Here is a 63,310-nt window from a genome sequence, read left to right as displayed (position 1 = left end):
CCAGATCTAGCTGTCGCTCGGTGCCCATCTATCAGGATTTGCAGTTCCCCCGACGTCAGCGCCAGGAGGGGCGGGACTGGGACGTCTGTCCAAGCATCCTCTTCGCCTCCCACCCGCACACTGCTTCCTTGAGTTTTTGTGCCGGAGGAACCCTTACATCTCCCTTCTTTTCCTAGACAGTCTTCTCTTGCCGTTTTCTTTCTTTCACCTTTTAGGAGAAAAACAGCTGTCTCCAGGCCCAGCCTCTTACCTCCTCTCCTGCCCTCCGCTCAAGTCGACCTTTGTTCCAGCTGTAATCCGGCTTCAGACCTTTGCCGTGGTGAATCTGCTGACAGTTGACCACCTTTATTTCACATTTACTTTGAAAGCAGTGGGGTTTCCAGAGCATTCCAGCATCCTCTGATCCCCTCGTTAGTGAGGTTTCCATGCGATGGGCTTGTGTTTTCTTTTTCTACCCTGAACTCCCATCAACCAGAAGAGTTCTCTGTCGCTTCCCAGACACAGCGTGTCATTTTCCTTGAGGGCGGGGTCTCACCTATCTTCCCTTGCATCTCCTAACCCCAGCAATTCCTGAGCTCAATCTCTATCCCAGATTTGCCCCAGGGTTCCAAACTCAGTGCCTTGGAGGTTTCACAGGTACAGGTTCAATGTAACTCATTTATTTAGTAAATAAGCGTTGGGGGCTGGGGGTGTTGTTCAGCAGTACAGCACTTGCCTCGCATGTTCTAGGCCCTGAGCTCCATCCTCAGTGCTTAAAATGAAAGCTGTGTTTCTATTTATAATTATATGTCGAAGTAATGTAGTTATGATGCATGTTAGTTGCTTTGGCCTCTTGTAACCAGCACAGTGGGTAGTAATACAAGATAAAGAATGGGAGCCAGGCAGTGGTGGCACACACCTTTAATCCCAGCACTCGGGAGCCAGAGCCAGGTGGATCTCTGTGAGTTCGAGGCCAGCCTGGTCTACAGAGTGAGATCCAGGACAGGCACCAAAAACTACACAGAGAAACCCTGTCTCAAAAAAAAACCAAAAACAAAAAAAGAAAGAAGAGAGAAAGAGAAGAATGCTTGGGAGCTGAGCTGGGTGTGGTGGCCTCTGGGAGGCAGAGGCAGTCACATGTCTGAGTTTTAAGGCCAACCTGTTCTACTAGTGAATTCTAGGCCAATGTATAGTAAGACCCTGCCTCAAAAGGAATGCTTGGGGCTAGAATTGCACCCAGTGTATAACACTTGTCTAATATGCACAAGGTTCTGAGTTGGTCCCTAACACCCAAAAATAAATATGTAAATAAATAAAATCCGCGTAATGTTTGGCTGAAAGTGTTTAGTTAGTTCCCTCTGGTTATTTGTTTGTTTGCTTAGGGTTTTTTGAGACAAGGCTTCTCTGTGTAACAATTCTGGTGGTCCTGGAACTCCCTCTGTAGACCAGGCTGGCCTCAAACTCGCAAAGATCCTCCTGTCTCTGCCTCCCGAGTGCTAGGATTAAAGGCGTGCACCACCGCTGCCTGACTGAAGTTTTTTTTGGATGCTAAAAGAGCCTGGGAATGCAGTCTGTCTGTCTGTCTCTGTCTCTCTGTCTCTCTCTCTCTCTCTCTCTCTATATATATATATATGTGTGTGTGTGTGTGTGTGTGTGGTGTGTGTGTGTGTGTGTATGAATATCTGTACACTATATTATATACATACATATATGGGAGAAAGGTTCCATCCCTCACGCCAACCTTTCTTTGGCAGAGGTACAAACTGTCCATCACCTCACCCCTTTTGCAAACAGCACAAAAGTGATTCGTCTTCTCCAACATTTCGTTGCCCAGGTGGAACTCTGCTGTGCCAACTCAGCTAAGCAGTACAGCCTCTAGGTGGTCAGCAGAGGCTGGAGCAGGTCTGTTAGCTCAGGACTAGAAGCTGCTGTCACCACCAGATCAGGAGGTTCAAACTCTGGTTGGGTAGTCTTGGGCAGGTTCTCTGACTTCTCGGAACCATCACTTCCACGTGTCCATTGGGCTGTGAGTGGACTGTCCCTCACTGGGATGTGGTAAGGATTCTCAGTGGACCTGAGTCACCCAAAGGCACTACTACTCAGCTTTAAAACAAAACATATATGTAAGTTGGGGAGTGTGGGACTCATGCACCAGTATGATGTGGTAGTCAGAGGACAGCTTTCTCTTCTGGGCTTCCACCGTGGGTTCCAGAGTTTGAATTCAGGCCGTCAGGTTTGGCTGCAAGCACCTTTACCTGCAAGGCCAGCTCTGTAGGTCCTACTTAGCTTTTATTTTGGCTGAAAGACAGAGGGGAGTGGTTTTTATGATGCACTGTCACCCCCATGTGACTTAGCAAGGGAATTACATAGAGAAGTTCCCATCCAGGATAGCCTAGTTGGACTCCAGAGTCCTTCTCAGAGCCCTGCTCTACTTAAACCTTTGTACCGGGCAACTTCTTGGGACTCTCCAACATTCACGTCATCATGACGTTTGCTACTAAAAACCTATGCTTCATAGAGACTCAAGCCCTCACCAAGGCCCACGGGAGCTGTCAGCACAGCTCTGGCCGCTCTGGTGTCTTCTCTAGCCTTTGGTTTTTCATCTCCTTGAAGCTGTCTCAGAGTTTGTATTTACTGTTCCCACTGTCGGAGGAGACACTGTCCCCTACCTCTGTCTATTGCAGAGATACGGGAAGGTCTCTGAGGTTGGGGAATTGAAGGGCTGAAGGAGGAGTAAGTTTGGAGAATCCATGGTGAGGAAGAGAGGATTCTAGACAGAGAGAACAACCCTGTGCTGGGTTGGAGTGCCCATGCAGGGGATTGGGACCGTGGAGGGATAGACAGGAAATCTGTGTGAAGGAAGCCATACCCTGCAGGCCTGGGTTGTGTTGGGGAGTCTAGACCCAATCCTGAAGTCAGTGGAGGGCTTTGAATAGAAGCAATTACTTAGACCTTAGCCGTTCCCCTGAGCATGGATTAGCAACTTCTTTCCGAAGAAAACTGTCCTCCAGGGAGGCAGGAGAGAGGGCTCAGTGTTAAGAACATTTGCTGCTCTTGCAGAGGACCAGGGTTCAATTCCCAGCACCTGTGTGTTGGCTCACAGCCCTCTGTGACTAGGTGATCCGATAATCTCATCTGGACTTTTGCTGAGTGTGCAGACATACATGCAGACATAACACCCATACATATGAAGTAAAATAAATAAGCCTTAAAAAATCAAAAGACAGAAAACTCCCTTCCAAGAATATCCTGATAGCCACCAACTGGAGAAGAAATTGCTTCATCGTTTCCTAACTCAAACCTCCACTGAACCAGGCCAAAACAAGATGCTGCACTCCCTGTGCCCACCAGGAGGTGGCACCAATATCTCAGTATGTCACCTGGACTCTGCTCTGATTTATTGCCTTCACAGGCCAGAGACCCGAGAAGAAAAAGAAGGGATAAGGGAAGGGCCAGAACGTGAGCAGGAGAGAAGCTGGGGATGGTTTGGGTGCAGAGCTCGGGATGGAGGGACTAGAGTGGAGCTGGGTCAGCTTTTGCTGTTGTTTTCTTGAGGGCCTAGCAGAGTGCGTCGGCATCTGTTTTCACCATCGTCTGCCCTGCAATCTGTCCACAGGTCCCTGAAACACTCAACCTGTCTGTGGGTGCTGAGCAAGTGCTGCAGCCCTGAGCTGCCTGCAGCACCATCTATGAATGTTTTAGCCCTCTCCTATTCTCCTCCACCCCCTCCCTATCAGCAAGTTCCTCCTCCTCCTCTGTGGTCCTCCTCCTCCTCCTCCTTTCTCTGTGGTCCTCCTCCTCCTCCTCCTTCTCCCCCTCCTCCTCCTCCTCCTCCTCCTCCTCCTCCTTCTCTGTGGTCCTCCTCCTCCTCCTCCTCCCCCTCCTCCTCCTCCTCCTCCTCCTTCTCTGTGGTCCTCCTCCTCCTCCTCCTCCTCCTCCTCCTCCTCCTTCTCCTCCTCCTCCTCCTCCTCCCTCCTCCTCCTCTGTGGTCTTCTCCTCCTCCTCCTTCTCCTCCTCCTTCTCCCCTCCTCCTTCTCCTCCTCTTCTCCCCCCTCCTCCTCCTCCTCCTTCTCCCCCTCCTCCTTCTCCTCCTCCTTCTCCCCCTCCTCCTCTTCCTCCTCCTTCTCTGTGGTCCTCCTCCTCCTCCTCCTCCTCCTCCTCCTTCCCCCTCCTCTCTTCCTCCTCCTTCCTTGTGGTCCTCCCCTCTCCTCCTCCTCCTCCTTCTCCTCCTCTCCTCCTCCCCTCCTCTCCTCCTCCTCCTTCTCCCCCCTCCTCCTCCTCCTTCTCTGTGGTCCTCCCCCTCCTCCTCCTCCATTCCCCTCCTCCTCCTCCTTCTCCCCCTCCTCCTCCTCCTTCTCCCCTCCTCCTCCTCCTCCTCCTTCTCCCCTCCTCCCTCCTCCTCCTTCTCTCCTCTCCTCCTTTCCTCCTCTCTCTCCTCCTCCTCCTTCTCTCCCTCCTCCTCCTCCTCCTTCTCCTTCTCTCCCCCTCCTCCTCCTCCTCCTTCTCCCTCCCTCTCCTCCTCCTTCTTCCTCCCTTCTCCTCCTCCTCCTCCTCCTTCTCCTCCTCCTCCTCCTCCTCCTCCTCCTCCTCCTCCTCCTCCTCCTCCTCCTCCCCCTCCTCCTCCCCCTCCTCCTTCTCCTCCTCCTTCTCCTCCTCCTTCTTCCTCTTCCTTCTTTTTCTTTGAGACAGGGTCTATGTAGCCCTGGATGGCCTGGAACTCACTATGTAGACCAGGCTATCTGCCCTCACACTCACAGAGATCCTCCTGCCTCTGCCTCAAGAGTGCTGGGAGTAAAAGCTCCCTTTTGGCAAATTCTTTCTGCTGGACCTGGAAAGTCCTGGTCCTGGCTTGAGCCTTGGAATGCAGGGAGGGGATGACCTGAGAGGTCTCGGGTCAGGGGATGGGAGTGGGAGTGAGTTGTGGCTCTGTAAACACTTTTGTCCCCAGAGGAAGGTGTGTCCCAGTTCCCAGCTGTGTCTCTAACCAAACACTACAGCCACCTTACCTGGCTCTCCATATCCCTGTGATGCTGGCTCTGGTCTCTTCACTGGCCTGATATGAAACAGGAATCTCCTAGGCTCTACACAGTCAGATTCATCTGACACCATGTTCTCCTTTACTCTACGTGTGTCTGTCCACATGAGTGGCCTGGAGTTCCTTAGAGTTCCCCTGTGCCTGCCTGCCTTGTTCCAGGCCTTTCTGGAGCCTGTTCCCTTTCCTTGGAATGTTCTCCCTCCCACTCGCTGCAAGGCAAGGCACTGTCCTCCTGCAACTCCGAAAGGATTCTCTCATGGAGCCCTTTCCTGACCCCTACCAGGATCAGCCCTGGCAGGAGTGTCAAGCAGTTGACCTTCAGAGCTCCCTGTGTTATCGGAGTCAGCATTTTCTTGGGTGTTTGTTTAATCAGAAACTCCTAGAGGGCAGGGGCCAGGCCTACCTATCTTCATTCCTGTGGGGCCCGGGGCGAGGCTACCTTCTCTCGGTGTTGAGTCACTGAAAGAATACCTGGCAGCTAGGTGCTCAGAGCATTCGGTTCCGGTGCTCCAGATCCCACACCTTCCTTTGTCTGTTCAGCTCTTCACTCTTCCAGATGTGCACTGAGGTTACCCCTCCCAGAGGCATCCATGCCTGCGCTTTGTTTCTTCCGGTCCTGTCCTTTCCTTTTGTTTGGTTTTGATTTAGAGATGTTCCTGGAACTTACTTTGGTTACCTAGGTTACCCTCCAGCTCACAGTGGTTATCCAGTCTCAGCCTCCTAACTACTGCGAATATAGGCATAAGCCATCATACCCAGCCACCAGGTTTTTCTGTTTTGGTGTTTTTGGACAGGATCTTAATTTTTGTAATTATTATTTAAACTTTTCATTACACTTTATATAGGTGTTTGTGTCTGTCTGTCTGTTTGTGTATGTGGAAGCTAGAAGACATTTTCTAGGAGTTGGTACCTCTCCTTCCACCATGTGGGTCTAAGAATTGAACTCAGGTTATGAGGCCAGCTCACAATACCTTTATCTGGGAGATCGGCTCCCTGGCTTGCCTCAGGCCTTGCGGAGTGGAATCTGATTCCTCTGGCTTCAGCTTCTCAAGGGTTAGCTTTAGAAGCATGAGCCACACACTGTCCTTCTCCCATCCACCTTTTTACTGTTGTTATCATGTGTGTGTGTGTGTGTGTGTGTGTGTGTGTGTGTGTGTGTGTGTGTGTTGGTTGTTTGTTTTTAAGTGTTTGTTTGTGGTTTTGTTTTGTTTTGTTTTGTTTTGAGACAGGGTTTCCCTGTGTATCCTGGAATTCACTATTAGACCAGGCTGGCCTCGAACTCAGATCTGCCTGCCTCTGCCTCTCCAGTGCTGGGATCAAAGGTGTGTGTGTCACCACTGTCCAGCATGTTTTTAGTTTTTTGGATAGGGTCTCCTTCCACCATCTTCTGGAACTCACAGGAACCTGTCTGCTTCTGCCTCCCGAGTGCTGAGGTTACAAGCATGAGGCACTTTGGTTTTGGTTTTGAGACTTTTGAGACAGGGTCTCACTTTGTAGCCCTGAATGTCCTGGAACTGAATATGTAGACCAAGTAATCCAGGAACTCCCAAAAATTCACTTGCTTCTACCTCTCAAGTACTGGGATTAAAGGTATGCACCACCTTGCCTGTCAATGCCTGGCTTTAAAAACAATAATATCTGGCTGGGTGAGGTGGTATATGCCTTTAATCCCAGCACTCAGGAGGCACAGGTAGGCAGATCTCTGTGAGTTCAAGGCCAGCCTTGATATATATGTATATATCTTTTTTATTTTTATTAAAGATTTGTAAAATTAAAAAAAATTATGAGCCGGGCAGTGGTGGCTCATAATTACACGCCCGTAATCCCAGCACTCAGGAGGCAGAGCCAGGTGGATTTCTGTGAGTTCGAGGCCAGCCTGGTCTACAGAGCTAGTCCAGGACAGGTCCCAAAGCTACAGAGAAAACCCTGTCTCGAAAAACCAAAAAAAAAAAAAAAAAAAAAAATTATGTGTATGTGAGGGACAGGGGGTATGGCATAAGAGTGCTGGTGTCCACAGAGGCTCCCCTGGGGAGCTGGAGTTACAGGCAGTTGTGAGCTACCTGATGAATTCAACTCAGGTCCTCAGCAAGAGCAGTACATGCTCTTAATGCTGAGCCATCTCTCCAGCTGTTTCTGTGTTTTGAGACAGGGTCTCATGTGGTCTAGTTGGGCAATGAGTTTGCTGAGTTGAGCAGATCATTGTGAACTCCTGACCCTTCTGCTCCCATCTCCAGAGTGCTGCCGTTACAAGTGTGCACCACCAGGCTCGGGGCTGGGGCTGGGAGTCAGAACCCCCTAAACACAAGCTCTACCACAGCCATACCCCCCAGCCTCCCATTGTAGAGATTTGAGGTTCTTGTGGACGAGGCAAACCTCCAGTTTCTCAGAGGTCACCTTCTAGCAAGGCCACCACTAGTAAAGACAGAACAAATAAACAGAGGACTAACTGGAGAGGACTTCAGCCTTAGGAGGGGACCTTTGTTCTGGGAGCCAGCCCGAAACCTTGGGGCCTAGTGTGGTAGGCAATGAGACCTGCCCGTTGTGAAAGGAGTGTAGAGTGATAGAGTGATAGAAACCCAGAAGGAGGCCATGGGGGTTGGAGACCAGGAGGGAAGGGTAAGCAGTGAGCGGCTAGGGACCAGCACAGGCTGCATCCAGAGAGCTTTGCTTTTCCCGTGGGTGTGCAGAGCCAGCGGGAGTGAGGTTGGGCCTTAGAATGTGGCTTTACTGTGTCGTGAGCTAGATCTAAAATTTCTGAGGCTGGTTTTGGAATGTGCTGGGCTTGGGGCTCTGTGGATTTGCCTATAGGAATTGGAGGACAACTCGTGGGTATCAGCTCTCCTTCATGGTGCAGGTTTCAGGACTCGTACTCTGGGCATCACACTCGACAGTAAGCACCCTTGCCTTCCCAACCACCTCACCAGCCCTATTTGGTTTTCCTTAATATTTTTTATTACATTCTTAAAGATATATTTGTTTTATTATTTAAAATTTTAAAGATTTAATTTTATTTTTTGTGTGTGACTATTTGACTGCATGTATGTATATGTACCACATGTATGTCTGGTGCTCACGGAGGCCAGAAGAGGGTGTTAGATTCCTGGAACAGGAATTACAGATGGCTGTGAGCTTCCATGTGGGTGCTGGGAACCAGTCTGGGTTCTTTGCAAGAGCAACAAATACTTTTATTTTATTTTATTTTTTATTTTTTTATTTTTATTTTTATTTTTTTGTCGGAGCTGAGGACCAAACCCAGGGCCTTGCTTGCTAGGCAAGCGCTCTACCACTGAGCTAAATCCCCAACCCCGAAACAAATACTTTTAATTGCTGAGCCATCTCTCTGGCTCCTTAAGGATTTATTTTTTAATGTGTGTGTGTCTGTGTATATGTCTGTGTGTGATCTGTGTTTGTGCATCTACAGATGAGTGCTCAAGAAGGCCAAAGGAAGGGTTGGACCCCTTGGAGCTAGAGTTACTGGTGGCTGTCAGCTGCCTGATGTGAGTGCTTGGAACCAAACTCAGTCCTTCAAAAGAGCAACAAGCTCTTTCAATTGCAACAAGGGAGTTTAAGGCCACCTGAGCTGCAAATCCTGTGTCTTAATTCCTGTTCCATAACAGCTAGGGCTACACAGAGAAACCTGTCTGGAAGAACAAACAAAAATTGATACAGGTTGGTGACACAGGCTTTTAATCCCAGCACTCAGGAGGCAGAGGCAGGCAGATTTCTGTGAGTTTGAGACCAGCCGTGTTTACACAGTAAGTTCCAGGCCAACTATGGCTTTATAAAGACAATCTGTCTCAAAAAACAACCAACCAACCAAGTGGTGGTGGCACAGGCCACTTGGGAGGCAGAGGCAGGAGGATCTCTGAGTTTGAGGCCAGCCTGGGCTACAGAGTGAGTTGCAGGACAGCCAGGGCTACACAGAGAAACCCTGTCTTGAATAACCAACAAACAAAAAACAAAACAAACAACAACAATAAAAAAGAAAGAGGCTGGTTTTCAGTTTCCGAGGGTTAGTCCACGATCGATCGTTATGGTGGGAGGCAGGCAGGCAGGCAGACAGACAGACACAGTGCTGCAGCAGTAGCTGGAGCTTTACTTTCTGATCTGCAGGTAGCAGGCCAGACAGACAGACAAACAGACACTGGGCCTGGCATGGGCTTTGAAACTTCCAAGGCCTCCCCCACTCTCAGTGACATACTTCCTCCAACAAGGCCATACCTCCTTCCTAAACAGTTCTACTAACTCAGGACCGAGCATTCAAACATGAGCCTATAGGACCTTTCTCATTAAATCACCACACCCTATCTACCCTGTCTTCAACACCCCCAAAATCCTCAACTTCACCCCTCACCTTCACCCCTCTTCCTCACCCTCACCCCTCACCTTTACCCCTCTTCCTCACCCTCACCCTCACTCCTCATTCCTCACCCCTCATCCTCACCCCTTGGGTAAGGTAATGTATGCACTAAGAAGGGGAGGACCGAAGAATTTTGAGTCAGGCTTAGCCTCTGCTACAGGGAGAGTTTAAGGACACAGGTTGGGGATGTAGTTTAGCACATACTGAACAAATGCTGTATCACTGAGTTCTATCCCCAGTCCTAGAAATACTTGGAGTTTTTGTAACTAGGTTATACACCATATCAGATACCAAAATTGTAAGAGGCCAGCTAGGCATGGTCTTGCACAACTTTAATCCCATACTTGGAAGGCAGAGGCAGGCGGTTCTCTGAGGTTCAGGCCTCAGAGTAAAACCCAGACAGGAAATCTCAGACAGTAAAACCCAGTCTCAAAACAAAACAAAAGGGAAGGAAGGAACAGAGACTGCAATGGAAGATTCCCTACATTAGGCCAGTCATTTCCCTCCTAGGAGGAGGCAGCTGCTGTCACAACCTGCTTACCAGTCCCAAGTTAAAGGGGCCTGGAAACACCTGTTTCGGGATATTGGAGCCAACTGTGTAAAGATGTTTCATCATGACTGCATAAGGCACCACATTGGTTTAATAAAGAGCAGAATGGCCAATAGCTAGGCAGGAGAGGTGAGGTAGGACTTCTGGGCAGAGAGGAATAGGGATGAATCTAGGCACACAAGGGAGACGCCATCAAGACACAGAGGGAGTTGGATATACAGAATGGAGCAGAGGTTAAAAAGCCACGTGGCAGAATGTAGATTAATAGAAACAGGTTAATTTAGGTTATAAGAGCTAGTGGGACAAGCCTAAGCTAAAGGCTGAGCTTTCATAATTAATAATAAGTCTCCATGTCATTATTTGGGGGCTGGTGGTCCCAAAAGAAAGTCCAACATCAAACACCAGCTTGGAGTTCACCTACTTTTGTTTATGCTGGGGAGGGGATCAAACCCCAGACTTTGTGTGCTAGGCAAGCACTCCACCACCTGAGCTGTGCCTTCAGCCATCTTTTCCACTCTCAGTAAGGCTGAGGTCCGTCCCTACACACAGTGGGTTTTCCTCCTCTCCCCTCCTTCCTTTCTTTTATGATGTACATTGAGCCCCAGTGAGCTCCATCCTCCATCAGGACACCCAGAGCAGCCCCCCTTTTGCCTTTGTTCTGTGTAAAGCCCTGACTGGCCTGGAGCTCTCTTTGTAGACCAGGCTGGACTTGAACTTACAGAGATCCATCTGCAACTTCGTCCTGAGCACTAGGATTAACCATCTGCACCACCACACCAGAGGAGCCCTTTGCTGAAGGCTCTACACCAGGGGTTCTCAGCCTTCCCAATGCTGCCACCCTTTAACACAGTTCCTCATGTCGTGGTGACCCCAACCATAAATTATTTTGTTGCTGCTTCATAGCTGTAATTTTGCACTGTTAGGAATCGTAATGTGAGTGTGCAGGATAGCTGATATGCCAACCCCAAAGGGTTGTGACCCACAGGTTGAGAACCGTTGCTCTAGACAGAGCCTATGTTGTTCAGTACATGGCTCTTCAGCCTTATATTTGAGGTCATGAAAACAAAATAATCAAATGATAATGCAGGCTTGTGATCTCAGCTGTTCTGGAGGCTGAAGCAGGGGATTGAAAGTTGAGTAGCCTGGGCTACACATCAAGTTCAATTTCAGCCTTACTCCTGTACTCTCAGGACTCAGGAGGCAGAAGCAGGTAGATTTCTGTGGGTTCCAGGCCAGCCTAGGCTACAAAGTATATTCCAGGCCAGCGAAAAATAAGAAGGGCCAGGTGTGGTTTCCTGTCCCTGTAATCTTAGCACTTGGGAGGCTGAAGCCGGAGGCTAGCTTGGCTAACTGTGTGAGACCCTATCTAGAAACAAATAAGATACGGTCATGGTGATACAGGCCTGAAATTCCAGCACTGAGGAGACAGAGGAAGGAGGATCAGGAATTCAGTTTAAGTCTTAGTCCAGGCTAGGCACAGCATAAACAAAAGTAGGTGAACTCCTGTAGCTGTGGCTGGCCTTAAACTCCTGATGCTCCTCCCTCAAGGTCTCAAATGCTCAGCTCCAGGCAGACACCGTCCCACCTGGTTTCCATGCCCTGTGTGAAGGCTCTGAAGCCTTGCTGTTCATTACAGGTGTGGTTGTACCTCTCCTAGCTGACCCTCCTCTCCTGCCTCCATGAGGGAAGACCTTTGATTTCCCAGGGAACTTCATTGTTGAAGGATAGGGCCTACGCAAAGAAGCTCCCTGACAGGAGCCTCACTAACCCCCTTGCAAGGTCATTTGAAAAGCCTCAGGATGGTCTGCTCTTCACTGGGCCTGAGATCACAGAGGAGGGTCCCATGAGACCCCTACTTTAGGTGAAGTAGCCCATCAGTGGAGGCAGTTGTGTGCAGATGTGGAATGCCTGGGTTAGGCTGTGAGGTCAAGAAGGGTATGCTTTTTGAGGGGAGGGGACACTGAGTTGAGCCCTGAGGTGCGCAACAATGACTGTAAAGTTCAAGCCACAGCCTCAGGATCAGGTGGAGAGGTCAGCAGGGTTGCGTTAGGCAGGTCCTGGAATACCAGTCCAAGAACAGTGCAGCTTGGCACCAGGAGACCTGGAATGAGCTGGTGTTATGGAATGTGAACGTGGATAGGGCTGAGAGGATGTGGAGAGAGTTGGTTCAGTTCAGCTGTTGGTGATTTCATGCCCCATCCTCAGTTGCTTTTTGGGGACAGGCTCCAGCCGTGGAGCCCAGGTGCCAATGAAGGTCAAATTTCTGTAGTAATAGAATAAAAAGGATATTTCCTCTGTGGAGGGAGAGCTGCAGCTGCCTTGCACACATACTCCCAGATTAGGCCAAATCCAATAGCAGGTGAAGGGGAGGCTCCCAGTTAGGGTCTCAGCAGTGTGGGAAGTAGTAGGCAGTGGAAACCGAGTATATACAGGCTTGCCCATACACTCAGTGCTTGGACATGGGAATGGATCACCTTTGCGCCTTCCTTCGCAACACTTCTCCGGGTCCAGTTCTGCCCTGGGTTGGGATTTAGGGGCGGAAACAAGAATGGCTAACCGCTTAGCTGGATCAAGGGCTATGCACTTGTGGGCCAGGGGTGTGGAGACTCACAAAGGCCTCAGATGATGGGAGCAGTGTTTTCTGACAGGAGGGAGGGGTCGCTTGTTATTGAAGTTTTGGTGTGCTGGTGGTCAGGCACAGGGTCCTGTGTAGGCTGAGCAAACACTCTACTCCATTCCCAGGCTTTCATTGTGTTTTTGTTTGTGGGCGGAGGGGGTATTCATGCCCGTGTGTACACCTATGCATGTGTATGGACGCCAGAGATGCTACAGGTATGCACCACTACTTAGTTTATGTAGTGCTACAGGTTGAACCCAAGATTTATGAATGCTGGACAAGCATCTACTAACAGCTACAGCCCCAGCGTGAGCTCTTGAGAGTGACTAGGGCTTAGCCAAGTGAAAGGTGGGAGAAAGTGTCCCCTGGAAGGAAAAGCCCGTGGGAAGGCTGCGATGTGCCAGGCACTGATTCATAAGACTACTGTCAAAACAGGGAGCTGGGGCTCAGATGAGCTTCAGCATAGCATCTGCCCATCCTCACTGTGTTAACAAACCTCCCTGGTCTGGGCCTCCCAGAGCCTCTACTAGGAACACTAGGAAATACTGGGCCACCTAGGGCATGGGAGTGAGCTCCGCGGGAACAGACCACCTTGTTTGAGGTCCCACTTTCCTATTTTCCCCATGTGATAGGGGCCAGTTACTTCCTCCTGAGCCCCATGCCCCCCTCAGGGAAATGCTGCCAGTGAGAATGCTTTCCTGGAAGGGCTGCACCAGGAGGAAATGAACCAGTGCCCCACCCCGTCCACCCAGCACAGCACTCTGCCCTGGAGGCCCGTCTTAATTACCATGCAGTAACAGCTGCTGTTTACTCAGCACTGATGCCCTGTTTGGCCGTGTCATCATTCATTCGGGCTTTACAGGCAGGGAAACAGGCTGGGAAGGGGCTGGCTGTGGTACTACCCCTCCTAACCTGGACACCTTCCTCCCCGGTGTTCATTCCTTCGCGGCAGCTCCGTGTCTGTGGGCTCTCAGAGAGTTGTCTGTCTGTCCCTCTCAGCAGAGTCTGCCAGTGGCCTGGAGAGAAACCCAGTGCTGTTCACAGACTTGGAAGCTGCTCAGAACGGGACAGAGTAAGGGGCCAGGCCCCAGCTGTTGCCTTGCTGCCCAGAGCCGGCTGGAGAGGGCAGGCTTGATGGAGCAGCAGAGCTTGCACAGGGGAATTAGCAGCATCTGTCTCCTGACATGGGACGTCAGGAATGTGAAACAGCCCAGCAACTGTGTGCCTGCCAGGGACACTGGCAGGGAGGGGCACGGGGCAGGCAGTCCAGGCCCCCTTGAACCCCAGAAATCACCAGGCAGCAGCTGTTCCTATCACTCCAAGCAACCTGGTTCTGGGCTCCAATATTCACAGGGCCTGCTGAGGACTGGGGGTATCAGTCCAGCTATTTTATGGGACCCCATTTTTTGGTTTGTTTTGTCTTTGCAGTACTAGTAATCAAATCCAAGTCCTTTTTGTTTGTGTTTTGTTTTGTCTTTGTTTTTGCTACAAGGCCCTACTCTAACCCTGGTCTGCCTGGACCTCATTATGTAGACCAGCCTGGCCCCAAACTGACAGAGATTTGTCTACCTCTGCCTCCCAGTTGTTGGGAACAGGCATGTGCCATCATATCTTTGTTTTTAGTCTTTTTGGTCTGCTTTGTTTTTTGTTTTTTTGTTTTTTGTTTTGTTTTTCGAGACAGGGTTTCTCTGTGTAGCTGTGCGCCTTTCTTGGAATTCATGCCATAGACCAGGCTGGCCTTGTGGTCTGCTTTGTTTTTAGTCTTTTTCTTTTTAAAGACTAGGTCTCCTCTTGTAGCTCAGGCTGGCTCGTAACTCACTCTGTACCCCAGGCTGACCTCAAATTTGAGGTGATCTTCTTGCCTCAGTCATCCCAAGTGCTTGGATTACAGGCATAAACCCACCATTCTTTACTTTATTTATTCTTTTTTGAGTCAGTCTGTCTTTTTATCCCAGTCTGTCCTTGGACTCCAGCTGATGCTCCTGAGTTACTTCTTTCCTTTTCGTGTCTGAGGCTGTCTCAGTATGTCCATCCTCTCCTGGACCCCAGAAACTACCAGGCAGCTGTTCCCATGACTCTGAGCAGTCTGGTTCTGGGCTCTAGTATTCACAGGGCCTGCTGAGAATCAGGGGTGTCAGTTCAGCTGTCTCATGGAACCCCATATGTATATCAGGCTGATTTCAAGCTCCTAATTTTAAAAAGAGGTTTATTTTATTTTTAGTTATGTGTTTGTGTGTGAGTATGTGCAACTGCATGCATGTGCCAGCAGATCCCATAAGAGGGCATCAGAGCCCCTAGAACTAGAGTTAGAGATGATTGTAAGCTGGGAATAGGGGATGCTGGGAACTGTATTCAGTCTTCTGCAAGAGCTGTGGGTGATCTTGACTGCTGAGCCATCTCTCTCTGCAGATCCTCCAACTCGCCTGCTTGCATGCATGTGTGCACGTGTGCATGTGAGTGTCTCTCTGTGTGTTTTTGTTTTGTTTTGTTTTTGAGACAGACAGGGTTTCTACATATAGCCCTGGCTGTCCAGGAACAGGCTGGCCTTCAACTCAGAGATCTGCCTGCCTCTGCCTCCTGAGTGCTGGGACTAAAGGTGTGTGCCATCACTGCCTGGTACCGTTCCAGCTCTTGAATTTGAGAGATTTATCTTTGCTTCAGTCTCCCTCGTAGCTTGAACGGGAGGTGTTAATACCACACCAGACACATCCCCCTTGGTTTTACCACCTTTGAGGAGTAAGTGTAGTCTGTGTGTGGTACAGCTGCACTTAGGAGACAGTTGGGTGACCCAAGACTAGCAATGGGCCAAGAGTGGAACTGTGGACAATGGCGCAAGATGGACATCTCTTCTCAATCCTTATACCTGACTCCAGCCTCCCAGTCTTTTCTTGACCCAGGTAAATCCCAGGAATCTGCCTCCAAAAGTGACTGTCTGGACTGGTGATGGACTCAGCTCTCTAATGGGAGACTGAATTTGGAATCAGGTCTCAGTTTGAAAGTTTGGCGTCATCGATGACCATGTATGGTGCTTACACAGAAAATCTGAGGTTCCAGGGAACCGTGTAAGAAGAATAAAAGCTAGAGCAGCTTTGGGTTGCTGCTGCTGGGAGCTACCTGCAGAATAGAGAACAGAAGTGGGACTGGAGGCCTTGGCTGGTTTAGGGGTGTGGAGACCGTGCAAGAGCTCAGTTCCCAGGAAAATTACAGCATGACTTATGTGGAGTCCAGACCAGCCTTTCACCAAGCTTAAGTATTTCCATCTATGTTCACCCCCAAGTCCGGAAAGGCAGGACAGGGGCACTCCACTTGTTGTGGTGAAGCAAGTGGCCGCCAGAGCGGTGACAGTGCTGGCATGGGCACCTCAGTGGGATGCTGCAAGTAACAGCATTTGTCCCCCGCTCCAAGTCCAGTGCTCTGTGCATCCCACTGAGGAGTGTGGTTCTGGAGGGGAAGGAGTAAGCAGGCAGAATTTGTGGGTTTGGTTTGGTTTCCCCTGTAGGATGGGGTGTTCGGGATGAGGTGCAGTTTGGGATATAGTGAACCAGAAAGGGTTTGGACGTAGCCCAGAACAATGGAGAGAAGCTATTCCCTTCATGAACTATGGCTGTCTTCCAGGGTGGCTTAGTAAACAAGCCACCTTAAATCATTTTACGTGTACAGGTGTTTTGCCTGCGTGTATGTGTCTGTCTACCTAGTGCCCATGGAAGTCAGAAGAGGGTATTGGCTGCCTAGAACTGGAGTTACAAAAGGTTGTGGTGGGTGCTGGGAGTCAAACCTGGCTCCTCATGAAGAGCAACAAATGCTCTTAAATGACAAGCCACCTCTTCAGCTCCATCCTTAAATTCCTACACTAGTCCCCGGAAGCCTAAATCCATTTTCAGCCATCCTCTGAGAGACCAGGCAGCAGAGCCCCAGGCGTGGCCTGGGACTTCTGGCCTCTCCATGGCCCACCCTAAAGTTCAGGGTTAGGGAGTCCAGTAGGCTTCCAGGCTCAGAGCTCTGGGAAGCCAGTCTCTCTGAGAGGAGGGACTGAGAACAGGGTTGCGACAGCCTCCAGGGAGGATCGTGCAAGTGGGGACAGCTGCTGCCTGGGAGGCAGGCCAGGGCAAGGCGGGGCGGGCACGGCCCCCACAAGCCCTGAGCCTGAGCTGGCAGATCCAGATCGTGGGAGCAGGCAGTGGCTGGAGGCTCAATTTCAGGTTTTCATGCTGTGTTAATGGTCAGTTTGGTTAATGCTGAGCAGATGGGGGAGGGGGCACCAGCTCCCTAGAGGACAGATGTGGGCCAAACATGCATACATGCACATGTAGAGGATACAAGGGCCTGCCTTACAGATGGTGCAGTGTGGGTCATCTGCCCATGAACACTCACTCACACCATTGTGTACACAAGGATGGTTCTGGAAGGATGGGTGGGTAGTGGCAGAGGTGAATATCTGCTTCTGGGTCTGCTGTGGCACAGCTGGAGGTGGGGGCCAGCCGAAGGCCTCCTGGCACACATCCCTCAGTCTGTCACCCAGACAGAACTCCCAGCATGGGGAGTCTTCCTACCCTCCACCCTGCCCCTCAGGGGAGACACCAGGCACACAGATTTATTTCAAAAAATAATTTATAAAATGCCATCTTCTGTGTTTTCCATAGGCTTCTAGTCTCTCAGGGACACCAGAGCTGATGCTCCTTCCACCAAGATCCTGGACAAGCAATGGGGGTGAGGACTGGGGCTGGGGTCATGGAGGTCCATCAGCCTCTAACCTCTAGGTAGTTTGGAGAAGCAGAAAAGTTTGGGTCGAAAGCTTTGCAACCAGGCCTAGTAAGCCCCTGAGGTGGAAGCTGAGTGCCAAGGCCCAGGACATGAAGTCCTAACTCTCAGCTTCTCTGAAGCTAAGTCCAAGGGCAGGGTCAGGACCCAGAGACTAGAGTGGAACTCTGGGTTGGGAGCATGAAGCTAGAGCGGAAGGCCCGAACTGTGAACTGCAGGACCAAGAATGGGCCTCCCCAAAGCAGGGCCAGAGGATCTGGGACAGCAGTGGCCTCCAGTCAGAGGCCTGGTGCTGTCAACAGCAAATGTTGCGTCAGGTTGCAGGTGAGCAAGGAGGCCCGCGGCCACTGACCTACCAGCCCGTACAACATTGCGCCCCTGCTCACGTCTGCACCCCAGGGAAAGGGAAGGAGCTTGGCAAAGGGAGTGGCAAAGGGTCATGGCTGAAAACAGAGTCACTGGAGGAGCAGGTGCTGCTGGCATCCCCATTGGAGGGAGAGTAGGGTCCAAAGGTCAGGCGGAGGTCAAGGTACTGTAAAGAACAAAGCTGGTCAGCTTCCAGTCTCTGGGACAGGATGCTTATGTCTCTAGGCCAAGGGAGCGGGGAGGTGGGGAGAAGGCCTGGGGAAGGAGTGGGCAGTACCTCCTCAGAGACAGCCAGCAGGACCTTGTCTAGTGCCTCCACCAGCTGCTTAAAAGTCGGCCTCTGAGAGGGCGCTGCGTGCCAACACTCCCTCATTAGCCCATACCTGGGAATGAGTTAGAAGTTTATGTCTGGGGCAAAGCCAGCACCGTGGGCTCCCTGGGCTTGGGATAAGCAGGGCAATTCAATAAGAGCAGACCCAAGGCAACAAGACCAAGGAGAGGAAGAGGAGAGCCGGTGAGTGGGGTGCTGCTCTGCGGCCAGGGCTAAAGCCTGAGGCCAGAGCCAGGGCAGAGGAGGAGGTCTGGAAAGTGGGGCAGGGGAGGGTGTCCTTACAACTCTGGGGGGCAGTTCGGGGGCCGGTCCATCCTGTGTCCCTCTCGAAGCAGTGAGAACAGTTCTTCCACTGGGATGCCAGGGTATGGGGAGCCCCCAAGGGTGAAGATTTCCCACAGCAGGATCCCAAAGGACCACCTGGAGGCAGAATTGGGGCTCAGGAGGGCCCAGCTTCCTTCCTCTTTGAGGCTGTGGTAGGGCTTTTACAGTCAGGATGCACCCTTGGGGATAGGGAGGGCACTCATTCTTTTGGAGTCTGGTCCCACACAAGCCCCAGACCTGGTCAGAGGAGCTCCTAGGGTCTTGTGACTTTGGCAAGTGCCTTGCCCTTTTAGAGGGGAGAGATGAGGACAGCTGATGTCTGAGACCCCAGTTCCTGGACTCACACATCACTCTGGTGTGTATATACACGGTCAAACAAGGCCTCAGGAGCCATCCACTTGACTGGCAGGCGGCCCTGAGGAAGGAGGTGAGGATGGTGGGGTTGAGTTGCATAGGACCTGTACCTTCCATACCAGGCCCAGCCCCACCCCACTCCCATGCATCTCTGCCCTGCCCCTCACATTGCTGGTTTTCTTATAGTAGTCAATATGGTGGACACCACGGGCCAGCCCGAAGTCAGCAATCTTCATCACATCATCCTCGGTCACCAGCACATTTCGGGCAGCCAGGTCCCGGTGGATGCACTGAGAAGAGGACAGAGACTTAGGTATACCAGGACACATGTCTGGGGGCTCTGCTCATCATTCCACAGTAAGCCCAGGGGCTGGAGCCATTCACCCCCTGAACAGATGAGAATCGGAATGGGCAAAGGCCTGGGCTGAATCCCCAGCACCAGGAACAAAAGAAAGATGTATATATGTTCAGAGCCCACACCTGCACGGAGACTTCATTTGTCTTGCCCATGGGTTAGAGAATAGGTGAAGAGAGAATGGGACCATGCAGTGCTACACACGGGGCCATGCAGTGCTACACACGGGGCCATGCAGTGCTAGCTGCATATGTGTGCGAGTGGAGTAAAGACTAGAGCAGAACAGGAAGAGAAGGAGCAGCTGAGGACATTCAGTGCCCCCAGCATGGACGTGTGGAGAAGGAGGAGTTAGAGTGGTCCAGAGCACACTACAACTGTCTCTTGTCCACACCTTCCGAGACTCCAGATACTGCATGCCTCGGGCCACCTGGTAGGCACAGGAGACCAGGGCCGGGAAGGAGAGTGGCCCGTCACTGCTCCGAGGCCCATCAGGGCTGAGGTCAGGGCCTGGGGGACGCCGGGCACGCAGGAATTCCCGAAGGTTTCCCTTGGCAGCACATTCCACAATCACATACAGGGGCCCTGTAGGGGTAAGCATGGGCCAGGGGGTGGGAAGGCTGACAAGACTGTGTCTTTGCATCCCAACTGCCCATCTGGATCCTGGATCCTGCCCTACCTTCCTGCGTGCAGACACCCAGCAGGTTGATGATGTTCTTATGTCGTCCGATTAGCTTCATCACCTCCATCTCAGATACCAGGTCTGCCAAATCCTTGTCGGAGGCGTTGTCTGCAAAGCCAACAGCTGGAGTGAGGAAGCTGCCTTTACCTCTGTGAGAGCAGCATAGTGTGGGGGTAGGTCAAGGAACACTGGTCCAAGGCTTGGGTGGATTTGGACTGAAACCTGCTGGGCTGTGTGCCTCAAATGAAGCCTTTTAGGGCAGGGATGTAGCTCAGTTGTAGAGTGCTTGCCTAACAAGAAGTCCTGCATTCAGCCCTCACCACAACATAAAACTAGGCAAGGCAGAGCCCACTTCTGATCATAGCACTTAATAAATATGAGGCTAACCTGAGCTACATGAGACAAGAAACAAAACAAACCAAAACCAAAACCAAAAACCAAAACCCCAACAACCTCAAAACAGTGTGTGTGTGTGTGTGTGTGTGTGTGTGTGTGTGTGTGTGTGTGTGTGTGTTTAAAGAAGAGGTCATGAATTTGAAAGGGAGTGGGAAGCATGAGAAGATTTGGAAGGAGGATAGAGTGGGATAGAAACGATGTAAACACAGTACTCATGTATGAAATTCTCCAAAAAAAGTAAATGCTTAAAAATAATTCCAAGCCAGGTTGGTGGTTCCCACCTTTAATCTTCCATGAGTTTGAGACCAGCTTGGTCTACATATCGAGCTCTAGGACAGCCAGGACTATAGAGACCCTATCTCAAAAAAAAAAAAAAAAAAGAAAAAGAAAAAAGAAAAAGAAATCCTATTTATTTATTCAAGGCAGTGTTTCTCTTTATAGCCCTGGCTGTCCCAGAACTAGCTCTGTAGACTAGGCTGCCTTCGAACTCGGAGATCTGCCTGCCTCAACCTTCTGACTGCTGGGATTAAAGACGTGTCACTATGCCTGGCCTAAATCATTCCTTTAATGGTCTGGGGAGATGCTCAGTGGATAAAGTGCTCACTGCACAAACATGTGGGCCTGAGTTCAGATCTCCAACGCCCACATAAAAGCTGGGTGCAGCAGCGCAGCAGCAGCTGCTGCCGCCCTGACACTCTAGGGGTGGAGGCAGTGGCGGCTAGAGGGCCAGCTCGTGCAGCTGAAACAGCAAGCTCCAGATTCAGCAAGAGTCTGAGTCTCCAAACCTAAGGTAGTGAGTAATGGAGGAAGACAGCTGGTGCTGCACACCTACACCTGTACCCACACGCACATACACCTACACACACACCACAGAATCTCACAAAAGTTGCAAGGACGAAATATGAAAGATCTCTAAAAGCTGACCTTTCTATGATCAGGTCCACAGAAAGAGGCAGAAGCTCCCAGCAGGAAGGAAGTCATGCTAACTAGTCCTTGGGTGAGGTAACAGTTCCTAGGAAGTGCCATGAGGTCTTGTTATCATATGAGGTGACTTCCGTGACTTCCCTTGAGAAGACAGGGCTAAGGACCAGGGACTAGGCCCCCAAGGCTGACCAGAAGCATTGGGTCAAAGACATAATTCTTATCCTAGCCACACATCAATATAAAGAAGCCTGTTTCACAATCACTGCCTTCCAGAAAGTGCCAGCTGGCTCCAGCTGTGCAGAGTGGAGGGAGGGGAGGAGGGAGGGGAGGAAGGAGGGAGGGAGGGAGAGCATTACAGTGGCTGGGCCTGTTCTTGCAAAGGTGACTGGGGAAAGCAGCAACAGGTTCTAATGGAGGGCCAAGCAAGATGGCTAGGACCAAATGGTATAATGTTAAACAGCAAGAGATTGAGTAAGCATGATAGGATTTACGCAGAACAAAACAATAAGCCAGGTGGTAGTGGTGCACGTCTTTGATCCCAGCACTCCAGAGGTAGAGACAGGTGGATCTCTGTGAACTCGAGGCCAGCCTGGTCTACCGAGCTAGTTTCAGGGCAGCAAAGGCTACACACATGAAACAAACAAACAAAACTGTCTCAAAAAACAAATAGTAAATACATAAAAGAAAACATAAGGAGCTGACAAGGTGGCTCCGTGTACAAGCCTGGTAACAGAGTTTGATCCCTGAAATTAACTCCCATAAGTTGTTTTCTGACAGCCACATTTGCACAGAATGGCATTCGCTCACACATGCCCACACGTACACATATACTACACACAGAAGGCAACAATAATTGCCTGAAATCCCAGCACTTGAGAGTCAGAGGCAAGTGGATCTCTGTGAGTTCAAGTCCAGCCTGGTCTATACAGGCCAACCAGGACTATACAATATGACCCTGTCTAAAAAAAAATAATAAACTTCTAAAAATAAAAGCAACTTGGCAGTGGTGGCATATGCTTCTAAATCCCAGCACTCGGGAGAAAGAGGCAGGCGGATCTCTGTGAGTTCGAGGCCAGCCTGGTCTACAGAGTGAGTTCCCGGACAGGCTCCAAAGCTACAACAGAGAAACCCTGTCTTGAAAAACCAGTAAAAAAAATTAAAAAAAAAAAAAAAAAAAAAAAGCAAAAGTGGTTACAATGGACAAATGTTAAGCTACTCCAGGACACTTTGGGGGATGTTGCTTGAGGTCTGGGCTTTTTATTTTCTATATTGTTACTGGGGATTGTATATTGGCCCTTGCAGGTTAGACAAGACACTTAGCCAGCCCTCTTCATATTTTGGGAAAGGGTAAGTTGTCCAGGCTGGACTTGAACTCAATCTGTAGCTTAGGCTGGCCTTGAGTTTACCATCCCATTGTCTTAATTGCCCAAGTACCTGTGATTACAGCTTGTGCCACTTGAACCTGGGACTGGTATTTTTTTTTTAAAGATTTTAGTTTTATTTGTGTGTGTGCACGCGTGCATGTGTATGGGGTGCCTTCAGAGGCCAGAGAGGATGTCTGAATCCCTGGAGCTCCTGGAGTAGTTACAGGTGGTTTTGAGTTGTCTGGTGTGGGTGCTGGGAATTGAACTCAGGACCTCTGGGAGAGCAGCCGGTGCTCTTAACCTCTGAGCCATCTCTCCAGCCCAGTAAGCACTCTTAGTGGTTAAGACATCTCCCAGGGTTGGGGATTTAGCTCAGTGGTAGAGCACTTGCCTCGAAAGCGCAAGGCCCTGGGTTTGATCCTCAGCTCAAAAAAAAAAAAGACATGTCTCCAGCCCTGAGACTGGGACTTTTAAACAGAGAGCTATTCTGTACTAAGGTACAGATTGGAATGGGAGGAATATGTGCTGATGGTGTATAGTTTAGTGGTGTAGATGAGGATGAGGCAGAAGGCATGGGTGGATGACAGAGATATAAGGCCAAGCCCCAGTCACCACAAATGTGGTAAGGATCATCACCCAATGATTAAAATTTACTGAGCTAGCCAGGATGAGATAGGATCACTATGAGTTCCAGGCCAGGCTAGATGGCCCAGGCTGGAGTGTGACAACCCAGCATTAGGCAAACCAATTCCATACCCTGCATCAAGAATTTACTAAGTCCCGTGTACTAGACATGTCCTATGAATTTCAGCCTGAGACTAATATTCATCCCTACAGAGATACAAGGAGAAACTGAGGCTCAGAAGTCACTTGCCGGAGCCAGCAGTGGAGCTTGGTCCCAGCATGCCCTGCCCAGGTTGCCACGTGTACCTTTCAGCATCTTCACTGCCACAGTGCTGGTTTGGTCGGGCTGGGAGGGGTCCATGCCGAAGGCTTCTGCACGAACCACTTGTCCAAAGCAGCCCTCACCCAGGGGCTTTCCGAGCACCAGCCTGGAAGTCAAGAAGGCCCATGCCTCAGATCTGTGGGTACCACTCTTGAGCTGGCATCCCCATCCTTAGCCTGCTCAGTGTACCTGTCACGGGGAAACTCCCAAAGTGGGTCCAGAGGTAGGTCTAGGCTCACAAGGCCTGTGAGCAAGGGAGGGCCGCTGGAGGACAGCCGGACACCTCGCACCAGGGACAAGCTTGATTTGCCAGAGGACCCCGACTCCAAAGAGAACTGCAAAGTGGGAGATTTGTTCTGCCTGCTGGAGTCAGGCTGAGAGCCACACAGGGCGGGGGCTGGGGCACAGGCACATTACCTGTCGGGCTAAAGGGAAACGGGACAACTTTTGTACGGTGACAGGCTGGCGGGAGTGGTGGCCGTGAGTTGCTTGTCGGTGATACACCCCGGCCAGCAGCAGGAGCACAGCCAAAGCCAGTGAGCCCGATACGTACAGGATGATGTCTGTATATCTGGCCTCAGATGTTGCTGTTGTCCACGTGGGGTCCTCCTCTGTTCTCATCATTAGGAATATATAGACAGAGAAGCTGAGTAGTTGGTGTTTGGAATGAACATCCCTCTCACCCAGCTTAGGCCCCCACAGCTACCAACACATCCAGGGACACATACACTGAAAGAGTCACAGTTATGCAAAGTCTTGTATCCCTGAGGGTCACATGGATAGTCATGTAAAATCAAACACATATCCCTGCTGAATTCAGTGAGAAAGCATTTGTCTAACATGCACAATGCCCCAAACAAGTAAATATTGTACCCCTCCACACACACAGGCCAAGGAAACTGCCTACCCAACAGGCTATAGCTCACAACACACCAGAGAGGAAGCTTGTAGCTTGTCCCAGCGCCCCCCAGGTGCTCACCTGGTAGCACTGTGAGCCATGCTGACTGGTAGGAAAGGCCGATAGAGTTGCCTGCCAGGCAGGTGTACTCTCCTGCATCTTCAGCTGACACATTCCTCAAGTACAGGACCTCTACCTCTGAGCTGTTGATGTCTGTTGTCTGAAGTAGTGGACACACAGGGTCACAGGAGGATCTGGGGCCACTCTGTAGCTGGGAGGGTGGTTGGGGACCATCACACCCCAGGGGGAAAAGGATGGGGCCCAGGCAGAAACCGAACCTTTAGGACTTGTACGTAGGGGAAGCCATCAGCGCCGAAACTGCTGCCATTGATAACGATGTGCTTCAGCCACTGGATGTGGGGCTGGGCATCACTATACACCTTGCACAGCAGCTCCACATTGCTGCCAACCACAGCTGTGGTGTTGGCTGGGAGCCCCGCCTGCAGGATGGGCCGGTGCGGGGACCGCTCTGGGGGCCAGGCCAGGCCGTCAACCCTGGCCAGTGGCAGCCACGAAATCACCCAGTTTACCTGCTCCCAGCCACCCTCCCAGTTCAAGGAAAGGACCTCTGGACAGGCAGCTCAGACCTTGTCCATCTTCTGTTTACCCTCCTGCAACTTTTTATGGCTCTACTGCCTTTAGGTCCAGGACAGCTTCTCAGACTCACATTCAAAACTTCCACAGCCTGCCCTTCACCCCCTTAAATGCTGCACCCATGGCATATACCTGCCCACTAATGCATTACTTTCTTAAGAACTGAATTCAGCTTGTGCAGTCTGCCTGGATGCCCTTCTCACTTTTCCTTTAGGCTGACTTCCGCTCCTTCAGTCCACAGGCTGCTTTGCTTCCTTATGATCCTTGAAGCTGTCTGACTCATCTACAATTAACTCTATCTTGTCTCCAAGACAAAACAAGATACCCACCCTGAGGGCAGGATGGAGTCCAAGATAAGGTAAATTGTTTGTCCTACCCCGAAGACCATCCACTCACCCAGCACATCCAACAGATAGTTGAAGCGAATGCTGCCCAGAGAGTTCTCCACAAGGCATGTGTATGTGCCACGGTCTGAGGGCACCACACTTTCCATCACCAGGCTCCAGTGTTGGTGGCGCAGCTGGAAGTAGAGGAAATGTCCATGGGGACCACCAAACTCAATCTGCCTATGAGGCTCCTCTCAGTCTCCCTAGATCCTGAGAGGATCAGGCTAAGGCCAGAGATCCCTAGACAGAGAGGAAGGCTGTAAGAAGTGCCTTAATGGGGCTGCAGGGATTGTTCAGTAGTCAAGAGCACTGGCTGCTCTTGCAGAGGTCCCAGATTTGATTCCCAGCACCCACATAGTGGCTCACAACCATCTCTAAGTCCAGTTCCGGAGGATCTGACACTCTTGCCTAACTTCTGCAGGATATTCATACACATAAAATAAATCCTAAAAAAAAAAGTGTCTGAAGGCCAGGCATGGTGGTTCATGCCTTTAATCCCAGTACTTGCAAGGCAAAAGCAGGAAGATGTGAGTTCAAGGCCCGTCTGGTCTACAAAGTGAATTCCAAGCCAGTCAAGACTACATAGTGAGACCACATCTCAAACAAACAAACAAACAAACAAACTAATAAAACAAACAACAACAACAAACCCCCATCGTCTGAACCCTAGTTCAAGTCTTGAGTTTTAGCTGTACCCTACCTATGTGTGCTTCCTTGTGCTAGTCCAGTGGTTCTCAACCTTCCCAATGCTGTGACTCCCAATACAGTTCCTCATGTTGTGAAGACCCACAGCCATAAGTTATTCTCACTGCTACTTCATAGCTGTAACTTTGATAATGTTATGAATTGTAATGCAAATATCTGATATCCAGGGTATCTGATGTGTGAACTCTGTGAAGGGGTCGTGACCTACAAGTTGAGAACCACCATGCTAGTCTTTGCCCACTCTGAGTCTGAGGCTCCTCTTTATAGCACAGATGTGCCTGTATCAGCCTCAAATAAAGCCTATGACACCTATCAGTCACTCTTCCTTCCCACTTTACAGGAGATGCTACTCAGGAGCCTGGGGTTGGAGACTAGCCTGAACTCTACAGTAAAGCTCTGTCTCAAAAACAGCACATCACCCCAGGTGAGGTGGTGCATGCCGTTAGTCCCAGCACCAAGAAGGCAGAGGCAGGTAGATCTTTGTGAGTTTGAGGCCACCCTGGTCTACATAGTGAGTTACAGGGCAGGCAGGGCTACATAGAGAGACCCTGTCTCAAAACAAAACAAAAACAAAACCAGCATCATGAGGGCTGGAGAGATGGCTCAGTGGTTAGGAACACTTGCTCTTCTGGAGGACCTGAGTTTTTTTCCCAGCACCCGCTCCAGGCAGTTCACAGTTGCCTAGATAATTCTAGCTCCCAGGGATCTGATGCCCTCTTCCAGTCTCTGTGGGCACCAACGCACATGGTATTTACTCACACATAAATAAAAGTAATAAAAATCAATCTGTGGGGTTGGGGATTTAGCTCAGTGATAGAGTGCTTGCCTAGCAAGTGCAAGGCCCTGGGTTTGGTCCTCAGCTCTGGGGGCAAAAAATCAATCTGTAATGCCCCTTCCCCATAAAAGTCACCATCGACAATGAGAACTCCACCAGAACACCAAAGGAGTTAGTTGCTGCTAAGGCTGAGAAGGCAAAATTTGTGAGTGGCAGATTGGGAACTTGAGCTCTGTAATTACCTTCCCCATTAGATATATTGATCTATGTGCGGGACTGTATGGGAAAAGTGAGAATGGAGAAGCAGATAGACTTGGAAACTCAGACTCACCCGAATGCCTCCAATGCGATTCTCCCCATGGAAGACCTGTCCATCCTTGAGCCAGTGGATAGTGGGCATGGGATTGCCTGCAGCTGGACAGCGGAATTTGACAGTGTTCCCAGCAGGCACTGCATGCAGTTTCTTCTCCATGCGTTGGGGGTGTGTCCAGTAGGGTGCTAGAGGAAGAACCCCTCTAATTAGGAGCCCTGAGGTGACTTTGGCTCCCACACAGGTGACCAGATGAGTAGTGGGGAGGGGGGGTCCTTGAGAAGACATACCGACCTTGCTGGGGGTAAACATGCACACTTGAGGAGCCGTTGAGGGTCTTAGGGTCCTCATCGTTATTGATGGAGGTTAACGAATCTATTCAGGAACAAAGGAAGGCATCTGAAGTCCAAGAGAGAGGGTTTCTCTCCCAAGGCACCCTTAAACTCCCTCTCAGAACCTCTTACCATTCATAATCAAGGTAAGATTGTGTAAGACAGTCATGGAACCTCGTGCCAGGCAGAGGTATTGGCCAGCATCCTCAGGGAGGAAGCTGGCGATCTCCAGGCGGCCCCTCCAGCCCCGTACTCGTCCAGCAGATGCTAGACGTCTGCCCTCCTTGTACCAATGACCACCACGCTCATTCCTCCTGCAGCACTGCTGCACAGGCTGCCCCAGGGCCACAGTCAACACCTGCTCTTGCTGCTCCAGGGTTGGGGCTAGGCAGGGCTCTGAGGGCAGATGGGAGAAGTCAGTGATACTCATAGCTCCATCCAAGGCACCCCCCTCATACACACACACATACAGAAAACATGCCACACACGTGGAACCAGAGATCCCATGACACATGCTGTTTTCACACACGTGACCACATGCTACAAATGCTTTGTATAGGGCCAATGCCACTTTTTCTGGGAGTTATCACATACACACTTGGCACAGATGCTAGACATGCACATACACACACAAGGTACATGCTATAGGTGCCATACAGGACACATGCCACACTTCTGAGGCACACTATACTGGGTACACACATCACACATGCTGCTTGGACCTCCCAACCAACACACCCGGTGCACAGAACCACACACTTATACATAAAGCCAAGGGGCTCACCACTGGCTCTGCAGCCTAGCCCAGGCTCTGTGCCCTCAAGGCTAATTCTTTCTTGTAGACATAAAGATAGAAGGGTGCTGCTAAGAGCCAGAGAGTGAATCTCAATGCTCCAGCCCTGCCCTGCTGCCACCTTCTTGGGGCCAGGGCCCAGATCCTCTCCAGCTTTGCTCAGCCAGAAGCCCCTTCCCTGCCATCCTCTCCCACCTTAGAGGCCATACCCAGCTCCATTTCCTCAGAGGCCTCAAGGAACAAGGCTGGTGTCCCCAGAAGGATGCTCAATAGGACTAACAGCAGCCACATTTCCTCCCAGCTGTTCTCAGGACCCACGCCAGACTTCCCACTGACCACCTTCCTGAAACAGGGCGAAAGAGTTCCTGTTACATGCGCGTGCGCGCGCTCTCTTTTCTGGTGGGGACACAGATGGAAAGCAGTCAGCAGCCTTATCCAAACCCCAGTCAGACAGTAGTGGAGCCAAGGCTGAAATCAGGACTGCTGCTGCCAGTGCCCAACACCTCCTCACAGGAGTGTGTGTGTGTGTGTGTGTGTGTGTGTGTGTGTGCTGGACTTCCTGCTTGCCTTGGGTCCTACTGAGACCCTGGCATGTCTTCACAGAAAGAGCAGTTTTAAGATTCTTTTCTGGGAAGGAAGCAGAGATGGTAACATATCTTCTGCTCACTCTCAGTACACATCATTTTCTTTTTTTCTGAATTCATTGCTGAAGAGTTAAAGAAGAGAAGTGAAATCTAATCCAAGGCCAGCCTTCAGCATCTGGACGCTGTCTAACAGGACCCCACTCTTTAGCATTACTGACATTTCCATGTCCAGCTTGGAATCCTTCCAGCAGCTGAGTGTTCTCCTTTAACAAGGCACTGTTCAAATTAAGGCCACTCTTCCTCGTTCTGAGCCAGAAATGCATCCTGGGGACACTTCAGTTGGTTTGCACCCTCCCAACTTCATCTTAGACAATGTAGGAGCTTGTTTGGTTTTGCTTATTGTTTTTGCAGAGTTGGGGATTAAACCCAAGACCTCCTTGCATGGTAAGCAAACACTGCCACTGAGCTGAATTCATGTTTAGCTGGCTTTGTAAATAACACAGATTTTACATGTCTGGTAGTGACAAACCCAAGTCCTGTTTCTTGTCCCTTTATAGACCATTATCATCATAGGGTTGCTTCAGGAGGGACAAACCACGGAGGGCTGGCATACACGGGGTATTGGTAGGATATGCTCCCTGTCCCCACACTGAATGCTCACCTGGCACCCTTTGCCCGGCCTTAGCCACCAGTTATTCTCTGCTTCCAAATGGTTGCCATTAAGTATGATGCACACACTCACCACATCTAGTAACCCTGTCCAAATGGAGGACCTCTGTTTCCCAAAAGGAAGAACCAGAGCTAGGCCTTAACTTAAGCGGGGACCATTGTAGTCCCAAGGACATACAGTCTTGCTACCTAGTCCTGGTGGCAGGTCTGTTATCTGTCTAGGTGGCACTGGCATCTTTGGATCAGTATTCTTTTCCTCCAGGACCTTGCTCATACTGGGCAAGTGCTTTGCTATTGAGCTACATTCCCAACCCCAGAGCATGCTTTTTAAGTATGGAAATCTTTATGAGTTTGGTTTTTTGTTTGTTGGTTTTGGTTTTTCAAGACAGGGTTTCTCTGCATAACCCTGGCTGTCCTGGAACTCATTCTGTAGACCAGGTTGGACTCAGAGATCCACCTGCCTCTGCCTCCAGAGTGCTGGGATTAAAGGTGTGTGCCACCACCGCCTGGCTACTTTGTGAATTTGTATCAGTGTAACTTTAGTGTATGTACGGTTGAAGAAACAGCATGATTCTTAAAAGTTGCATTCCATATTTTAACAAACTGGGAACCCTGCCCATTAAACCCCCTACAGTCAGCCCATTTAACCGCTTCAATGTATCCTCTTTCCCCTGCCTTTACTTAGGCCAGGTCCTGGTCATGTTTTGCTTGACAAATCTTAGTCCTTCACCGGCTCCCTTGCAGCAGGTTGGTTGTTTATTTGAGCCATTCACACTAGGCCCCGGTTCACAAGCTCTTGAGAGTTAACTGCAGGCTATGGCTCCTTTTCCTGCCTTCATCCTTTTTCTTATCTTGAGACAAGGTCTTACCAAAGTTGATCGGCAGGCTGGCTTTGAAACTCACTCTGTAAACCAAACAGGTCTTCAAACTGTAAGCCTCCTGCTTCAGCCCGGCTAGTGCTGCTGAAAGCCCATGTGCCAAGCCCAGCTTTTCTAGACCTCGTTTTAAATGCCGGTGTCAGTCTTGTTAGTCCCACTGTCTGTCCCTTTAGTTCCTTTAGGAGATTCTAAAGTCCAGCACATTTGTTTTCTTGCCTGTACCGTTGTGCCCCTCTTGTCTTAGAACCTTGACCTTTCCCTCTCCTCAGTTTGGTCGGCCCATCTGCAAAAGACTCCTACCACACCCTGCTAAGCAGAGAGGGTCTCTCCAGCGCCCCAAGGGGTGGACAGGTCCGGGGAGGGTTTATTCCCAGTCCCAGGCTGCCTTGAACTCACAGCCACAGAGTCCTTGGTCTGGTCACCACGGCTGGCCGGCCGCTGAAGATCGCCAACAATTGGGACCAGACAGCATTCAGACAGAGTTCACCACCCTCCCGCACTCACAGGATGGGGAGCTCTGGGCAAGTGACTGCTCCTCTCCCAACGCTGGTTTCCTCATCTTTATGTCCAGCACACTGGCGGGTACCGGCCCAAGGACGACAGCCCTCTGACTTTTGTGGCCCCACTCCGGCACCCTCGGGCGGAGGTGCAAGTCATCGGTCCTCATTCAGTTGCATAGACAGCTGGCCCATCGCCCCCGCCCGGTGGGCAATAAGTAACTAGAACGGTGACCAGGGTGCTCTTTGAACGGAGGGGGACAAAAGGCCCTGTGTGCGCTGCGGGTTACTGATTTACCGCCCCCTCCACCCAACTACTCCCGCCGCGCGGGCGCCAAGGTCCCGGGGGCTGGAGGGGACAGCTCCGGAGCTCTGCGGCCGCTCTCCCCCTGGCGTCCGGGAGCGCGGTGTGGGGCCCGGCTCACCCAGAGCCAGACTTGGCTCCCAGTGCAGGGGGCCCGGCTCACCTGGCTCCTCCGCCGCCTGGTTCCCGCGCCCACGGGTCACGATCCCGGCGGGGCTGGCACGCTCAGCCGCCGGGAGCTCCTCCGCCCCGGCCGAAGAGCCAGGAATGTCCCGGCAACTGCAGCGTGGCGGGGGGCTGCCCACCGCCTGACCCGCCCACCCCTGGCTCCGCCCCTCCTGGACCAGTTCTATCCTGAGAGGCGTGGTCCGAGACCGTGCGAATGTCAACCCTGCACCCTGGTCCAGGAGCTCAGGGTGGGACAGGATCGCCCAGGCCCGGCCGCTCGGATAGGCATCTTTTGCTGCAGAGATCCTAGCTCAACCTCCAAGGTCTAACGTGCCACCTGCTCTACCCTTTGCTCTTCATCAGTCTGGAACTCACCAGGTTCCTCTTGTTTTCCGTGCAATAGTAGTACATCAGATAGAGCGATGTCTTGTTCATTGCCTGAGCGACCTTCAGAGAGTGTTTAAAATATATATGGCTCGCACCTTTTATCCCGGCACTTGGAAGGCAGAGGCAGGCAGATCTCTGAGTTCGAGGCCAGCCTGGTCTACAAGAGTGAGGACAGGGCTGGAGAGATTCTGGCTCAGAGGTTAAGAGCACTGACTGCTCTTCCTGATGGTCCTGAGTTCAATTCCCAGCAACCACGTGGTGGCTCACAACCACTGTAATGAGATCTGGTGCCCTCTTCTGGCCTGCAGGGACACATGAAGGCAGAACACTGTATATATAATAAATAAATAAAATCTTTTAAAAAAAAAAGTGAAGACAGGGCTACACAGAGAAACTCTAAATAAATAGATAGATAGATAGATAGATAGATAGATAGATAAATAAAATTTTAAAATAAATAAAATATATATGGGGCCAGTCCTGGTCATCTCAGCTACTCAGAGGTTGAGTCAGGATGACTGCCTAGGCTACTTGATGACACCCTGTTTGAAAAGAAAAAGAAAAAAGCAGGAGCTGGAATTACAGTGGCCGAACATCTGCCAGAACATCTGCCGTGAGTGAGGCTCTAGGTTCAAACTCCAATGTAATACACAAATGTTGGAATTGTCTTTTAAAAAATGATCTAGTTATTTACTTTATGTGCATTGATGTTTTGTTTGCATGTGTGTCTGTGTGAAGGTGTCAGGTCCCCTGGAACTGGAGTTACAGACAGTCGTGAGCTGCCATGTGGGTGCTGGGAATTGGACCCCCATCCTCTGGAAGAGCAGCCAGTGCTCTTAACCGCTGAGCCATCTCTCCAGCCCCTCTCCCTTTTTTGAACTTTGATTTTCAACTTCAATTTTTAAAAAGTTTTACTATTTATGTTACATTATGTGTATGACTATTTTGCCTGCATGCATGTCTAACTGCCTGCAGACACAGAAAAGGTTTGATTCCCTAGAACTGGAGTTAGCAGACTGGACCCTCTGAAAGAGTAGCCTGGGTTTTAATCAAGGGACTAGTTTTCAGGCTCTTCAACTTAATGTTCAATTTGTTTCTGGTCTTTTGAAACAGGATCTGGTTATGTAGTCCTGGTTGGTGTGACACTCTTCTGTGAAGATCAGGCTGACCTCCATCTTGCAATGATCTTCCTGCCTTTGCTACTAGACCATTGCAATTACAGGTATGCCTATGACTTCGGGACTCTGAATTTATCTGATTGCAGAAACTACATGGGGCCAGGCCTGGTTTGTACTTGGGTGGGAGATTATGGATGAGGGCCAGGCCTCCAGTGAATTTTTAAGTAATTTCTCATATCTTTTATGTGGATAGTTTTGGCATGGCATGGTGGTCTGGTCCACATGTGCAGACCTCACTCACTTTTTTTTGTTGATCCAAGGTCTCAGTTCACTGCCCCAGAATAGCCTTGTGGACTTATCAAGTTCCCTTTTATAGAATGAAGAAAGAAATGGGGCTGCCGGGTGGTGGTGGCACACGCCTGTAATCCCAGCATTCGGGAGGCAGAGACAGGTGGATCTCTGTGAGTTCGAGGCCAGCCTGGTTTACAGAGCTAGTCCAGGACAGTCTCCAAAGCTACAGAAAGACCCTGTCTCGAAAAACCAAAAAATAGAAAAAAAAAAAAAAGAAAGAAAGAAAAAAAAGAAATGGGGGCTGGAGAGATGGCTCAGCAGTTAAGAGCACCGACTGCTCTTCCAGAGGTTCTGAGTTCAATTTCCAGCAACCACATGGTGGCTCACAACCATCTGTAATGAGATCTGGCGCCCTCTTCTGGCCTGCAAATATTCATGCAGACAGAACACTGTATACATAATAAATAAATAAAACTTTAAAAAGAAAGAAAGAAGGAAAGAAAGAAAGAAAGAAAGAAAGAAGAAAAGAAAAGAAATGGGCCTCCGGTTTCAGTACTATTACTCCTGGCACGGTCCTCATTTTCCCCTAAGTAAATCAGTAAATGATAGTGTGGTCCTTAAGAGACTTTCAAAAAAGGCGATTCATATATTCCTATATGACTTGTGGTCTCTTATAATCATTATTTCTTCAGCACACTTTCTAGATTGTAACTGAATAGTTATTGTGTAAGCTTTTGGGAAATGTTAAGCTCCTGGGCAGCAAGAACTGAAACTACAGACCTCACCTTTGTATCTCAAGTGTCTGGCACACAGTAGGTGTCTTCAGAGAGCTTCATCCCCACCTGGCCCAGGCATGTCTCATCTTCAGCTTCTTCTGTCTAGCATGTGGACTGTGGCTAAACCAGGAAGCCAGCCAGGACTTGTCTCACCTGAAATCCCAGGATTCTGCTTCTCCAAAGCTCTTTGGAAGAAAACACAACTCAGGTCACCTACTCAGCTCCTGGTTAGTGCCCCCAGGGGTCAGATCCTGCCTGTGAAGGAGCAGCTGCCTTTCCTTAAAAAAAAGAAAGAAAGAAAGAAAGAAAGAAAGAAAGAAAGAAAGAAAGAAAAAAATTGATTTGCAATTGTGGTGTGTCTATGTGTATGTATGTGTGTGTGTGAGACTGTCATTATGAACCATCCAATGTGAGTTGTTTTATTTTTAAATTTAATTACTTTGTGTGTGGGTGTTTTGTGGGCATGTATGGCTATGCACCACATGCGTGCAATGCCCTGGAAGCCAGAAAAAGATGTTGGATCCCTTAGAACTGGAGTTATGAATGGTTGTGAGCCACCATAGGGTGCTGGGAATTGAACCTGGGTCTTCTGCATGAACAAGTGCCCTTAACCACTGTGCCATCTCTCCAGCCCCAAACTTTAATCGTACTTGATTTTATCTTGTGAATCATATCCGGGAACTTGTGGGTTCTTGGCATGTCCGAAGTCACCTAGCTGCTCCCTGTCCAGCCTTTTCAGTGTTATTCAGATCAGCCTCTCTCTTCACTTTCACTCCCAAAAGACTCCCTCTCCCTCCCTCCCTCCCTCTCTCCCTCTCTCTTCTCTCTCTCTCTCTCCCCCCCTCCCTCCCTCCCTCCCTCTCTCTCTCTCTCTCTCTCTCCTCTCTCCCCCCTCCCTCCCTCCCTCCCTCTCTCTTCTCTCTCTCTCTCTCCCCCCCTCCCTCCCTCCCTCCCTCCCTCTCTCTTCTCTCTCTCTCTCTCCCCCCCCTCCCCCTCCCTCCCTCTCTCTCCCTCTCTCTTCTCTCTCTTCCTTCTCTCTCTCTCTCTCTCTCCTGCTTATTTGAGGCGGCAGTCTTACTGCGAAGTTCTGGCTAACCTCAAACTCATACTAGCACACCGAGCAACATTGTTTCTTTGGTTTTCCCTTTCTTTTCTCTAACAAAAAGAATTGTCTCTTCCCAAAGATAAATCAGAAAGTCACTAGTTACCATTGTTTTTGAAAGCAGCTTATCCTAACCAGGAAGTGGTGACTCACGCCTGGAATCTCAGCTCTCCAGAGGCTGAAGTAGGAGGATCATGGGTTTGAGGGACCAGCCTTGGATATTTAGTGAGTTCCAGAACAGCTAGACCTATGGAGTGATAACCTGTCTCAAAAAAAACCCAAGCATACATACACATATGGGGTAGGGGTGGGCGAGAAAAAGAAAAGAAAAAGTTTAGGACGATTCCCGTCCAGAATCTAGCCCCTCAGCATTACCCAGGAGGGAGGAGGTTTCTAGCCTGGGCCTGCCTTGAAGAGAGATGGACTCAGAACTTCAGATTCTTCCTTTCCCTGGTCCTCTGAGGACTCTCCTTATTAAATACAGTCTTGGGGGTCAGTCCATGGTGAGCTGACAGCAGAAGCTAGATCCTGATTTCATTCCAGTTCTGGGGTGTTTCCCAGGTTCTCCTGAGCCCACTGCTAATTAACTAGAAGTTTCTTTTTTTTTTTTTTTTTTTTTATTTGTTCTGGTTTTGGTTTTTCGAGAAAGGGTTTCTCTGTGTAGCTTTGTGCCTTTCCTGGATCTCGCTCTGTAGCCCAGGCTGGCCTTGAACTCACAGAGCTCTGTCTGCCTCTGCCTCCCAAGTGCTGGGATTAAAGGCACTCGCCACCACCGTCTGGCTTAGAAGTTTCTATAGATAGTTCCAGGAACCCCACTGTCTCCTAAGATCCCCAAGGCCCTCAGATTGCTCCCCTCGGCCCCCTTCCTTCCCAAGATATATTCTCTAAATCTTAAGTCTCTTGACTGAACTGTTTTCTACATTCACAACCTTGACTCCCACAGGATCATTCACTGACTCACAGTCAACTGGTAAGTATTTTATAAAAGGTTGGCTGTGTGGTGTGCTCTGTTCTACAGGGTCCAACACACTTCTGCCACACCCCTCCCCCACGGGCACCATTCTTTCCTTTTTTACTCCCTCCCTCCCTCCTTCCCTTCCTCTTCCCCTCCCTCCCTCCCTCTTCCCCTCCCTCCTTTCCTCCCTCCGTTTCCCCCTCCCTCCCTCCCTCCCTCTTCCCCTCCCTCCCTCCTTCCCTCCTTCCTTCCCTCCCTCCTTCCCTCCTTCCTTCCCTCCCTCCCTCCCTCCCTCCTTCCCTCCTTCCTTCCCTCCCTCCCTCCCTCTTCCCCTCCCTCCCTCCTTCCCTCCTTCCCCTCCTTTTTGTGCTGGGAGGTATGCACTGCCACACCCTGATTTCATGAACTATTTTAATTTCCATGCGTAAGGCAGTAAAGCAGTCTCCACCTCTAGGCAGATAAGATTACTGGAGGAAAGGAAGGAGACAAGAGGAAGGTTGGGAGGGCTTCATTCTCTGGTTCTTGTTACCTTTGTGTGTGTGAGTGTGTGTGTGAGTGTGTGTGTGTGTGTGAGAGAGAGAGAGAGAGAGAGAGAGAGAATGTGTGTGTGTGAGAGTGTTTGTGAGTGAGAGAGTGTGTGTGTGTGTGTGAGTGAGTGTGTGTGTGAGAGAGTATGTGTGAGTGTGTGTGTGTGTGAGTGAGAGAGTATGTGTGAGTGTGTGTGTGTGTGTGTGTGTGTAACAGTATGGCTATACAGCCCTGGCTTTCACTAAGTAGATCAGGATGGCCTTGAACTTTCAGCAATTTTCCTACCTTATCCTCCCAAGTACTTCAATCATAGGTGGGGCCACTACACTGGCTTCTAGGCTCCCAGTATTTCCTAGAAGGCAGAGACTCACTAGAAGGTGCATGGACAGGGACCAGGGATGTGGGGGCAAGGAAGGTGTTCCTCTCCCTCCCTTTTAGTCCAGTACTGATGAGGCACCCATGACATGCCAAGCTATGGGTGGAAGTTTATAGATTCTGTGTTCCTGGAATGGCAGGCAGGGGAAGGAGGGTCTCTGGAGGCCAGTGCTCATCTACCCCCACCTGCCTGGGGGTAGAGCTGTTGGGGGAGAGGGCAGAGGCTGCCTGGTGCCGGTGATATTGCTCTTGGCCAGCAGCCTGGCTCAGGAAACACTGAGCTGTGTGTGGAGGGGCTGCCACTGAGCCAGCCCAACCCTTGCCCAGGCCCCACGCCAGCTCAAACCTGGCCCTAGTTCTGATCCCATCCAATGACCCAGGCCTCATCTTTCTTCTTTGCTTCATTTCTTTCTTTTAAAACAATTTTTATTTTGAGAGAGTTTTAAAATATAGCAACATGTTATATTAAGATGTTTTAGTCAACCACAGACCACACATTCGATGGTGGTCCCATAAGATTACAGTGGAGAGAAAATTCCAACAGCTAGTACTGTACTGTACCTTTACTGTGATTTGATATGTTTGGATACACAAACACCATTGTGTTAAAACTGTCTACAGTATTCAGTACAGTAATTTGCTGTAAGGGTTGTAGCCTTGGAGCAGTAGGCTATGAGATACATATAATTTGTTCAAGATGTTTGCACAATAATGAATAATAAGTAATGTTCTCAGACCACATCCCTATGAGTAACTGGTGCACTTCAGAAAGACTACAAGGGCAGGAGCTGGAGACAGCTCAGTGGCTGAGAGTACTGGTTGCTCTGGAAGAGGAGCAGGATTAGACCTCAGCACCCATATGGCGACTAATAATTCTCTTCTGGATTCTAAGAGTACTGCAGGCATATGGTGCACAGACATACATGTAGGCAAAACACCCATACCTTACACATAAAAACCAGCACACATGGTAACCATACATATAACCAATGCTCAGAATTAATGGGTTGTCAAAACCTACTGTTTGGTTCCATGGTTAACCAAACAGGAATCCTCTTGGGGTTACGGCGAGCAAATTTGTGTGCCATATCCCAGGAAGCAATTCTAGTTATGTAAATAAGAGCAATTCTGTGGCATCAGGTTGCAAGCAACTTTGATTAGCTGTACAAATCTACCATTCTGTGGCTGTAGTCGGGTAAAGGGGAATCCATGTTTTCTTCCTAGGGAATGCTCTTTGGAGTTTGGTAGAAACCAGGACCTGTATATCCTCATCTGTGCTATTACTCTCCTGTTGTAGAGAATCTTTTTGTACACTGTGAAGATGTGTCTCTGCCAAGACACCTTCTGACTTGTTTAATAAAGAGCTGAATGGGAAAAAAAAAAGATAAATACTTAAAAAAGAAAAGAATTAATGGGTTGTTATTACTTTACGATTTTTCCAGTCTCTTTTTGTTGTTGTTGTTTGTTTGCTTTGGGGACCCAGTCTCACTATGGGGGCCCGGTTAGCCTAGAATTTGCTATGTGAATCTGGATGGCCTGGAACTTGCAGCAATCCTCCTGCCTCTGCCTCTCAAATACTGGGGTTGCAGACATGTACCATTGACCATAGTTTCCAACCTCTTTTGTGATTTTTGTTGTTGTTTTTTTTTTTTTTTTTTTTTTTTTTGAGACAGGGTTTCTCTGTAGCTTTGGAGCCTGTCCTGGAACTCGCTTTGTAGACGAGGCTGGCCTTGAACTCACAGAGATTCGCCTGCCTCTGCCTCCTGAGTGCTGGGATTACAGGCATGTGCCACCACCACCCGGCCTCTTTTGAGATTTATTTTTTTTATCTTAAAGTATGTGTATACGCATGTGTCTGTGTGTTGGAATGTGCATGTGTGAGAGCAAATGTCCACATGGTTTAGAAGAGGCTGTCAGATTCCTGAAACTGGAGTTGGGCAGTTTTGAGTGCTTGGAACTAAACTCAGGTCTTCTGCAAGAACATGTGTTCTTAACTGCTAAGCCATCATCTCTTGCCCCCTCCAGACTCTTTTATTATTTTAAGATTATTTTTATTATTTTTGTATGTGCATGTGTATGTTTGCAGATGTTCTTGGATCCCTTGGAGCTGGAGTTACAGGCAGTTGTGAGCCACCCAACATGGGAGTTAGGAATTGAACTCAGGTCCTCTGCAAGAGCAGTACACACTCCTAACCATTGAATAATTTCTCCAGCCCTCCCACCCTCTCTCTATACCCTGTTTTCTCCTATTCATGCAGGCTTCAGGGGGTTCAGTTCGATGACCAGAACACACGGCCAGTGATAGCAATTGAGTGGTTGTTTAAGGCTGCATCTGAAAACGAACTGGTTTGGGAACCATGGAGAAGTCATTCCAAGCCTATGTGACTTCCTGTGAAGTGTAGTGCTTTCCTGATGATTCAATGTGATGATTGATGTAAGAGGCACAAGATCAATGCTGACGCACACTCAGCAAAGCATGGTCAATGCAGACATAGCCACTTTAGACCCAACAGTCGTCCAGAAATGTAGGCAAGGCTCTGTGACCAAGAGGGACTTTAAAAGACTTTAAGGAAGAATCAAAGTGGAGCCTGTGGTCCCTTAACTTGAGAGGCAGAGGCAGGATGATTGCGGCAGATTCTGGGTCAGCCTTGTCTACTTGCTAAGCTGGGTGTGGTGGTAAACATCTGTGGTCCCAGCACTCAGGAGGCAGAATGGGGATGGAGGGTCTCCCGAAAGTTTGAGCCCAGCCTGCTATACATAGTGAATTCCAGTCAGCCAAGCCTATTTTAAAAAAGAGAATAACTTAAAACCCGAGAGAGAGAGAGAGAGAGAGAGAGAGAGAGAGAGAGAGAGAGAGAGAGAAGTAATTTTTTGTTTCAGATATGGCTGAATCCAGGCACACCCCATCTCTTTGCCCTTCTGTTTTCTGTGTTGGCTTCCCTCATAGGCAACTCTCTTAAGCAGCTTGAGGCATCCGCATTTAAAGTTCCCCAGGGAGTCTTAATTAGTCCCAGTGCAGAACCCAGATGGTTCCCATGCTTGGGATTTATGCTTATGCGCATTTCTAAGTAAATCACAATAGCTCGAGATAGAAGATTCCTTTATAAGTTAATTAAATTTATTATCTTTGGAGGACTTGTGTGTGGGGGTCAGAGGTCATCCTCTCCTTCCACCTTTATGTGGGCTCTGGGGATGGAACACAGGTGGGTCTTCAGGCTGAGCCATCCTGCTCACCCAGCTCTGAGCCATTCTGCTCAGGCCTCCCTTTATTTACTTATTTATGTCTTGTAAAGTTCTATCCAGATGTAGTGGTGCAAGCTTTCAATCCCAGCACTTGAGTGGCAGAGACAGGAGGATTTCTCTGAGTTCCAGGCCAAATTGGTCTATAAAATGAGCCCCAGGCCAGGGTTCCATGGTGAGACACCGTCTCAAAAAACAAAACAAACACAAACAAGATTTATTTATGTGTATGGGTGTTTTTGCTTGCATGTACATATGTGTACCATATGCATGCCTGGTGCCCGGGAGGCCATAGGATCCTCTGGAACTAGAGTTACAAATGGTTGATAGTCATGTGGGTGCTAAGAATTGAATCCAGCAAGTGCTCTTAACTGCAGAACCATCTCTCCAAGCATCCTCCTTTTTTTTTTTTTTTTTTTTTTTTTTGGTTTTTCGAGACAGGGTTTCTCTGTAGCTTTGGAGCCTGTCCTGGAACTCACTTTGTAGACCAGGCTGGCCTCGAACTCACAGAGATCCACCTGCCTCTGTCTCCTGAGTGCTGGGATTACAGGCGTGCGCCACCATCGCCTAAGCTATATCCTCTCTCTCTCTCTCTCTCTCTCTCTCTCTCTCTCTCTCTTTTAAAAAGGTTTATTTATTTATTATGTATACAGAAGAGGGAGCCAGATCTCATTACAGATGGTTGTAAGCCACCATGTGGGTGCTAGGAATTGAACTCAGGACCTCTGGAAGAGCAGTTGGTTCTCTTAACCTCTGAGCCATCTCTCCAGCCCCCATCCTCCCTTTTTTTAAAAGGTGGGTTCTCACTCTATAGTCCAGACTGGCCTGGAACTCACTGTATGATCCAGGCTAGCCTCCTGAGTGCTGGGATTACAGGTAGGAGCCATTACACCTGGCTGGTTTGGGAGGCATGTACTCCAAAACAGACAAGGAGAAGTCGCACAGACTCCCACGATGGACTGGAAGTACAGGAGGACTAGGGAGAGACCTGGGCACAAATGTGTAGTTGGGAATGGTCAGGAGGCTGAAGTGGGAACATCTGAGGAAAGGTCAGGATGTTGAACTGCAGGTATCTGGTGAGACATCTGGAAAGAGAGGCAGGCATGCCAGAGGAAGGACACTGGTGGGCAGAGGAGCAGCAGGTGCGGAGGCTCAGATGGATGCTGGAGGGCTTGTCTGGGGTGTCCTGTAGCTGGGAAATAAGGGATGTCTGCACTGGTTAGGAGTCTGCCGCAGAGGCAGTGAAGGGGTATGCACTCCAGAGTGACGAGCTCATGGTGCCATGTGTTCCGGCAGAAAAAGAAAAGGAAGAGGAAACCGCTTTACCCACAGCACCTTTTTCTTTTTTAGAAGGGGTCTCATGTAGCCCAGGTTGGCCTTGAGCACAGTACTGCAAGATGACCTTGAATTTCTGATCCGTCTCTATCTCCCAGATGTGAACCTGGGACCAGCCTAGGCTGCATGAGACTGCATCTTAAAACAAAGCAAATTAACACCTAACAACAAACAAACCAACCAAATTGATCAACCAAATAAAACTCAAGGCAGATATATTTGGTACAGATTAATGAGGAAGAGCTTATTTAGGACCATTGTAATAGGGACAGGGGCTGCTGCTGTCCTGGATCTTTTTTTTTGTTTGTTTGTTTTTGTTTTTTAAGTGTGTGCCATAGCTGGGCATAGTGACACACACTTTTTTTTTTTAAATAAAGATTTATTTATTATGTATACATTGTTCTGCCTGCACATATGCCTGCAGGCCAGCAGAGGGCACCAGATCTCATTATAGATGGTTGTGAGCCACCATGTGGTTGGTGGGAATTGAACTCAGGACCTCTGGAAGAGCAGTCAGTGCTCTTAACCTCTGAGCCATCTCTCCAGCCCTGTCCTGGATCTTTTAGTGGGGGACAGAGATGGGGAAATTCTAAATGCAGCATGGACAAGAAACGTCTTAGAGCCAAGGAGCCTGTGGGCTCAGTGGTCAGAAAACGACTAAGAGAGGACGTCAGCGGTAAGGGGATTCTGCCCTACCAGCACGATTCTTGCAGCAGACACTCCAGGTTGAAGAGACTCCTAGGGCTGGTGGATAGCATGTGCATAGGGGGTGGGTGGAGCATGGGAGCCCAGTCAGATGTCAAGGGTGATCAGACCCTGGGGATAGGGTATTCTTGCCAAAGTGACTTCTGGTGCTCTTTGTTAAAACTGGGTTTTTACCAGAAAATGAACCGATGGGCTAGTAGAAGGATGACTGGAGCCTAACTCCACTAAGAATCCCTCTCTTCGAGACAGGGTATCTCTGTGGAGCTCTGGCTGTCCAGGAACTAGCTCTGTAAACCAGGTTAGCTTCAAACTCGTGGAGATCTGCCTGCCTCTGCCTCCCAAATGCTGTGATTAAAGGTGTGCACCACCACCACCTGGTGAGAATCTTAGTTATTGGTAGGAAATCTTCAATTTGGGGCTTGAGAGCTTTTCCATTGGGCCACTTCAGGGTCCTCACTACACTATGTTGAGTCAGAAGTCTGAGCGAGAAGGTGGCTGGACCAATCACACTCTGGCCATTTAAAATGTAAGTTATTTAATATAATTATTTTATTTTTATCTACATGAGTGTTTTGTCCATATGTTTGTATGTGCATCACGTGTGTGCCTGGGAAAGTCAGAAGTTGCCAGATCCCTGGGAACTTGGGATTTGAAGTAGCAGATGGTTATGAGCCACCACATGGGTGCTGGAACCAAACTCAATGATAGGAAATCACAACAGGTCCACATGGTTGGGCTTTCCTGGCGGACTGCCTAGTTATTTCCGGTTCAAAATAGCCATTTCCAGGTCAAACATCTCGCGTGGCTAGGACTCCGTGGCTTTACATGGTTGCGTAAAGCGTGCGGCCATGTAATCTACGCGCATGCGTGGAGTAGCCACATGCAGTCCTGTACGCATGCGCGGCCCACTCTTTAAAAAGCTGGCGCCATTTTGCACAGGTCTCTCCTCTTTCCCTCCTCTCTTCCTTTTCTCTTGACCATGTGGCCTGTCACGTCTGTCTGTCTCTATCCTCTATTAATAAACAGCTCTTCTGTGGATTTGTCGTGTTCGGGAAGTGTTCCTCGCGGGGTAAGAGCGCCGCCTAAATAACTAACACTCAAGTCCTCTAGAACAACAGATGCTCTTTCCTGGGTCCTTGTCCTGTCCATCCCAAGCAGTCTGGCCATATTCTATTTGTTAGAAGTGGCTCAACCATTGCCAGGTGGAGATTAAATCTGACATCTTGAAAAGAAGGATATAAACAAAATTCTGGGAGCCGGGATGTAGCAGAGCCCTGAGCTGGAGCCCCAGCATCTCCCCAAAAAGAAAATAAAAGCCAAGCAACTAGGCACCATGGCTCGCTCCCCAAGAGCCGAGTACCTGGGAGGCTGAGAAAGGGGGCTTTTCATGAAGTAGGCTAATCTGCCAGTCTGGGCTACCATCTCAGAGAAAAGGAAGGAAAGAGGGAGGGAGGGGGGAAGAAAAGAGGGAGGAAGGAAGAGAGAAGGAGGGAGGGAGGGAGAGAGGAGAGAAGGAAGGAAAGGCTAGATATGTGGGACATCATCTTTAACTTCTGGTTTGAAGAGCACTCCCTGTGGCGGAGTTCACCTTTCAATTTTCTGCTAGTGGACGGGATCCAATCCAGAAAGCCAGTGATGCTGGGAGCAGGCTAAGAGACCGAGAAGGAACATTCCCTGGTGGATACCATGCTAACAAAAATGAGCTCCTGGGCACAGGGAAGTGGGGCCACATATCTTACCCAATGTCTGGCTTGGGGTGGAGGTGGGGGTGTGCATAGGTAGGGGTGGAGCTGTCCATCCTGGAGCTGTTCTGTGTTACATCTCTTTCTCTTCCTTCCTTCCTTCCTTTTTTTTCTCTCTCCCTCCCTCCCTCCCTCTCTCCCTCCTCCCTCCCTCCTTCTCTCTCTCCTCCCTCCCTCCCTCTCTCCCTCCCTCCCCTCTCCTTCCCTCCTTCTCTCTTTCTTTCTTTTTCTTCTTCAAGACAGGGTTTCTCTGTGTAGCCCAAGCTGGAGCTTACTCTATAGACCAGGCTGGCCTCAAACCCACAGAGATCCACCTGCCTCTGCCTACCAAGTGCTGGGATTAAAGTCGTGTGCCACCACCGCCTGGTGATATGAAGTGTTTCTAAGATTCCTTTGCAGAGGGAGATGTAATATAAGTTAATTAAATTTATTATCTTTGGAGGACTTGTGTGTGGGGGTCAGAGGTCATCCTCTCCTTCCACCTTTATGTGGGCTCTGGGGATGGAACACAGGTGGGTCTTCAGGCTGAGCCATCCTGCTCACCCAGCTCTGAGCCATTCTGCTCAGGCCTCCCTTTATTTACTTATTTATGTCTTGTAAAGTTCTATCCAGATGTAGTGGTGCAAGCTTTCAATCCCAGCACTTGAGTGGCAGAGACAGGAGGATTTCTCTGAGTTCCAGGCCAAATTGGTCTATAAAATGAGCCCCAGGCCAGGGTTCCATGGTGAGACACCGTCTCAAAAAACAAAACAAACACAAACAAGATTTATTTATGTGTATGGGTGTTTTTGCTTGCATGTACATATGTGTACAATATGCATGCCTGGTGCCCGGAGGCCATAGGATCCTCTGGAACTAGAGTTACAAATGGTTGATAGTCATGTGGGTGCTAAGAATTGAATCCAGCAAGTGCTCTTAACTGCAGAACCATCTCTCCAAGCATCCTCCTTTTTTTTTTTTTTTTTTTTTTTTGGTTTTTCGAGACAGGGTTTCTCTGTAGCTTTGGAGCCTGTCCTGGAACTCACTTTGTAGACCAGGCTGGCCTCGAACTCACAGAGATCCACCTGCCTCTGTCTCCTGAGTGCTGGGATTACAGGCGTGCGCCACCATCGCCTAGCTATATCCTCTCTCTCTCTCTCTCTCTCTCTCTCTCTCTCTCTCTCTTTTTAAAAAGGTTTATTTATTTATTATGTATACAGAAGAGGGAGCCAGATCTCATTACAGATGGTGTAAGCCACCATGTGGGTGCTAGGAATTGAACTCAGGACCTCTGGAAGAGCAGTTGGTTCTCTTAACCTCTGAGCCATCTCTCCAGCCCCCATCCTCCCTTTTTTTAAAAGGTGGGTTCTCACTCTATAGTCCAGACTGGCCTGGAACTCACTGTATGATCCAGGCTAGCCTCCTGAGTGCTGGGATTACAGGTAGGAGCCATTACACCTGGCTGGTTTGGGAGGCATGTACTCCAAAACAGACAAGGAGAAGTCGCACAGACTCCCACGATGGACTGGAAGTACAGGAGGACTAGGGAGAGACCTGGGCACAAATGTGTAGTTGGGAATGGTCAGGAGGCTGAAGTGGGAACATCTGAGGAAAGGTCAGGATGTTGAACTGCAGGTATCTGGTGAGACACTGGAAAGAGAGGCAGGCATGCCAGAGGAAGGACACTGGTGGGCAGAGGAGCAGCAGGTGCGGAGGCTCAGATGGATGCTGAGGGCTTGTCTGGGGTGTCCTGTAGCTGGGAAATAAGGGATGTCTGCACTGGTTAGGAGTCTGCCGCAGAGGCAGTGAAGGGGTATGCACTCCAGAGTGACGAGCTCATGGTGCCATGTGTTCCGGCAGAAAAAGAAAAGGAAGAGGAAACCGCTTTCCCCCACAGCACCTTTTTCTTTTTTAGAAGGGGTCTCATGTAGCCCAGGTTGGCCTTGAGCACAGTACTGCAAGATGACCTTGAATTTCTGATCCGTCTCTATCTCCCAGATGTGAACCTGGGACCAGCCTAGGCTGCAATGACTGCATCTTAAAACAAAGCAAATTAACACCTAACAACAAACAAAACCAACCAAATTGATCAACCAAATAAAACTCAAGGCAGATATATTTGGTACAGATTAATGAGGAAGAGCTTATTTAGGACCATTGTAATAGGGACAGGGGCTGCTGCTGTCCTGGATCTTTTTTTTTGTTTTTTGTTTTTTGTTTTTTAAGTGTGTGCCATAGCTGGGCATAGTGACACACACTTTTTTTTTTTTAAATAAAGATTTATTTATTATTACACCATTGTGTTAAAACTGTCTACAGTATTCAGTACAGTAATTTGCTGTAAGGGTTGTAGCCTTGGAGCAGTAGGCTATGAGATACATATAATTTGTTCAAGATGTTTGCACAATAATGAATAATAAGTAATGTTCTCAGACCACATCCCTATGAGTAACTGGTGCACTTCAGAAAGACTACAAGGGCAGGAGCTGGAGACAGCTCAGTGGCTGAGAGTACTGGTTGCTCTGGAAGAGGAGCAGGATTAGACCTCAGCACCCATATGGCGACTAATAATTCTCTTCTGGATTCTAAGAGTACTGCAGGCATATGGTGCACAGACATACATGTAGGCAAAACACCCATACCTTACACATAAAAACCAGCACACATGGTAACCATACATATAACCAATGCTCAGAATTAATGGGTTGTCAAAACCTACTGTTTGGTTCCATGGGTTAACCAAACAGGAATCCTCTTGGGGGTTACGGCGAGCAAATTTGTGTGCCATATCCCAGGAAGCAATTCTAGTTATGTAAATAAGAGCAATTCTGTGGCATCAGGTTGCAAGCAACTTTGATTAGCTGTACAAATCTACCATTCTGTGGCTGTAGTCGGGTAAAGGGGAATCCATGTTTTCTTCCTAGGGAATGCTCTTTGGAGTTTGGTAGAAACCAGGACCTGTATATCCTCATCTGTGCTATTACTCTCCTGTTGTAGAGAATCTTTTTGTACACTGTGAAGATGTGTCTCTGCCAAGACACCTTCTGACTTGTTTAATAAAGAGCTGAATGGGAAAAAAAAAGATAAATACTTAAAAAAGAAAAGAATTAATGGGTTGTTATTACTTTACGATTTTTCCAGTCTCTTTTTGTTGTTGTTGTTTGTTTGCTTTGGGGACCCAGTCTCACTATGGGGGCCCGGTTAGCCTAGAATTTGCTATGTGAATCTGGATGGCCTGGAACTTGCAGCAATCCTCCTGCCTCTGCCTCTCAAATACTGGGGTTGCAGACATGTACCATTGACCATAGTTTCCAACCTCTTTTGTGATTTTTGTTGTTGTTGTTTTGTTTTGTTTTTTTTTGAGACAGGGTTTCTCTGTAGCTTTGGAGCCTGTCCTGGAACTCGCTTTGTAGACGAGGCTGGCCTTGAACTCACAGAGATTCGCCTGCCTCTGCCTCCTGAGTGCTGGGATTACAGGCATGTGCCACCACCACCCGGCCTCTTTTGAGATTTATTTTTTTTATCTTAAAGTATGTGTATACGCATGTGTCTGTGTGTTGGAATGTGCATGTGTGAGAGCAAATGTCCACATGGTTTAGAAGAGGCTGTCAGATTCCTGAAACTGGAGTTGGGCAGTTTTGAGTGCTTGGAACTAAACTCAGGTCTTCTGCAAGAACATGTGTTCTTAACTGCTAAGCCATCATCTCTTGCCCCCTCCAGACTCTTTTATTATTTTAAGATTATTTTTATTATTTTTGTATGTGCATGTGTATGTTTGCAGATGTTCTTGGATCCCTTGGAGCTGGAGTTACAGGCAGTTGTGAGCCACCCAACATGGGAGTTAGGAATTGAACTCAGGTCCTCTGCAAGAGCAGTACACACTCCTAACCATTGAATAATTTCTCCAGCCCTCCCACCCTCTCTCTATACCCTGTTTTCTCCTATTCATGCAGGCTTCAGGGGGTTCAGTTCGATGACCAGAACACACGGCCAGTGATAGCAATTGAGTGGTTGTTTAAGGCTGCATCTGAAAACGAACTGGTTTGGGAACCATGGAGAAGTCATTCCAAGCCTATGTGACTTCCTGTGAAGTGTAGTGCTTTCCTGATGATTCAATGTGATGATTGATGTAAGAGGCACAAGATCAATGCTGACGCACACTCAGCAAAGCATGGTCAATGCAGACATAGCCACTTTAGACCCAACAGTCGTCCAGAAATGTAGGCAAGGCTCTGTGACCAAGAGGGACTTTAAAAGACTTTAAGGAAGAATCAAAGCGGAGCCTGTGGTCCCTTAACTTGAGAGGCAGAGGCAGGATGATTGCGGCAGATTCTGGGTCAGCCTTGTCTACTTGCTAAGCTGGGTGTGGTGGTAAACATCTGTGGTCCCAGCACTCAGGAGGCAGAATGGGGATGGAGGGTCTCCCGAAAGTTTGAGCCCAGCCTGCTATACATAGTGAATTCCAGTCAGCCAAGCCTATTTTAAAAAAGAGAATAACTTAAAACCCGAGAGAGAGAGAGAGAGAGAGAGAGAGAGAGAGAGAGAGAGAGAAGTAATTTTTTGTTTCAGATATGGCTGAATCCAGGCACACCCCATCTCTTTGCCCTTCTGTTTTCTGTGTTGGCTTCCCTCATAGGCAACTCTCTTAAGCAGCTTGAGGCATCCGCATTTAAAGTTCCCCAGGGAGTCTTAATTAGTCCCAGTACAGAACCCAGATGGTTCCCATGCTTGGGATTTATGCTTATGCGCATTTCTAAGTAAATCACAATAGCTCGAGATAGAAGATTCCTTTATAAGTTAATTAAATTTATTATCTTTGGAGGACTTGTGTGTGGGGGTCAGAGGTCATCCTCTCCTTCCACCTTTATGTGGGCTCTGGGGATGGAACACAGGTGGGTCTTCAGGCTGAGCCATCCTGCTCACCCAGCTCTGAGCCATTCTGCTCACCCAGCTCTGAGCCATTCTGCTCAGGCCTCCCTTTATTTACTTATTTACGTCTTGTAAAGTTCTATCCAGATGTAGTGGTGCAAGCTTTCAATCCCAGCACTTGAGTGGCAGAGACAGGAGGATTTCTCTGAGTTCCAGGCCAAATTGGTCTATAAAATGAGCCCCAGGCCAGGGTTCCATGGTGAGACACCGTCTCAAAAAACAAAACAAACACAAACAAGATTTATTTATGTGTATGGGTGTTTTTGCTTGCATGTACATATGTGTACCATATGCATGCCTGGTGCCTGGGAGGCCATAGGATCCTCTGGAACTAGAGTTACAAATGGTTGATAGTCATGTGGGTGCTAAGAATTGAATCCAGCAAGTGCTCTTAACTGCAGAACCATCTCTCCAAGCATCCTCCTTTTTTTTTTTTTTTTTTTTTTTTTGGTTTTTCGAGACAGGGTTTCTCTGTAGCTTTGGAGCCTGTCCTGGAACTCACTTTGTAGACCAGGCTGGCCTCGAACTCACAGAGATCCACCTGCCTCTGCCTCCTGAGTGCTGGGATTACAGGCGTGCGCCACCATCGCCTAGCTATATCCTCTCTCTCTCTCTCTCTCTCTCTCTCTCTCTCTCTTTTAAAAAGGTTTATTTATTTATTATGTACACAGAAGAGGGAGCCAGATCTCATTACAGATGGTTGTAAGCCACCATGTGGGTGCTAGGAATTGAACTCAGGACCTCTGGAAGAGCAGTTGGTTCTCTTAACCTCTGAGCCATCTCTCCAGCCCCCATCCTCCCTTTTTTTAAAAGGTGGGTTCTCACTCTATAGTCCAGACTGGCCTGGAACTCACTGTATGATCCAGGCTAGCCTCCTGAGTGCTGGGATTACAGGTAGGAGCCATTACACCTGGCTGGTTTGGGAGGCATGTACTCCAAAACAGACAAGGAGAAGTCGCACAGACTCCCACGATGGACTGGAAGTACAGGAGGACTAGGGAGAGACCTGGGCACAAATGTGTAGTTGGGAATGGTCAGGAGGCTGAAGTGGGAACATCTGAGGAAAGGTCAGGATGTTGAACTGCAGGTATCTGGTGAGACATCTGGAAAGAGAGGCAGGCATGCCAGAGGAAGGACACTGGTGGGCAGAGGAGCAGCAGGTGCGGAGGCTCAGATGGATGCTGGAGGGCTTGTCTGGGGTGTCCTGTAGCTGGGAAATAAGGGATGTCTGCACTGGTTAGGAGTCTGCCGCAGAGGCAGTGAAGGGGTATGCACTCCAGAGTGACGAGCTCATGGTGCCATGTGTTCCGGCAGAAAAAGAAAAGGAAGAGGAAACCGCTTTACCCACAGCACCTTTTTCTTTTTTAGAAGGGGTCTCATGTAGCCCAGGTTGGCCTTGAGCACAGTACTGCAAGATGACCTTGAATTTCTGATCCGTCTCTATCTCCCAGATGTGAACCTGGGACCAGCCTAGGCTGCATGAGACTGCATCTTAAAACAAAGCAAATTAACACCTAACAACAAACAAAACCCAACCAAATTGATCAACCAAATAAAACTCAAGGCAGATATATTTGGTACAGATTAATGAGGAAGAGCTTATTTAGGACCATTGTAATAGGGACAGGGGCTGCTGCTGTCCTGGATCTTTTTTTTTGTTTGTTTGTTTTTGTTTTTTAAGTGTGTGCCATAGCTGGGCATAGTGACACACACTTTTTTTTTTTTAAATAAAGATTTATTTATTATGTATACATTGTTCTGCCTGCACATATGCCTGCAGGCCAGCAGAGGGCACCAGATCTCATTATAGATGGTTGTGAGCCACCATGTGGTTGCTGGGAATTGAACTCAGGACCTCTGGAAGAGCAGTCAGTGCTCTTAACCTCTGAGCCATCTCTCCAGCCCTGTCCTGGATCTTTTAGTGGGGGACAGAGATGGGGAAATTCTAAATGCAGCATGGACAAGAAACGTCTTAGAGCCAAGGAGCCTGTGGGCTCAGTGGTCAGAAAACGACTAAGAGAGGACGTCAGCGGTAAGGGGATTCTGCCCTACCAGCACGATTCTTGCAGCAGACACTCCAGGTTGAAGAGACTCCTAGGGCTGGTGGATAGCATGTGCATAGGGGGTGGGTGGAGCATGGGAGCCCAGTCAGATGTCAAGGGTGATCAGACCCTGGGGATAGGGTATTCTTGCCAAAGTGACTTCTGGTGCTCTTTGTTAAAACTGGGTTTTTACCAGAAAATGAACCGATGGGCTAGTAGAAGGATGACTGGAGCCTAACTCCACTAAGAATCCCTCTCTTCGAGACAGGGTATCTCTGTGGAGCTCTGGCTGTCCAGGAACTAGCTCTGTAAACCAGGTTAGCTTCAAACTCGTGGAGATCTGCCTGCCTCTGCCTCCCAAATGCTGTGATTAAAGGTGTGCACCACCACCACCTGGTGAGAATCTTAGTTATTGGTAGGAAATCTTCAATTTGGGGCTTGAGAGCTTTTCCATTGGGCCACTTCAGGGTCCTCACTACACTATGTTGAGTCAGAAGTCTGAGCGAGAAGGTGGCTGGACAATCACACTCTGGCCATTTAAAATGTAAGTTATTTAATATAATTATTTTATTTTTATCTACATGAGTGTTTTGTCCATATGTTTGTATGTGCATCACGTGTGTGCCTGGGAAAGTCAGAAGTTGCCAGATCCCTGGGAACTTGGGATTTGAAGTAGCAGATGGTTATGAGCCACCACATGGGTGCTGGAACCAAACTCAATGATAGGAAATCACAACAGGTCCACATGGTTGGGCTTTCCTGGCAGACTGCCTAGTTATTTCCGGTTCAAAATAGCCATTTCCAGGTCAAACATCTCGCGTGGCTAGGACTCCGTGGCTTTACATGGTTGCGTAAAGCGTGCGGCCATGTAATCTACGCGCATGCGTGGAGTAGCCACATGCAGTCCTGTACGCATGCGCGGCCCACTCTTTAAAAAGCTGGCGCCATTTTGCACAGGTCTCTCCTCTTTCCCTCCTCTCTTCCTTTTCTCTTGACCATGTGGCCTGTCACGTCTGTCTGTCTGTCTCTATCCTCTATTAATAAACAGCTCTTCTGTGGATTTGTCGTGTTCGGGAAGTGTTCCTCGCGGGGTAAGAGCGCCGCCTAAATAACTAACACTCAAGTCCTCTAGAACAACAGATGCTCTTTCCTGGGTCCTTGTCCTGTCCATCCCAAGCAGTCTGGCCATATTCTATTTGTTAGAAGTGGCTCAACCATTGCCAGGTGGAGATTAAATCTGACATCTTGAAAAGAAGGATATAAACAAAATTCTGGGAGCCGGGATGTAGCAGAGCCCTGAGCTGGAGCCCCAGCATCTCCCCAAAAAGAAAATAAAAGCCAAGCAACTAGGCACCATGGCTCGCTCCCCAAGAGCCGAGTACCTGGGAGGCTGAGAAAGGGGGCTTTTCATGAAGTAGGCTAATCTGCCAGTCTGGGCTACCATCTCAGAGAAAAGGAAGGAAAGAGGGAGGGAGGGGGGAAGAAAAGAGGGAGGAAGGAAGAGAGAAGGAGGGAGGGAGGGAGAGAGGAGAGAAGGAAGGAAAGGCTAGATATGTGGACATCATCTTTAACTTCTGGTTTGAAGAGCACTCCCTGTGGCGGAGTTCACCTTTCAATTTTCTGCTAGTGGACGGGATCCAATCCAGAAAGCCAGTGATGCTGGGAGCAGGCTAAGAGACCGAGAAGGAACATTCCCTGGTGGATACCATGCTAACAAAAATGAGCTCCTGGGCACAGGGAAGTGGGGCCACATATCTTACCCAATGTCTGGCTTGGGGTGGAGGTGGGGGTGTGCATAGGTAGGGGTGGAGCTGTCCATCCTGGAGCTGTTCTGTGTTACATCTCTTTCTCTTCCTTCCTTCCTTCCTTCCTTCCTTCCTTCCTTTTTTTTCTCTCTCCCTCCCTCCCTCCCTCTCTCCCTCCTCCCTCCCTCCTTCTCTCTTCCCTCCCTCCCTCCTTCTCTCTTTCCTCCCTCCCTCCCTCCTCCCTCCCTCTCTCCCTCCCTCCCCTCTCCTTCCCTCCTTCTCTCTTTCTCTTTCTTTTTCTTCTTCAAGACAGGGTTTCTCTGTGTAGCCCAAGCTGGAGCTTACTCTATAGACCAGGCTGGCCTCAAACCCACAGAGATCCACCTGCCTCTGCCTACCAAGTGCTGGGATTAAAGTCGTGTGCCACCACCGCCTGGTGATATGAAGTGTTTCTAAGATTCCTTTGCAGAGGGAGATGTAAACAATACCTCCCCTTCCTCCTAAGGTCCCAAAAACAAATCGAGGCACCACAAATTGAAGTTCACTCTGGGGAACCGATGAGTTTGCTGGGCTTATTACTGAGCATTGGTAAGGGACTACTGACAATTGAGTGCTTCTCCCCTCCCCCAGTGCCACAGCAGGAAGTCTAGGCAGCGGGGGATCAAGGTCCCCTAGCTGCATAGATGGACCCCTCCCCTCTTTTCCTCACCTATACTCTATAGACCATGTGCAGTTAAAACAGTTGCAAACAATGGGTAGTAGGGAGTGGTGGATACTCGTGGTGTGAGGGTCTTGTGACACCTCCCACCCTGCCGTGAGGGGATGTGAGAGTCAACAAGGCAAGTTGGGATAATTCTTCTGCAAAGGATGACAGCTGAACTCCCAGAGATGGTGGTTGCTTGGCCAAGAAGACAATCGAATCCACCATGAGACATTTAGGCCCCTTGTCATGTACCCCGAGTCCCGCTCCTCAGTGCTCCTGACTGTGTCATCTTTTCCTCCTCTTCTTGTTTTGTTTCTTCAAGACAGGGTGTCTGTGTAGCTCTGGCTGTCCTGGAACTGACTCTGCAGCCCAGGCTGGCCTTGAACTCACTTTTGTCTTCTAACAATGTATTCATTTATGCTGAGCTGTGTGCGTGTGTAATGGCATGTGTGAAGGTCTGAGGACAGCTCTGGGTGTCAGGCCTTGGGCCACCACTTTAGGCTTTTACATGGACCCAGAGTCTAAACTTAGGCCATTGAGCTTGTGTAGCAAGAGCTTTTACATGCCGAGTCTTGCTGATGTGTCCTGAGGGACTTGGTTCCCATGGGCCTCTCTTTATCTGATAGCACATTCTGCTTCCCAAGAAGACAAGCACTTTCTAGCCTGGAGACCTTGGCAAGTGCTGTTCAGTCTGTCTGGAATTTCCCCGTCCTTTTCCCCCATCTACCCCTCACGTACTGATTAATCCCTAAATTTAGCTCTCCAACCTGTTTGCTGTATTGAGAATGGAGCCGGGGTCTGTATGTGGGAAGCAGCTCTTTGTCATGTGTATCCCTGCTTAATTAATTTGAGATAGGGGTCTCACTAACAACTTTAGGCTGGCCTTAAACTCATGATCGTCCTGTCTCAGCCTCCTGAGTGCTGGGATTAAAGGCATTTGCGTCAGCCAAGCATGGCCCAGTTTGTTGTATCTCATTTTACTTTGTTTCATTTTGCTTTATATTTTGAGAGAGGGCGTAAAGCAGCCCAACCTGGCCTCATATTCACTATGTGTCTGAAGATAACCTTGGTTTTCCCATCTTTCTGCCTCTGCCTTCCAAATGTTGGCATTGTAGGTTTGTCTCACCATGCATGCCTGGTTTATGTGATACTGGTGATTGAACCCAGGGCCTTGTTTGTGCTCTGTCAGCTGTCTACCAACTGTACTACATCCCAGCACCAGCTAAAAATGCCATTTCCTGGGCTGGCACATAGCTCAGGGTCGGAACAGAGGCCTACATGCACAAGGCCTTGGGTTTGATCCACATCCCCAGAAAAATGAAGTTAATTCCTCAGGGAGACCTAGCCTGTCCCACCCCAGAGTGAGCTTGTCTTCTGTCACACACTCTGATTACACTGGAACTTAAAGAAATTCTCCTTTCTGGAGCTGGAGAGATGGCTCAGAGTTTAAGAGCACTGGCTGCTCTTCCAGAGGTCCTGAGTTCAATTCCCAGCAACCACATGGTGGCTCACAACCATCCATAATGAGATCTGGTGCCTTCTTCTGATCTGCAACCATATGTGTAGGCAGAACACTGTATACACAATAAATATTAAAAAAAAAAAGAAAGAAACTCTCCTTTCTACACCCCTTGCACCTTCTTCCATTGTGTCATCCCTGAAGCTGCTAAATCCCTATCAAATCCTCAGTTGCAAGTAACAGATGCTCCAACTCACACCTGTCCCAACAAATAGTGAAAGCATTGGCCCAGGACTTTTAGTGTCCAGCTGTGACAGGTTTCCAGAACAGCTGCATTCCAGGAACCCAACAGTGTGGTCTAGATCATTCTCTGGTTGGGTGTGGTGGTGCACAACTGTAACTTCCCAGCACTCAGGAAGTAGAGGCAGGAGGATTATCACAAGTTTGAAGCAGGTCTACATAAGAGTTCCAGGCCAACCAGGCCTGAATAATGAGACCCTGTCTTTATCTACCCTTTCTGCCGCTGCAAAGACTCATTTTCTGCTCTGTTTTCTTCCTTACACTCTGCTATTGGACACCAGGCAGGAACTCTAGAAAGGTGGCAAAGAGCTTCTAGCAGCTCTAGGCCCAAGATCTTCTCACTTAGTAATACTTTCCCGCTGGGTGGTGGTGGCACACTCCTTTAATCCCAGCACTTGGGAGGTAGAGGCAGGCAGATCTCTGTGAGTTAAAGGCCAGCCTGGTCTCCAAAGTGAGTTCCAGGAAAGGCACCAAAGCTACACAGAGAAACAGAGAAACCTTGTCTTGAAAAACAAAAACAAAAACAAAAAAACAAAAGAAATACTTTCCCAATGGCCATCCTTCTATAGAACACATAAGCTGAGGGTGAGACTCTTCAAGGAAAGTCCTACTGTAGGGAGAAAGGTAAATAGTTGAAGCTTGCTTTACCTCATTAATAATAAGCCATTCCCAAACTTAGTGACTACACTGGCTAGTTTTATGTCAACTTGACACAAGCCAAGGTCATCTGAGAGTAGGTAACCTCAATTAAGAAACTGGCTCCTAGCAGATCGGTGGGTGCACACACCTTTAATCCCAGCACTTGGGAAGCAGAGACAGGCAGATCTCTGAGTCTGAGGTCAGCCTGGGCTACAGAGTGAGTTTTAGGATAGCCAGGGCTACACAGAGAAACCCTGTCTTGAACTCCATCCCCCCTAAAAAATGCCTCCATAATATTGGGCTGTAGTGATTGATGGGGGAGGGCCCAGCCCTTTGTGGGTGGTGCTACCTCAGGGCTGGTGGTCCTGGGTTCTATAATAAAGCAGGCTGAGTAAGTCATGAGAGTAAGCCAGTAAGCAGCACTCCTCCATGGCTTCTGCTTTAGTTCCTGCCTCCAGATTCTTGCTCTACTTGAGTTCCTGCCCTGCCCTTCTTCAGTGTTACCTGGAAATGCAAGATAAAATAAACCCTTTCCTCCTCAAGTTGCTTTTGGTCACAGTGTTTTATCATAGCAAAAGAAACTCTAACTAAGATAGTGACTTTAGACAATTTTGTTTCATTTGCAATTCTATGGATTAGCTAGGCTTAGCTTGATAGTTCTGGGATTGTACCAGGGTTGCTTATACTACAGATTGTCTGTGCTGAGAATCCAAGATGACCTCCTTGGGCTAGGATTATTAATTCAGTGGTAAAGCATTTGCCTAGCATCAACAAGGCCCAGGTTCAATCCTTAATACCATAAAAAACAAATCAACAGGGCTGGAGAAATGGCTCAGAGGTTAAGAGCACTGGCTGCTCTTCCAAAGGTTCTGAGTTCAATTCCCAGCAACCACATGGTGGCTCACAGCCATCTATAATGAGATCTGATGCCCTCTTCTGGCCTGCAGGCACACATGCAGGCAGAACACTGTATACATAATAAATAAATCTTTAAAAAAACAAAACAAAACAACAACACAAATACAGATAGAATGCCCGTTGTATGAAACTGGCTGGGGCTTCCTCATGTGATTACTTACCTTCCTACGGCTCAACTCAGATTCTATCACTGTGGTAGGGATGGAGGCTGTTAAGGACTCTTACATCCCAGCCTTGGAAGTCACACAATGTCATTGTTATAATTTATTTAAAACTGGTGGAAGGAGGGGCTGGAGAGATGGCTCAGTGGTTAAGAGCACCGACTGTACTTCCAGAGGTCCTGAGTTCAATTCCCAGCAACCACATGGTGGCTCACAACCATCTGTAATGAGATCTGGCGCCCTCTTCTGGCCTGCAGCCAAACATCCCGTATACATAATCAATCAATCAATCAATTAATCTAAAAAAAAAAAAAAAAAAACAAAAAAAAAAAACTGGTGAAAGGTGACCTTGTCGGGTTGGAGCCAAGGGGCCCCAGAAAGTCATGCCACACAATAGAACTCATGTGGAGTATTTATTGGGGAGATAAGAGCTGAGGAGAGAAAAAGAAAAGAAAGAGAAGGGGCAGAGAAGGGTCCCTGGGGACAAGAATGGTGGAAGAGAAAGAGGTGGGCAAGGCCCACCTTCATAAAGGAACGAAGTGAGTGCACGGGGGTGCTCTTAGTAGCTGCAGCTGAGGATGTATCCTGTCAGGACCCTAAGGATAGGCCAGTACAATCCTTAGTAATGCTAACAGTTATGACATTATATCCTCCAGTCATAAGGCCAGCCAATATCCTAGGGATTGGGGAAAGGTCTTCCCCATCTATTTAGGACCACTGACAAAGCTGCAGTGCATCATGGGAAGTCATCATTGAAACAACCCACCTCTTTTAGGTCCTTTTATCAACTCTACCCCTCCCCTGAAGCCTGGCTCCTTTGACCTTTGCAACTACTAGTGGTTCCTCTCCTTTAAGAAGTCTTGACTCTGGCTGGGGAAGTGGCTCAGTGGTGGAGCACTTGCCTTGTATGCTGGAGTTCCTGAGTTTAATTCCCAGTACGGCAAAACAAAACAAAACAAAACAAAACAAAACAAAAGGTTTTTTAATCCCAGCACTCAGGAAGCAGAGGCAGGCTGATCTCTATGGGTTCGAGGACAGTCTGGTCACATATTGACTATCTCAAAAAAACCTGAACAAACAAAAACCTCCAAACAAACAAAAAACCCTAACAATTGTCCCTCCCACACCCACCCAGGAAAACATCATGTTCTCTGCTATGCACCAGGGATCCAGTGTGGTAAGACCCACTTTCTGCCCATAGGGAGCAGCTTCTAGGAGCCAACTGTGGTGGTGTGCACTTATAATCCTAGCACTTAGGACCCTGAGGCCAAATAATCATGAGATCCAGACCATCCTGGGTTACATAGGGAGAAACTGTCTCAAAAACAAAACAATACAAAACAACAAAACCCAAAAAGGCCATTGAACAGATCATCCTGACACAGTGTATTAAGGGCACTACTTAAAGGGAACACAAGGCATCTGGGCACACAGAAGAGCAGCCAAGTTAGCCTTGGGGGCCAATGCTATTTTTATATTTAAGCACAGCAGAGGTCTCCAGGCTGACAAGAGCAGCTGTATTAGGTCATCATCTGCCTTCGCCCAAGCACCCTTCTTCTCTTCCTCCTTTTCCTTCTCCTTCCCCCACTTTGCCCCTTACCCCAGCTGCATGGTGTGAAGCCAGAGCATCTCCCACAAAACAGGTAAGTGATACATCTCTGAGGTGTGTCTCTAGTCCCTAGGTAGAACTCTTCATTGAAAGTAATAGGAAGTAAATGCAGCAAGTAGATTCAAGGAAAAGTCACAATTCGAATGTTCTGAGCTATTAGTTTTGGGCATGGCTAGATAGGATACTCATCAGAAATATTTCTTCTCATTTCTTAGCTGGTTCCTTTTGTGTTGGTTTAACAGCTCCAAATTTATGTTCTGATTGCCTTGGCTGGATTACAGGCTCACTCTCCGGAATAGAATGGGAGCTCTTCCCCTGGACTATAGGGTGTAAGAATGAAGCAGAAAGGCTGGGCGGTGGTGGCGCACGCCTTTAATCCCAGCACTCGGGAGGCAGAGCCAGGTGGATCTCTGTGAGTTCTAGGCCAGCCTGGGCTACCAAGTGAGTTCTAGGAAAGGCGCAAAGCTATACATGGAAACCCTGTCTCAGAAAACCAAAAAACAAACAAACAAACAAACAAATAATAATAATAATAAAATAAAATAAAAAATAAAAAAAAAGCAGAAATGCACCCTGGATAAAAGAATAAAAGGAGCTGGGCGGTGGTGGCACACGCCTTTAATCCCAGCATTCGGGAGGCAGAGGCAGAGTGAGTTCTAGGACAGGATCTAAAGCTACACAGAGAAACCCTGTCTGGGGAGGGGGGCAGACAAAAGGATATGGAAACCTGTGTGGTGGCTCAGTACTAGAATTGTAGTACTTGGGAGGCTGAGGCAGAATTGCTGTGAGGCTGATGTTAACATGGGCTACATAGTGAATTCAAGGCCAGCTTGGGCTATACATAGTGATACTATCTCAAATAAAACAAAAAATAAAAACAAACAAAACAAAATATAGAGTGTGGTGGCACATGTCCATTATCCCAGCATTTGGGAGGTAATGACAGATGAAGAGTTTAATGTTACCCTTAGCTACATAAAGAGTTGGAGGTCTGTCAGCCCAGGTTACATGAGACCCTATCATAAACTAAAGTAAGAAAGGATCCCAAGCCAGTCAACACCAGGATACTCTTAGGCAGGTGACTAATTTGCAGCCTTCCAAGAGAAGTGTGATGGTGGAAGGCAAGGTAGCCTGGGAGCTGCAGATGGCAGCTTGTGTAAAGAAAGAATTGGGAGCTGGCCAGAGATGGCTCAGGGAGCTTAAAATCCCACTAACCTGAGCTTGATCTCTGCACCTCACAGGAGGAGGAGGGAAGTCCTACAAGTTATCCTCCGGCCTCCACATGTACTCAAGCAACCATAAAAATAGTAATAAATAAAAATGTTAGCTGGGCATTGGTGGCACACGCCTTTAATCCGAGCACTCGGGAGGCAGAGGCAGGTAGGTGGATCTCTGTGAGTTCGAGGCCAGCCTGGGCTACAGAGTGAGTTCTAGGAAAGGTGCAAAGCTACACAGAGAAACCCTGTCTCGAAAAACCAAAAAAAGTTAAAAGAAAATAACAGGGAGTATATGGTCAGATCTTTCCAAGGCTGCTTGGTTGTGTAAGATTGCCTGAGACATGGCTCATGTTTTTCCTGTGAAACTTTCTTTTCTCAGTTGTCTGGCGGGTTAAGTGAAATACCAAACACAGAAACTTAAGAGAAGACTGTCCTATTCTCTTTGGCATTAAATCAAACACTAAGGTCCTGGGGTTGGTATACCCTGCCCAGCAAAAAAAAGGAGTGCCTTCCACCTAGTGGCCAGCATGGGTCACCGCATGCTAAAGCTGGCCCATTTTCATAATGGTTTTGATGTTTCCAGGCTTAAAGCAGCATTTATGGACAGAGACCTGGAGAGTGCTAAAAGGGATGTATGAGTTAGCTCTGTAGTTCAGGCTTGGCATAGGCAGAGGCTTTGAGGTAGGTACTGTTTCATATTGGGGGTGGAATGAGGGCTAACTAACCAAGATCACAGAGTTTTATGGGGGCAGAACTGGCATCTGAGCCCTGGCTGCCCGATTTTGGAGCTGGAGTTCTCTTAATTGCTTTACACTGCATCTCCAGGGCCCATGCCTATGTGAGACCTTCCTGGGTCACTAGAACCACGGGGGAAGCCCTCTCTGATGCTTGCCTGCTGTGTGTGGACCTGTGCACTGATACCTGATATCATTCGTGGCTGCTGAACCCCATATATGGGCTTACAAAGAATGCTGAAAGCAGGTTGTCTATGGTGACTCAGGCTTTTAAATCCCAGCACTCAGGAAGCAGAGGCAGGTGGATGTCTGTGCGTTTGAGGCCAGTCTGGTCTACACAAGTTCCAGAACAACCAGAGTTATGTAGACTTCTTTTTTTTTTTTTTTTTTAAATGTTGAAAGTAGAGTGCCCTATATTAGAAGATTGGGCCCTGAGCCCACCTTCCTGGTTGCCATCAGAAAATCCAACTTTAAAGACTAACAATAATTAGCACAGACAAGAAACGGGACCACTGGGCCTTTACATACTGAACAGGGGAACATCAGAACCACTATGGCTCAAAACTGTGTATCCCATCATCCCACTTGTAAGAGCGCACACCAAATGATAGCAGCTTTATTGGGATGATCCTCAGGAAGCAACAACTTTTAACAGTAGAAAGGCTAGGCTGTGACCAACTCAAAGGATTACTAGACAGCATTAAAAAACGTACTTCTCACAGGTGGTGGTGGCACACACCTTTAATCCCAGCACTAGGGAGGCAGAGACAGACTGATCTCTGAGTTTGAGGCCAGCATGGTTTACAGATCAAGTTCCAGGATAGTCTGCACTACATAATGACACCCTGCCCTTCTCTAAAAGAAAAAACAAACAAACAAACAAACAACAACAACAACAAAAAAACACAAAAAAGAACTTCTCATACACACAATAACATGGATGAAACTGGATGTAGGGGCACATTCCAGATCTAGGGAGGTAGAGGCAAGGAGGGTCAGCAGTTCAAGGCTAGTCTTCTACATGACAAGTTTGAGACCAGCCTGGATATATGAAACAAACTAGAAAATAAAACCTCAAAATATATAGACCAGATGTTCATTTCTCAGCTTGTTCACATTCCAGGCTTGTAGTGCTTGCACCCTGGCGCCCCTCAACCCCCCGAGAGGGCAAGAGCCGGCTCCTTCCAGTGATCCACACCAGTGGTGCTGGACTCCTGCATCTAGACAAAGAGGTCTTACAAAATGAGGACTCATGGAGGTCAGCCCATTTGTGAACTTACCCTTCACTTCCTTACCTAGTAATCTTTACTAATTCTGACACACTGGGCTGCATAGAATTCTGGGGAAACTGTTGAGGTGGCCTATAGTTGGGAAGTGGAAAGCTGAGAACCTATTCTAGAGCCAAGAGCTTCTCATAGCTGGCTAGGGGCAGGTGCCCAGAACAGTAAGCTGCAGGGAACTGGAGCTGAGACTGCGTGGTCTGGCCCATCTACATCATTTCCAAATACAGCCTTTTCTGTAAAAGGTTCTTCTAAGGACCAGAAAGCCTATGAGAAGCTCTGTGAAAACTCCTCTAGCTCTTTAATCTGAACAGGAAAAGGACACCTATCTTTAACCACTCATATGTCCAGAATTTAAGACACAGCATCCTGGACATGAAGTTGGTAGAGATCTACCCTGTAGGGATGACCCTGGAGACAGCCTTAAGGATCCAGATTTCATATTGGCCTCTTTGCAGTCTTCCACTCAGTAGCTAGAATGACTATCTCAAGAATAAATCAGATTCCAAAGCTTAGATTCTCTCAAGACCTCTAGGAGGCCTATGTGAAAGATGAAGGTGGCTAGGTCAATGAACTCGGCTGGGTTTAGGGCACCAGGGAGACCTTTCCTGGGATAAGATCATTACTGAGGGCCCTGGGGGTTCTGATTATGTGGGGGATATTATAGCAGTATCAACACGGCTGGCTATAATCCCTACATCTGAAGTTACAGCCTAGCTCACAGAAGAAATTCTTTATTTGAATGGTTGAGTGGCCAAAGGTTTAAGTTTAAGCCCGGCTCCCATTCCTATATGGCACCCAATGGCATTAACAAGTGAAGTTTTTTTTTATCTCCATGACAAGGAGCCTTAGGGATACTTTCTAGAATCCTTGCTCCACAGTTATGTGAAAAAAATCCACTCCCAGTGGATTCTGAGGTCACAAAACAGCAGTAGGAAATTCTCAATTCAGGGCCTGGGGCCCTTTCCTCACACCAGTTCTCTAGTCCTCCTTCCTGGGTCCCCCAAATCTCCTCGAGGATGACAGGGGAGGATAGCACCACAGCAACCTGGGTGGGACAGTCCACTACACAAGGGCACAGAACTAATACCAAGTAGCCTTTCAGTAGGCTGGCGGGAGGCAGTTTGCCTTTAAGGGCACAGAGTCAGGAACATAGCAGGTGGGAGACTTTCTCACATGACCCTGGATCAGAGCATCTCTGATAAAGGACAAAGGCCTCCTTTGGTGTTTCCCATGATCCCACTGGGCACTCAGGTCTCCTCAAGCTCCTAGCTACTGCAGATGCCTACTAGCACCACTTGGGGCCTGGAGAGACGGGCAGCAGAGACGGCAGTGCTGTCAGGACGATGTGTGTGGTCCAGGAGACTTCAGTCAGCAGGGTCTACTCCAGGCAAGGCTGCACATCTGAGGGTGGGGAGTGGAGCATTAGCTCCGCTCCAGTCCACTGTAGTCTGCTGCCCCGACAAAGTCTGCAGGAAAGCTGCAGTTTCCCAGAGATGGTGCTCTCCTTCAACTGCAGGAACTTGCTCCAGCCTGACCTTGAGAGGACAAATAGACACTGGGACTGTAGGACATACACCCAGAGGGGCCAGGAAGGCTAACCTCTAAGCCACTACCTCAGGTCTTCTCAAGAGCCCTGTCTCCTCTCCCATGACCTGTAGGCCACACGAAAGAGGAGGGCAGGAGGCACTTCATCCCGGCCCAGTCAGAGGCTGTCTGCAGCCCAATTTGGCCTCATGCCTCCATATTC

General features: G+C 48.8%; 2 protein-coding genes across 2 annotated transcripts in view; both read right to left on the bottom strand.

The window, feature by feature from the left end:
- Positions 1–17,116: 17,116 nt before the first annotated feature.
- Fgfr4 (fibroblast growth factor receptor 4) lies at positions 17,117–31,395 on the bottom strand. Its single transcript, XM_036188063.1, has 18 exons — positions 31,287–31,395; positions 28,401–28,534; positions 27,531–27,794; positions 27,361–27,441; positions 27,088–27,254; positions 25,287–25,410; positions 24,575–24,765; positions 24,318–24,456; positions 23,756–23,949; positions 23,528–23,673; positions 23,323–23,444; positions 19,706–19,816; positions 19,421–19,611; positions 18,842–18,964; positions 18,665–18,735; positions 18,279–18,416; positions 17,943–18,048; positions 17,117–17,831 (listed from the first exon to the last, which is right to left on the bottom strand). Exons 2-18 carry the CDS (start codon positions 28,480–28,482, stop codon positions 17,682–17,684), a joined length of 2,400 nt encoding a protein of 799 aa, XP_036043956.1. The 5' UTR covers positions 28,483–28,534; positions 31,287–31,395; the 3' UTR covers positions 17,117–17,681.
- Positions 31,396–61,308: 29,913 nt separating this feature from the next.
- Positions 61,309–63,310, bottom strand: part of Znf346 (zinc finger protein 346) — a 23,000-nt gene continuing 20,998 nt past the window's right edge. The window contains exon 7 of the mRNA XM_036188933.1: positions 61,309–63,310. This exon is cut by the window's right edge and continues 192 nt beyond it. The gene's annotated coding sequence lies outside the window, so the exon portion shown is untranslated.

This window comes from Onychomys torridus, chromosome 5 (genome assembly GCF_903995425.1).
Source record: "Onychomys torridus chromosome 5, mOncTor1.1, whole genome shotgun sequence".
In the NCBI taxonomy this organism is placed as follows: Eukaryota; Metazoa; Chordata; class Mammalia; order Rodentia; family Cricetidae; genus Onychomys; species Onychomys torridus.
This window is presented reverse-complemented; position numbering and strand designations above follow the sequence as displayed.

What these genes read in the sequence shown, in the direction of transcription:
- Fgfr4 (XM_036188063.1), bottom strand. Translation starts at nt 28,482, where the DNA reads ATGTGGCTGCTGTTAGTCCTATTGAGCATCCTTCTGGGGACACCAGCC. An exon ending in TGGGAGTTTCCCCGTGACAG is followed by an intron (nt 23,445 to 23,527) that starts GTACACTGAGCA and finishes CTTGACTTCCAG; the next exon opens with GCTGGTGCTCGGAAAGCCCC. An exon ending in AGTATCTGGAGTCTCGGAAG is followed by an intron (nt 18,965 to 19,420) that starts GTGTGGACAAGA and finishes TCCTCTTCTCAG; the next exon opens with TGCATCCACCGGGACCTGGC.